Source organism: Cryptomeria japonica, chromosome 11, assembly GCF_030272615.1.
Source record: "Cryptomeria japonica chromosome 11, Sugi_1.0, whole genome shotgun sequence".
In the NCBI taxonomy this organism is placed as follows: domain Eukaryota; kingdom Viridiplantae; phylum Streptophyta; class Pinopsida; order Cupressales; family Cupressaceae; genus Cryptomeria; species Cryptomeria japonica.
The window spans coordinates 695,144,827-695,216,915 of record NC_081415.1 but is presented as its reverse complement, the minus strand read 5'-3'; the positions used below and the strand labels follow the sequence as shown (position 1 = coordinate 695,216,915).

The window sequence follows — 72,089 nt, the reverse complement described above, 5'->3', positions numbered from 1 at the left end:
ACGACATCCAAATTTTCTTTTGTTCTACATAGTGAGGGGTATCTTTGACTGGGGATTTCATCACCCCACAGAGGTACTTAAAATTGGGATGCATTGGGGATATCATCTCTCCCAGCGTACTCTCGAGTGGGTTTTTCAAGCCACTATATAAATATATTGGTTAGGCGGCTAGAGTGTTGAGTGAATTCGACATATGTGGGGGCCTTCCCTGCACCAATAAGCTCAACTAAATCCTTAAGTGGCTTGCTCTGAGAATCCGTCGTTGGATCAGGACCCCTTGAAACCTAATACTAAGAACCAATTTAGATGCCAAAAATCCTACATTCAGTGGTTCTGGGAGTGCAGATCGTACCCATAGATACCCTTCATGTACCTTATAGTATGATACAGGAATCCCTTGGCTAAAATATCCTCAGATCTTCGGGGTAAGAGAGACTGACATTCTCGAGAAGTGTGTGTCGTGGAGTGGAGCCAGTGCTGCTAGACTCTCTATCTATTCATTTTGTCTCGGTATTTTGTAAGGGCCTCACTGAATGGCGTCCACTATCTAGCCTAAGATTGTATTCTATTTTTTTTTATGTATCGTTGTGCTAGACCAGTATTGAGTCAGTCCCTTGGGCTATTTCAGGCCCTATCCCATGTATCTCCAAATTTTCTGAGATTGTATGAAAATTGAGTCAGTCAGCTATACATACCTACCAACAATTGTTCTCAGATTTGGAAAACTACAAAATATTGTCCTACACATGAAGTTACAGAAAACAAAGTCCATTTTGAAATCAATTCTCAAAAGTCCTTACATACTTGTGACCCTAGGCAATCTTTTACATAGTCTTTTGCATAGTCCCACTTACGTCCTCATTATCGTCCTACATCTTTTGGATAGTCTCACTTACGTCCTCATTATCGTCCTATGTCTTTTGCATAGTCCCACTTACATCCTCATTATCGTCCTACATCTTTTGGATAGTCTCACTTACGTCCTCATTATCATCCTACGTCTTTTGCATAGTCCCACTTACGTCCTCATTATCGTCCTAAGTCTTTTGCATTATCATCCATAGTAGGTGCACAGTCCTGCATTATCATATACGTCTTCATCTATACTACATATACGTCTAAGTCCATTGTCAGTTATAGGTTCATAGCATGTTCCTTCATGGGTCTCCCAGGTGATGGTTTTCTCCCCTTCGAGCAACCTAATCTAGTTCCAAATGGCGGTCAACGAGAAATCATTGATCGTCTAGCTAACTTAGCTTGGGATTTAAGAAGAAGCGCACCTCAGTATATAGGAGTCATACACGAGATAAACAATGAGTCTAGGATTTCTTGTATAATTGATAGAGAGATTGAGGCTGGACAACTTCGTCAACAAATGGAAAGACTTGCATTAGAGAAATCTAGAAATGCTAAAAAAGTCTCACATCAAAATCCTCAATAGAGTCTAGTATAGTCGTGCATACCTCATATTTATGTCTACTGTCTAGTGTTAGGTCATCATCTTGCATAGAACTACCCTCATATAATCAATTTTAGATGCTCGTCACAAGGTCCCAGAAAGCGAAGGGAATAATGGACCCGAACAACACATAGTCTATAAACCCTACTTGGAACATGGACATGTCAACAGGTCAACACTCAGGTACACAGACAATGTCCACCATAAACGAATTACAACAACATTTGACAAAAGAAGAAATTGAGTCCGCACAGCAAGACCTACATGTCCTCATGATCCTAGATGCACTTATACATAGCGATAGGGACAAGTATCTTTCGCTATTCATACAAAATGGAGCAAAACTACCTAAGGATTTTGATGTCACAAATATTTTACCACTAGGAAAAACTTTAGGTCAAGATAATAGTCAAACACCACCCTTGACACAAATACAAGCAATGACCTCCAGTTTTCCTCAGAACATACCTATCCAAACAAATGTCAACACGAATGCAAACTTTCAAACAAGTGTGTCATCCTCAGTGATCAATGACAGTATACCATCACAAAGCATACCAATAATATCAAGTGTCTCAACACCTATTCAAACACAAGCAACAAGTACAACCCAACCTCCAGTTTCCTATTCCATGGGATCCACATATAGTTATCAAAATGCAAATCTAGGTCTTGCCAATACAACAAGTACAACTCAACCAAACATGGGTTTGCATATCACTTATTTCACAGTATCTAGTGGAATGCACAATACACAAGGTTATAATCTTGGTACCTTCCAACAACCTCCTAATTATGCAACCACGAATCCTTTTGTGGGACATACACAAACACAAGGTATACCTTTGACACAAATAGATATTCTGACACAAGAAATATAGAATTTGCAACAACAAATGACGACCATGCAAACTAGTAACGATAAAAAGAGCTACACAATGCATGACTTACATCCTTATCCATTCGATCACACATTATACATGCCACCTTTCGCACAACATTTTGAAACACCCAAATTTGATAGATATCGAGGGAAAGGTGATCCTAGAGATCATATCAGAGAATTTTTTACGACATGTATAGAAGTTGCCTCAGAAGATACTTATCTAATGAGACTATTTCCTAAAAGTCTGGGAGGTCCGGCTTTAGAGTGGTTTTCACATTTACCACCAACCATCACATCATGGGGAGAATTAGCTAAACAATTTATAGCAAACTTCTCGCACAACATTGACACCTCGGTTACTTTGATGGACTTATGTGCCGCTAAACAATACGAGAATGAAACATTTGCATCCTTCATACAATGATGGAGGGTTCTCTATAGGAGGTGCAAGACATTTATCCCAGAAACAGAGCAAGTGGATATGTTTACAGAAAATTTGATTCCTAAGATTAAATATCCGATACAAATGCAATGTCTAACCACATTCAAACAAATCACAGAAAAGGCTCTCAAATGTGAGAAGGGATTAGTAGAACACAGTCTTATTAAGTATGGCAACACCAACAACAATGACAAATCTAATTTTTGGTTGAAAAACAAAAATATGACCAATGATGGTATTGTAGACACCAGAACGATAAATAGAACTCAACCCGTTTTATCTTTGGGAATGAGTCAATCAACAAATCCACATACAGGGAATAACACAACATCAGCAAATGTAAATACTATGCAAAACACGAACACAAGATACCCCAGGGTAAACGCTCCAAGAAGAAATTACACACCTTTAGGAGAACCAATTGAGTCAGCACTCAAAAATTTAATATAGACAAACATGATCACTTTACCTGAAGTAAGAGTGTATGAACCAGGTCCTTTCAAACCCACATGGTGGAATGATAATGATTTCTGTGATTATCATAGGACTAAAGGTCACAAAATGACAAGTTGCTACAAATTGAAAAACTTGGTCCAAGATATGATAGACCAAGGAGACATCATAATTGATACTGATAAGACTTCAGCAAACACAAATCATACGATTTTTAAGGATCCTTTTGTTAAGCATGACAACGGAAAAGCTACCTCATTAGGTACCCAAGACAATACGGCTAACTACACAAAGGTCTCATACAAATACACTATTCATGCCATTAGCTTAGGAGATACAACAAACAATGATTCACAAGAAACATCTGATCAAGAGGACCAATATCAAGACACTCATAGAGATAATAACCAAATTTGCATGATAGCTAAGCACCAAAGTACGATGATGATACAAATCTTTGTCTCAGAGACTGGGGACATGATCAACCATCTCACTCAGGTTGGTTTGAAGATGAACTCATAGAACATATTATGGATGTCAAACATACACATCAAGGCTATGAAGAGGGATTTAACATAAATCTTGATAAAATAGCCTATGATACAAATGATACAATTGCTACAATCACAATTACTCCCACAGACAAAGACTGTGCAGTGGTTACTCATAGATCAAAGGTAACTTTACAAGGGATACCACAAAATCAACCACCAGCAGTAGGGACTTACAATGTAGTTGAGCAACTTAAGAAAACTCTAGTACAAATATCAGTATTCGAACTATTGCGTATTTCACCCAATCATAGAGCTATATTGGACAAAGCACTTCAAGATTCAGTAGTGGACAAAGATATAGATGAACATGCCTTCCAATCTATGGTAGGAAATCTGACACAAGGCACACATATTGCATTCACAGAACAAGATATTCCTAGTGATAAATTTCTTCGTAATGACCCACTACATCTGGAAGCTTACATTCATAAGAAAAGAATCAGAAGAGTACTCATAGATGGGGGAGTGGGTCTCAACATTTTTAATTTAAAGCTAGTCAAAGCACTGGGATATTCTGAACTTCACATTGATTCTTCCAAAAGGATAAATATCAAGGCTTACAATGACGAAGAACGTCCATCTAAAGGCATTGTAACATTACCTGTACAAGTAGGACCAATAACAACAGAGGTCGCTTTTTGAGTCTTGGACAGAGAGCTGGGATATAACATGTTATTGGGCCACCCATGGATTCACACCATGCAAGCAGTACCATCCACATTTCATCAGTGTGTTAAATTCCCATACAATGGTATTCAAATCACCATAAAGGGTGATCCAAATCCGTTCCAACATTGCAATTATCTGAAAGACAGTGTCAATAATCAGGTACCTATCAATCAGACCGCACCTCTCACTACACAGTTGGAAACATTAAAGATCATATAAACAAAAAAAGATATGCTTACAACATCCTCCTTACAAATAAAGGATATGGGTTGTGGAGAGTACTCTATTGCAAATAATTTAAGTGGGAAACCTCAAAATACAGTGCAAAAATAGGACAAAGGAAAAGAAATTGTCAAATACAGAGATTCATGCTCTTTCATTAGATGGGGTGACTTACAAGAAGAATCCTTGAACGAAGATGTTAACCATTGGATATATAGAGAAGAAGATCATATGAAAATACCCAGAGTACACACAGATCAGTATGACAATGGATTCAAAATACTCCAAAGACATGGATATGATGGTACCACAGGCCTTGGGTTACAGAAACAAGGAAGACTAGAACCTGTTGTTCCTAATGATAATCCAGGGAATCAAGGATTGGGATACAAGAATGTACAACATATTACCAAAGCAAGACAACGTACTCTTGATATTCTAAATCAACCAAGAAAAACAATAGATTACATATCACACAGGAATTTGTCCACATAGGCGCTTCCATCTTCATCTCAAATGAGTAATCAGGTACCTACATCACCAACTGCAGAATCAGATGGGGAAGACATGAGACAACTCTTGCAAGAACCTACCATTGAGTTACAAAATGATGCAGCTATTGACACAACAGTACAGGCTAATGTGGCAACAGATGCAGGATTACCCCCACCACCTAAATCCCACCCATGGTTATTGTCACTACTTCTACCACGAGAAGCAACTTAGGCTCAACCTAACGAAATAGATGAAGAAATATTGCAAAGGCTTATACCAGGCTTAAGAAGGGTCACTAATGTGCAAAGAAGACCAGTCAATCAACAACAGAATCAAGGACAGGAACAAGAAGAAATAAGTGAAGATAACTCATATGATGAAACATATATTGAAAGTGAGTCAGACTCTCATGATTACGAATTCTTATCACTCCATGACTCTAGCCCACCAGAAAGTGTAATATTAAGGAATCAAATAATGCTTATATAGGATGAAGATACACAAAGTCAGTCAAACAATCAAGTCTTCATGTTATCAAAGTCTACTAAAGAAGGGAGTGATGATTTACCCCTAGTACATTCACACTTGATTGATTGGGGGCAAGAAGGAAAACCAATGCTGGATTGGTTTGAAAATGACGAAGCAATTTCAGAATTTCTAGGAGTCGGAGAGGGATTTCCGCAAGGTGATCATAAAGCAGGGTTTGCTATAGGCCTAATAGAACGACATACTTTGGAGAAGAAAGTACTTCTCTAACAGAAGATAAGGATCAAACCACCCATAATGACAAAAGTGACTTGGGTAATCTTCCTATGGAAAGAGAAAGTTCAGCATTATTTACAAAGGAAATAGAAGAAGTAAACATAGCAGAAGGGAAGGTTGTACATAACATCCATCTAGCAAAATCACTGAGCAAAGAAGAAAAAGATAGATTCATTCATTTTTTCAAGCAATGACCTATCAAATTTGCTTGGTCCTATTCAGACATGTCGGGCTTAGACTCTAAATTAGTGTTACATCACTTACCATTGATACCAGGAGTTAAACCTTACAAGCAAAAAATGAGAAAAATGCATCCAAGTATCGCATTACTGGTTAAAATAGAACTACAAAAGTTGTTGGTTAATAGCTCCTACTCCAAGACAACCTCTATTGTTATACATATCAACAACGAACTCAGCTCTAGGAGCTCTATTGGCATAGTATGACAAAAATAGAAAAGAAAGAGCTATTTATTATATAAGTAGGACTCTGATCGGCTATGAGCTTAATTATACCCCCATAGAGCGAGCATGCTTAGTAGTAATATTTGCATCACAAAAGCTCAAACATTACATGTTGAGTAATAAGGTACAACTCATTGCACGCTTTGACCCACTCAAGTATCTATTGAGTAGAGCAACATTGACCGGGCAATTGGCTAAGTGGGTTATGATCTTGAGCGAGTTTGATATAGAATACATAGACAAAAAAACCATCAAATAAAAAATCATAGCAGATCAATTAGAAAAGGCTCTTATATAGGATAGTCATCTGTTGCTGATAGACTTTCCAGATGAATCCATGTTTACATTAACTGCCTCAGTAATGTGGAAGTTATACTTTGATGGGTCATATACAAGTCACGGATCTGGAGCAGGCATTCTCTTCATAACTCCTCAAGGGGATATTATACCCAAGTCATTTAGGATCAATTTCCCATGTACCAACAATATGGTTGAATATGAAGCTCTCCTCATAGGGCTTCGTACAACTGTACAATGGAAAATACAAGAGTTATAGGTCTATGGTGATTCACAGTTGATTGTAAACCAGGTCAATGATGATTACAACATGAAGGATGACAAACTCATGCCTTATAAGAAGTTGGTCGAAGATTACAAGGAGCACTTCAGCAAAATTACCTTCGAACAAATCCCAAGAATACAAAACAAGGCAGCAAATGCAATGGCAACCATAGGATCTCTTCTGAATATGCCTGCTAACAAAACTCAATTTGAGTTTATCATAGAACAGTTAATGCTACCTGCATATGAGACTCCCCTATCAGACTATGTATGTGCAATTGTGGGTCTAGAATCACCTTGGTACAATGAAATATATACATATTTACACACCCAATACATGTCACCAGATCTGTCCAGAAATCAAAAGATGACCTTTATTTGTCAGGCATCTAGATACACCATTATAGCTGATACTTTGTATAGAAAGGGTTTCGAGGGAACTCTTCTTCCATGTCTGGATGAGAATGAAGCACACCTTTCTTAAAAGAAGTCCATGATGGAATCTGTGGGGCTCACCAAAGCGGTCTGCCATTGTCAAATAAATTGCCGAGAACAGGGTATTACTAGCCAACCATGAAAAAAGATGCTTACAAATATGTACAGAAGTGTAAACAATGCCAAATGCATGGAGACCTTATTCATGCACTAGCACAAGATCTTCAATCCATCACATCACCATGGCCATTTTCACAATGGGGATTAGATCTAAAGAGTAAAATCAACCCTACTTCTTCCAATGGGCACAAGTTTATATTGACAACCACTGAATACTTTACCAAATGGGTTGAGGAAATTCCTTTAACATACACTACTGGAAAGTAGATAGAAAAATTCATTCTCAACTATATTATATGTAGATACGGACTTCCAATGTGCTTTGTTACAGATAATGGGCGTCCATTTAAAAACTAGGAAGTGAAAGAATTGTGTGACAAATTTCACATAAAATAGATTTTTCCACGCCATATTATCCACAAAGTAATGTACAAGAAGAGGCTACAAATAAAACAATATTGAAAATTCTTAAGAAAGTAGTCACTAACACAGGACGGGACTGGCATCTCAAGTTAAATCCTGCTCTCTGGGCTTATAAAACAGGAGTATGCATACCTACAGGAGCAACACCATATTCCTTGGTCTATGGTACAGAAGCGATACTCCGCATTGAAATACAAATACTGTCTCTAAGAGTATCCTTACAGAACATTATATCAGAAGAAGACTACAGCGTAGCTAGGTTGCAAGAACTCGAGACCCTTGATGAAAAATGACAAACAACGTTCAATCATTTACAAGGATATCAAAACAGACTGAGATGAAGTTACAATAAACGGGTCCGTCCACAAATTTTTCAAGTGGGAGATCTAGTACTTAAAGAGAATCAAAGGAACCTAGTGGAACGAGAAAGGCCAGGGAAATTCGAGCCTAACTGGCTAGGTCCTTTCATTATAACAAGGGTCATAGGAAATGGAGCCTATAATTTGGCTACCATGGAGGGAGATCCAATCTCTGACCCTATGAACAACATGCACCTTAAGTGATATTATACCTAAGGGCTGTGTAGTTTACGTTTTATTTTCCGCATTGCATATCATATCATTTAAAACACTGCATTACATGTAGTTTCTTTTTTAGATGTATCACATTCTTAAACTTTCCACATTTTCATATAGAAGCATCAATAAAACAAGGCAACTATTTGAGTTTATCATTCGTTTGCATCTAAGGAAAACAAGAGTCATCTCCTTTCTTAGATATTCAGACATGAAGTTTTTGAGGTTCTAAGGTCATTCATTCTCAACATCACCCTGTGACGACGCTTTACTTATGGTTGGGTAATGATTTCACTATTTGAGACTTGTTAACCTAAAAATCTATCAATTGTTATATCTCACATATTAATAAGATCTCTAATTCATTCTAGACACCTAGTTGATCATATGACTAGTGAAAAATCTAAAATTCTACTTCAGCGCCGCTGTAATTGTCACACCCAAGTAGGTTTCATTACTTATAAGTCAAGGCAAGAAAATAAAAAGAAAAAGCCAAATATCCATCTAAAGGCAAAAAGAGCAATGATATATAACTGAAATATCATGTATACAAAATGCGATAAAAAGATTGACTATGGGAACATACAAGTAACTCCATCAGGGCTGTGAACGCCTACTGGAAATGGAGCAATATTTGAGAAATTACAATCTATAACCTCATCGGATCTCTTAAGGCTTGCTGGCAGCAAGGCTCTATTTGGGATGCTTTTGAAGTTAGAAAAATCATATAGCTAGTCATATAGGATGCTAAGGATCTTTAGTGAACACAAGAGCAGGAATTAACGCATCTGCACACACATGGGCAAAAGAAGATCAAAGTTTCAAGAACCAGTGGGGAAGTTTCTCGTGTCTCCATTTGTAAATCCTAGTCACTAAGTGTGTTAAGATGAATGTTCTGAAGGGCCTTAGAGATCGATTGACTGCTTATCTATGAAATGATTTGCACCTCTATTTTCAATTGGTGTATTACAAATGCAAAAACAAACACAGTCAACCTTGTTCGAATAGGAAATGCATCTTCATCCTACATATTGCATTCAAATAGGTCATGTCAAAAATTCATGTGTCTCCACATACATTCTGTAGATTATCATGTCATACAGGTCTACACATTGGGGGCATAACTGAAAAAATCCAAAAAATCATATAAAGTTCTGAAAAAATCCAAAAAATTATATAAAGTCCTAAAAAAATCCAAAAATAGTGAAAAAACTCAAAAATCAATCAAAAACATTCAAATATGATCCTGAAAAAAAATATCAAAAACATTCAAATATGATCTTGAAAAAATCAACCCAAAACATTCAAATATGATCCTGAAAAAAATACCAAAAACATCTACAAAACAATCCTTCATAATCCAAAAACATCGGATAAAGTCTTGAAAAAATCATCCAACCAAAAACATTCAAATATCGATCTACATAATCCAAAAACATTGAAAAAAGCTCTTGGAAAAGAACTAAAAAATAAAAAATCAATCAATCAAAAAAATTTGCAATAAAATGTCTTGTAAGAAACAAATACCCTAGCAAATATCCATCAAACACTTTGCATGAAGTTAACAAAGGACACGACTATCCAGTCAAACATCTGCAATCAACTGATCAAATTGTCTTATCAATCATATCATATCCATATCAACGTGATCATTATCTTGTCTTAAACAGAAGAGGATACACTCGAAATCAGACAGGTCAGTCTTAAACGGGGTCTGCAACTTTCTGAGAGCAGACATTATCAACCATCACATCAAACAACTGAAAATGAAGGCACAAGGTCAGTATAGCTGCTGAATTTTGTCCGGGTCAGTCTTTATCTTTTTATCATTTGGCGACAGATATTTTTCCTATGCTACTCATGGATGTCAACAAGTGACTAGAGGAGCCATGATGGGCATTATCTTTTTCTTTGTTTGTTGCTTGTCTACTACGTGTTTGTTTCTTCAATGAGATATCTTTACATCTTGGTTCCTTATACCTTGATGTGCTAAGCTTCATTGTTCAATAATAAGGCTCAGTGATGAATATATATTGGCGCAATAAAATATGTGACACAAGTTCGTGATTCATTCAATTTCATTCTCATCTCATATGTTTCTTGATAGTCTGTTGATTTCCCATCTTCTTTCTAAATCATTTTCTTATCATCTCATATCAATCATCTTCAATTGCTTCTAATTCTCATCTAACATATTCTATTTCATTCTTTCATCAATCTATTCTCTCATATTCTATCTCAATATCATATTCACATGACCTATCTCTATCTCTAATCAACTATACGTTCTTTCATCTCACATTCTTCTTTTTTCGAGAGATCATTCATGTCTTTAATGCACAAACCATCTCTCGAGGGGGCATTACACCCTAAGCGTCACCGGGGCAATACTGGGGCAGAAATTTTTTCGCTTTCTTTGAAACAACGTCATTTCGACATTATCTCAAAGAGGGGCAAATGTAGAGACCTAAAAATGTCTCATTGATCATGTACTAATTATTCGTCTAATTAGTTAAATAATTATTTAATTATTTAATTAAGTTAATTAATCTTATTCTTCTAAATTCGTATTTCCTCATAATCTTACTAATTATTCTATTTTCTTATTCTATCATCATTTAATCATTTTCTAGATATTAATTAAATATTTATTATTTAATTAATTATGGTTAAATTCCCCAATTTAAATAATCTTTATTATTTAATTAAATTCCATTTCTAAATAATTAAATAGATTCTTTAAATTATTTAATTAGCTAATTAATTCTTCAATTCCAAATCCCCAAATTCTAATATCATTTAATTTCACATTCTTCTAATTTCTTCCAAATTCAAATACATGTGCATGAGTTCAAAAACCAAATTGAAAATCAAAGTCAAGTTCTAAATATATTCAAATGCTAAATTGAATTAATAAACTCAATTATTTGAATAATATCTCATGTAAAGATTAAAGTAAAAATCTAAATCTAAATGCAAGCACATACAAAATTAATTAATTCAATCAATTGATTAATTAAATCATTTATCTCTCCAATCTCTATTTCCATCTTTTAGTTAGTTTTTTCTAAATTAAGCTCTTTGTGTCATCTTCTTTATTTCCTCTAATCATCATTTTTATTCCTTCAGTCAACTCTTTCATCAATCAGTTAACTCAATTAATCTATTCAATCTATTGAGTTTCACTCCTACAAGCAGCAGTTCAACTATCAATTTTCATTTGAGCTCACCTGAGTTCACACCTCTTGATCATTTTGTTCCACCTTTCAATCAATCTCATCCAATTTTCTATAAATTGAGCATCCAATCTCCATTTTTAGTCCTCCTCAATCTTGGACAATTACTCTGAATCATGAACTTTGAATCGTTGTGTCACTTGCAGGTTACCAGCGCAATATCTAAGAGCCATCATACCACGAAGAGGAGAAAAGAAATGGAAGTTCTACGCAGTCATGGAATAGGGATTTTTGTTTTGATTTGATGATTTATAATTCTTATTTATTAATTGAGTTATTTCATTGTATTGTTTGTTAAATTCTGATTAGGATAGGGATTCATGATTTCCCTTGTTTCTAATTGATTACTTTGTTAATGGAAGATGAATTTTGCATCCAACATGCTTTATTATTAATCTCCTAGAGTTCTTCCATAATAAACCTTGAACTACCAGTAACCTGATGTTTTCTCCTGGTCCTGGTACACGGTCTCGTGGATACCTGCACCTCTTGGTTCATCTTAGTCAAGTTGATATCTGGGGGTGTATCTACTCTAGCCATCTGCTCCTTCTGCAGGGTGATTTCCTCAATGACTCTCTTAAGACCCTCGACATTGGTGTGCATGGCTTCCTTGCTGACTTCCACCAAACCCTTTAGTTTATTCTTTAGTTTATGTATATCTTTCCCTAGCGTATCGATTTTTGCCTCATGCTCATTCTTCATGATCTTGATATCTTTCACAATTTATTAGGATAACTTCAGGAGTTCATTTATCTTATCTGGAGAAGGTATCTCAATGGAATTGGCAATAAGATCTTTAATCGCCTGTTTCAGAATATTGATTTCCCCAAAAAACCATCGGAAATACTTTTCCTAATACATCAACGATTTCCCCAGAAGAATATCAACATCCTTTTCATCATCTTTGGTCTCATTGGGGCCCACATTGATGGGGATGTCAAGTTTTATTTCATTATCCTCCTTGTCAAAATTCACTACCTTATTTACAGTCTTTTGTTTCTTCTGATTTTGTGAACCCACATGGGTCTATGAAACAAGAGTTTTCTTTCTAGCAGCCCATCTAGGAGGGTTTTTTCTGCTACTACTAGTACCAGGAGTAGTCTTTTTCAAGGGACCCTCATCCTCTAAAGATTTATAATCTGAATCATCCGACACCTAGAAATCATTCTAATTCATAGCTTTCTTGCCCTCTGCATCATCAAACTCCATATCTGATACGTCATGCACCTCCTGGTTGGCTAAAGACTTAGGGTTTTCTAGAGCAAGGGAGGGTTTGACATCACGGGCCTTCGCAAACTCCATGATTAAGAGAATTAAACCCTTATGAAGAATCGGGTTATCCTCATTGTTAGCATGCTTACTAAAAGATAACTCTAGGGAAGATAACAAGTAAAATGGAATAAAAATTCTTTTGTCATATCTGAAATGGTTCAAAATTGTGAAATGGTATCAAAAAGTACTAGAAAAGCGACCATCGAGGGTAATGTAGTTCATAATGAATTCCGTCATGTCTGCCAGATACTTTGAAGGTCTAGTTGGTTGTAGACGCCATCTGGATTCTTCTTAACCCTCCTCCTTTCACTATGTTTATCATAGAAAATAGAGAGGGCTTCTTCTGAGTTCTTCCTTTCCCTGAAGAATTTTTTGCCCTCCATACTAAGCCTAGAAATCTTGGCAATCAAAGGTTCATGGATTTTGAACTCTTCCCCATACACACGCATCACCCCATTAGCCCAATTACTCACAAATAAGTCTATGAGCTTATGATTTTGTCCATGAAGTTTCTAAACAAAGGGCTCCATTCCCCATCCATAATTTCCCTCCAGACTTCCTCATTCTTCTCCGAAAGCTCACATAAGGATGACTCCATTTTGTTTTTGTCTCCGCCCATTATGATACCACTTCTGTGATTTTTTCGAACAACACCAAAATCGGACTTCAAGCCAATGCAAAACAAATAGAGCCACATGAACAATCTAGAAACTCACCTTCGCTCTTTTCTATGAAAAGCTCTACACATGTGATTTGTCATCATTAATGTTGGAGTGATGAAAGATTTTCGGCATCCTTCCTTGCCAGCTCACACAACTGGAATGGGAAGGAATCCCCTTCCTACCACCACTTTTCATCATCTCTAACCACACCTAGATTAGCCATGTGGTCAGCTGGCCTATTACCCTCCCTCAAAATATGTGATATTTTAATATCCTCAAATTTGTTCATCATTTCAAAGAACTCTTGCATTAAATGGTTAATCGTCCAACTAGGTGGAGGTTTTTTGTTTAGACAATTTATTATATTTAACGAATCACTCTCCAACCACTCTTTCTTAAATTCCCCACGACTTTCCATTCTAAGCCCAATGTAGGCTGCATTGTTTATACTCAACAATGTTCCTAATTTAACACAATTGAGTTTTATCCTCATATACTCTTGAAAGAAACTAATACCTAGTTTTCTCAGAATAAGGGGGATTCAAAGGGAGAAGTTAAGAGTTTTCATAGTATCTTTTTTGTTTAGTTGAGTAATGGGTTGTTAAAACTCTATTGGACGTATCACAAAGCTTTAACAATGTTTCTCTGTTGTGTATTTTATTGGAATATTTAATTTCTCCCATCATCATTCATTAAATGGAAATGGCAATGTAAATAGAGTATTCTAGAAGGAAGCAAGATATAGACTAAGTGAAAAATATTAAATATTTGTTATTTTGAGTAAGTAGGATTAAGTAATAGAATTATTTTATAATCTTAAAAACCTCTATATAATAAGACATAATGTTCTGATTTTCTCATCAAGATGTTTATCTCATCCAATCAAAGGTGTTATAGGTGTCATCAAAGGTATTGATATGTTTGTATGATCAAGTGATCATAAATGGGAGGATGTGAATGTTGTAGCATTCAAGCTATATGCAATTTTCCAATCATTTTTATCAACATGAATGGAAGTTGTGATGCAACACTTGAGGATTCTATATTTGTGTTCTTCTATTAAATGATTAATTATGTTTATAAGTTTGTATTTTGATCCATATCAAAATCGACAATTTTTGTGTCAAATTTACAATCTTTAAAAAGAGTTGAAGAATGTTAAAGAGAAAAATAAAAAATTAGAAGAAAGATTGAAGTTATTTCAAGAGAAGAAAGAAAATCTAAAGAGGTTAGAAAAGGAAAGGGCAAAATGATTAATTAGTAGCATGCAATGAATGTCTAATATCAAATGTAGCATGCAATGAATGTCTAATGTCAAAGCCTTTAGTTTGTGATGTCTCATGTGGCATAAACAATTTGTATTATTTATTTTATCAATCAATTAGTTTTTGTGAATAGAATGTTGGTTTCAAGATCATAAAAAGAATGAGATATGAAAGAAGAGGATTAAGAAAATATGGGCAAACAATCAAAGAGCCCATTGAGCCCATGGTGAGGTCAAAGTATGAAGAGCTTTCATATGTTAATTAATTTAATGGTCTTGTGTGCTGATTTTATTTATTTAATGGAATATATTAAGTTTCCAAAGTGCAAAGATTAATTGTGGGGCTCGATGGCAAGTTGGGTGCATCAAGCTTTGAGGTGAAAGGAAATTGTGATACTTGCCACAAGGAGGGAACTTTGGAGCAATAAAATTATTAGGAGCTTCTCGAACACCCCTCCAAGTGACATGTGGCAATTGCATTCTTTAGCACATTTTTGGAAAGATTTTCAGCAGGACCAAATCTTCAACTTGGATAGACTTGGAGTAAAATAGAAAGTTTTATATTAGCAAAAGTATTGTTTATCTCACCTTGGATGACTTGTATTTGTGGATAATAATATTTTTATTAAATATTATTTATGCAAGAGTTATGCAAAAGGAAGTTTCTAATTACATTTGTAGATACATTGAATGTGGACGGTTTTGAGAAGCTATTATTTTTGCATTGTAAGCTCTATAAATATAAGAATTGCTATAGGAGCTAAGAGAAGAGGAGATCATTTTTACAGGGGTTATGCTACCAGATTTTCTCTGAGGTGGAGTAGGATGTAAATCTCCATGTTAAGGCCTAGAGCCTGAATATTGTATTTTAACTATATTCTTGTTGCTGACTAATACAATGGTTATTTGGTTTTGGAGTGTGGTATTTTTTACTCGAAAGGGTTTTCCCCATGGTAAATTTGTGGTCTACTCTTTTGTCTTTTTCTTCTATTTTATGATTGTGTGTTGTTGAATCTAAATGTATGCATGCTGCTAAAACTGCTCTTCGATCTGGCAAGATCTAAAATTGCAATCACTTTCCTCTAAGGGTTAATGTGGGAAATAAATTGTGCCTGATTTTTCTTTATGGCATAGTAGTGTGCATTTATAATTGATACTGGATGCGCATAATGATCTCAAATGGTTGTTTTATGGGATGCCCATTTTCTTTTCTTTTGGTATCAGAGCCATGTTCTAGGATTTGTAGGTTGCTTGTATGTGCATTTTGTGAGTTGCATGTACTTTCATGGACTCGCATTTACTAGCATGTTAATGCATGTGAAGATCCTTGGTCTTTCGGGTTCTGGGTATTCCTTCTATGAATATTTTTTAGCATGACAAGCTTGAGCGAATCTGAAGGAATCGACTAATGATTGATCCTTTGGTGAGTGGAATTTTTGCAGTTGTTTCAGGCTTAGGTTATATCACACATTTTGAAGGATGGTTAAGATAGATAAAATGGAGTTGGTAACGTTGAAATGATGTTGATCCGAAGATCTTGTTTGATAGCAAAATAATTCCTAAAGCATGGGGTGTGCTTTGTATGATTTGTGGTTGCATGCAACAAAGTTTTCATATTGAGTGTCTGTGAGTGGCTCCCTGATAATATGGAGAAGCTTGGGTTGTTTCAACTATGGAGTGAGGTGCTTATGTTGGGTTCTTTCTTTTCGCATTACTAGAAGGTGCTTCTTTTGTTACCTTGAATGCATGGAGGCTATGGAGTTGATCATTCGATGATCTGAAAGATTCTGGATAGGTTGCCTCCCTCGGATGCATGCACTGATGGTAGTTATAGAGTTGGCCTACAAATGAGCCTAGAGTTCTCAAGCTTCTTTTTCCCTTAGGGATGGTTGTACTTGCATGGCTTGGATTCATGTTCTTTGGATCTGAAGGGTTTATAATTTTTTCTTAAATATCTATGGTGTTTCTCATCTATGATAGTTCATGATTCTGGGTTACACTGTTTGGTGCTTTTTTCGGACTTTTGAGTCTTCCAGATGTTAAGTGGGTATGGATGTGCATGGATGTTCTCAAACAAAGTGGTTTTGTAGGTTTTACACACTCAATAAAAAAATTTGTGGTTTTGTTGAAGCTGCAGAGGAGCTATTTTCTAGACCTTATTTTATTTGGGGTGTTACTAGATTAGATAGTTGTAGTTTTGCATGCATTCTTTATGCATGGCGAGAGGAGGTGAGATTATTTCTCTGCATGGGGATGTTGGTACATGATTTTTCACTCAACATTTATGTGGTGATGCTTGGTGGATTCTTAGACTATGGTGCTTGATGTGGACATGATTGGTAAATTGGATTTGTTCTTGATTTGGTGGTTGAGTCATGTTGCCTACATGATTATTCTCTTTGATATCTCAGTTTTCATGTCACTAATATAATAGTGCATTTGCATGTTGCAATGATTGGATCTACGAGTTATGCAGTTGTGTGGGTTGATCACATATTCAGTTGCAGTGGGATAACTCAAATGTGGATTGTCTATATCCACAAGGTTTGATTCAGTGTTGATGAAGACTTGTTAGTTGGCCTTATCTATGGTCACTTGTGCATTGGTGTGTTTGCTTTGGGATGAGAGAATTGATGATGAGTGAGTACTTGGATAGTTGGTTATGGGGTCTTGTAGCATGGTGTTTTTCCTTGGTTTGGAGATCTTGGTTTCACTTGGTGTGACTAGTTGTACACTTGCATGTGTGTGGACCTGGATGATTTTCAGATTTGGGAGATGGTGTGTCATGTGCTTGGAGAGATAGGTATCACGTTTCAGTGGGAGCTTTAGCAATGACTGCGTATTCATCACTTGGTGATGGATGATCTTCTTTATTGATGCAGATGGTTTGGAGGGACTCTTAGACCCTGTTGTTGCAAAGGGTTCTTTCATCATTTGCATGTACACTATTTGAGGATGTGTAACATCTTGCGGCCATGGAGGGCTCTTACAGTCTTTTGTGTGAGGTGCTGGTGGTGCTTGACAAGTGATGTTGGTTTAGAGTATGTTGGTGTTATATCATGGAATACTCTTGATTGTGCATTAGAGTTTATCATGATACATTTCTCTTGAGACCATGGTATGTTCACTTGGAGCACGCGATCTTATAGGAGGGGATGGTAAGATCACGATGTCATGATGGGTTCATTATTTAACTGATTGGAGCTTTGATAGTGGTCGGGTGAATTCTCTTTGTATTGGGTGCATTGGTTATATGCCTGAAAACTTCATGGGAGTGTAGAGATGCATTTGGAGTTTGGCATGGATTGATCATTTGCTTGTACTCATGGATACATGGAGACTTAGGTGAGGCTATAATTGTCTTGAGATGAAAGATATGTGCTGAGATGGTTACTCTTGATGAGATTTCAGCTGGAAGTCTGAGGATCCTACACCTTGATTGGAGGTGAGTTGAATAGAGACCTATGAGGAGATCTATCTTGGATGAGTCATGGTGACTTGGATATCTTTGAGGAGCATTCTCATTCCCCACTCTTGTTCTACTCGGCATTTTATAACTTGAGAGGAATTGCCCTTTGTTTCTCTCAGGAGGGTTATGCTTATCTTTCATATTCATGGATCTTGAGCTAAAGCTAGATAAATTTGGAGGATTCATTATGAGAGATGGATAGCATGGTTATTTCCTTGGAATGTGTTCTCTTTTATTATGATGTTAGGGGATGGTAGTGAGCTGATTTCCTGAAATGGGAAATGGAGTAGTTTGATCTTCTTTGAGAGGCTTACCTCCATGTAGATTCATGATGAATATGTTATGTTTGATCTCTTCAGGTTGAACAAGTTTGGATGTAGTTATATATTTTCACATGGGGACGTGAAGGAGATCTTACTTGGCACAACTAACACTTAGAGGTGTTTGTAGAAGGATATGCTACATGTTTATGGTTTGTAGTTTCTCTCTTTGGTCATAGTGATCTTCCTGGAGGTTCAGATTCACATGTCATTAGATGTGAGGTTTTGTATGGAGCTGTAGTGATCACTAGTTTGTGGTCATATGTTGTCACTTGGGTGATGACACAGAGGTTCCTGTATCTCTTTCTTATATCACATGTGGAAAATTTGGGAGAGCTATGGAGACTTGCTAAGAGATATTTTTCTTGCAGCAGTTTTGTTTGCAGGATGTGCACATCTTTGTGGGTGGTCGTTGGTACTACATGGTTACACTCTCTATGTGTTATGATTGGTAAACTCGGTATGCCTTTGATCTTTTTAGATTCGACATTACCCATGCAGTGGGAGTTCCTGGATGTGTTTGGTCTTCATTGACTAGTTTTGCACATGGAGCTTGAGGTTGCAATCTCTTGGGTTGATTATGTTGGTGGCATGAGTTTACTAATGGTGTATACCTTCGAGGTATGGGTGATTGGATGGATTAACACATTCTATGGGTTCCATTTTCAGTTGCGTGGGTTAATCAATTGGATGGGAGCAAACAATCTGATTGTTGTTCTGGCTAGTGTTTTATCTTGTTTTTTGGAGGATTACTTCACAGTTGTGTTCTGTTTATAGGATTTGAAGTTGATGTTGTTGATGCTTCTTTATAGCTAGTGAGCATAGTGGAGTGGTGGCAGTATCCTATAGCCTTTGATATAACTAGGATCTTTTGCTTGTGTTCTTTGGACTGGTGCATTTTCACCTTGACTTGTTCCTTTTCTTCCATTGGTGGCATGTTGGAGGATGATAGGGATAGATTCCTAAGATGGTGAAAATATTGGATGTTATTGCATATGTTTTGATGGAGCATGAAAGCATGTTTTGGATCTATGTGGTTTCATTGGGAGGCTCTTAGCAATGTAAATCTTTTGATGAGATGACTCCTATAAGGTATTCATCAAGTGGGAGATTGTTGGGATTAAGGTTTCTCAACCTTAGGAGTCCAAAGGAAATTATTTAATTAATTTAATGGTCTTGTGTGCTGATTTTATTTATTTAATGAAATATATTAAGTTTCCAAAGTGCAAAGCTTAATTGCGGGGCTCAATGGCAAGTTGGGTGCATCAAGCTTTGAGGTGAAAGGAAATTGTGACACTTGCCACAAGGAGGGAACTTTGGAGAAGTAAAATTCTTAGGAACTTCTCAAACCTCCCTCCAAGTGACATGTGGCAGTTGCATTCTTTAGCATGTTTTTGGAAAGATTTTCAGTGGGACCAAATCTTCAACTTGGATAGGCTTGGAGTAAAATAGAAACTTTAATATTAGAAAAAGGCTTATTTATCTCATCTTGGATGACTTGTATTTGTGGATAAATAATGTTTTTATTAAATATTATTTATGCAAGAGTTATGCAAAGGGAAGTTTCTTATTACATTCGTAGATACATTGAATGTGGATGCTTTTGGGAAGCTATTGTTTTTGCATTGTAAGCTCTATAAATATAAGAATTACTAAAGGAGCCGAGAGGAGAGGAGTTCATTTTTATAGGGGTTATGCTGCTGAATTGTCTCCAGGATGGAGCAAGATGTTAATCTCCATGTTAAGGGCTAGAGCTTGAATATTGTATTGTAACTATATTCCTGTTGCTGAATAATACAATGGCTCTCTAGTTTTGGAGTGGGGTTTTTTAATCGAAAGGGTTTTCCCCACGGTAAATTTGTGTTCTATTCTTCTGTCTTTTTCTTCTATTTTATGGTTTTGTGTTGTTGAATCTAAATGTATGCATGCTGCTGAAACTGCTCTTTGATCTGGCAAGATCTAAAATTGCAATCACTTTCCTTTAAGGGTTAATGTGGGAAATAAATTGTACCTAATTTCGCTTTAATGGCATAGCAGTGTGCGTTTGTAATTGATACTAGATGCACATACTGATCTCAGATGGCTATTTTCTGGGATGCCCGTTTTCCCTTCAAGATTAAAGAGGATATTATTTGCATTGTTTGCTTGAGCTCATTTGCAGAAGAAGACCCAATTCCAAAGTTGTGTAATTGTTTTCACATATTTCATAGCAGTTGTTTGGATAAGTGGATTGATCACCATCAGAAGACATGTTTTCTCTGCAGATCTCCACTATTTTGTAGTAATTTATAGAGATGGTGTTGATCATGGTGGCTGAGATTGTTTCATCGTTGTTATGACCATTTCAAGACATATGTATCATTTGCATAGTGGGTTTATCAGGTGATTTTCTATCAGATGTCTTAAATATTACATATTAAGTTTTGATTTTTACGTTTAAAATCATTAAACATTCAGAGATGGCTGAAATTCTCTAGACTTAATATATTTCTTATGTGTGTGATTTAAGCTTGACCATTTTCTATATAAAAAAACCCTTTTTAATATTAAATAGCTTCTTTTCAATTGATTTAAGGCTGGCCATTTTCTATATAGCGAAGTAATTTATATACTACTCAAAAAACATTGTCAAGTGACCAGTATGTTGACATGAATAAAAAACAAGACACCCTAAACCTTTTGAATGGTCTAATTTAATTTAATTAGGTGAATTTTTCATTTAAAAAAAATATATATGTACAAGTAATAATATTAATTGGAGGAGTTGTGCAACTTTTTTTGGTGGTTGTAGTGTACGGTTATTGAGACATACAACTCCTACTAACCACTTTGGAAACTTTGTGCATGTAACGACTCATCCAATAGTCATCATAACTACCCAAAAGCCAAAACAATAGCTCTAATCTCTTAAAACACATATGAAGAAACCTTTTTTTTGGTCAAAATCTAATGTAAAATTTAAAATTAATGAAACACAAAGTTAGTGTGGGTCACTATTAGGTCCTCTCCCCTAGTAATTTATTGTTTTGATCCTAACATATAAAGTGTAATTTAAAATTATAATTTTTTATATGTATTAAAAATAAAAAGATGATTTTTCAATCAACGTTGAAAAATTGGTCATGTGTATTGTCATTTCTATCCTAAGTACTATTAATGTAATGTTCTACACATAGTTGATATGTAATTCGGAAATTTAAACTAAGTAATTATGGATTGCTAAAGATTCATTGCTCATGTCTTTAATGAGTAACAATTTGTTAACTCACAATAGAAGGATTGTAAACACTAACACAAGATCATTCTTTTGGGAAATATTACTCAACCAAATCTCTCAAGTGAAAACTAAGTACCTACAATGTAAAAATGAGGCAAAAGATACCCTTTTTATCAGATTTTGGAAGAGAAGTTGAATAGGGAAATGAGTTCACCTCGAGTTACCTTAATTAATGTGCATGTTATCAAAACTTGAATGTAAATAGAAAGAAATATCAAAATAACGAGTAATCAATTATCAATATGGATTGGTTTCTGAGCTTCAGGAGATCTAGTTTTCTATGAGAGGTTAAGGGTAAATGGACTCACCTAAAACCAATAGTCACTAATAGAGATATGTTTTAGGGAATACATTGTGAAAGTTAAAAAGAGGCTATTTAATATTGACATAAGAGATGGTCTCTAATTGATTGATTTCATAAAATGTCACATAGGTGATTATTAAGAAGAAATAAAGAATAACATGAAAAGGGGAAATACCTAGAAGAAATACATATATTGAATGAAAAATAAAACACATAAATAAAATATAATAATGAAAATGGATAACTAAGGTTAAAAGTAAGAAGAAAGCCAATATAAAATAACGCTTCAAGAATGGGTTAGTAAGCTCTAGATCTTGCATAGGGTTTAACTTGATGTTGTCTAGAGCCTCACTAAGGGGTTCTTTATTTTTGGTTTTGTTGAGGTCAGCTATGTAGAAGTTATTCTCATGCATGACCTCTTGGTATGCCCATGCATCATTGTTGATTTTCAACCCTAGATGTGAGATTTTGTTGTCTCTAATAAAGAGAAACTTTATGCGCCAATTTGACATGAGTTCCTAGGTTTACCCATTCCATGTTCGAACATTTTACATATCATTGCCACCTCCTTAGGAATGATTATTTGTGTGGATCTTGGTAGGTTTTACTAGGTTTTTTATGTTGAGATTGAATTATGCAAAGATTTGAAACACTGTGTAGACATTTATTCAAATTGATCATCTTTGTAATTCCAAGCATGGATGAATAGAACCCTCCTCTTCCACCTCTTACACTGCTATTTAATTATTATTTTTATTTTTTATTTTTTATTTTTTTTAATCAATAGGTTAGCCTCATGAATTTTAGAAGTGTGATTTGATAAATACTCACTTTTATTTTGTGAATGTATAAAATTATTTATTAAAAATAATAAATTAGACATCTATTCATCAATCTTTTAATTTCATTTAATAATAATTAATTTGATGAAGTGTTGAGATTATCTATCCGCGCAGGAACTTGTTTTCCACTATTTTGCAGGAGGTTTGAGTTGATAAGAGCAACAAGATGAAGCAGAATATTAATAACAAACAGTAATACATAATCATTGAGACAAACCAAAATATAAACTTAAACAGGTTGCTGCTGCAACATCATATATATATGTTTGTTGATATTTTATCATGCTACAAAGATTCTTTCAAAAGATTTTCAGTCTAATTTGTTGCATATCGTTTTACAGATATCGTCTGGGTGGTGTAGTTGGTTATCACGTTAGTCTCACACACTAAAGGTCCCCAGTTCGAACCTGGGCTCAGACAGGTTGAATTTGCTTTTAGTATTTTACTAAACGAATTGTCCTAAACTGGTCACTGCAACAGTGCTCTCTTCACTTACTCCTTGCTCTCGTACATGGCGAGTTCGTCAGTTTAGGAAAACCATTCGTGTCAACACATCAGAGTGGCGCAGCGGAAGCGTGGTGGGCCCATAACCCACAGGTCCCAGGATCGAAACCTGGCTCTGATACGAAGTTGTCATCAGCTGAGGATTCCGTTATTCCATTTTGTCTTCCACTGGCCGTGAAGAAGTCGGTTAGTTCCAACATTGTCAGCAGTAAGGCGATGAAGAACATAGCCTGCCAATCTTATAACCATCTGATATTGAAATCAGATTTTGTTCACGTGGGAGAAATTTATTCCAACATAATTTTCCATGTTTGTGAATGTTCCAGTTAAAATTTATATGTTGGAATACTATTACTTTCTCTCGATCTTTTACATGAATTGTGATATTCTACAGACCACATACGTTAAATATTTTAACACACAGAAGCTAACTTGTTCTTAGCTTTCGCTGTGAATTTTTAGTCTCATTCAAAACGGCACAGATAATAATCGGTATTACAACTTATCAGAAATTATATGGAGAAACGCGGGCACTTTATGGATAACCATACGATGAACTTGCTGGTCCCAAATTGGCTGTGTTCATGGAAGAATAGGAGGTCGATAAGGGAATGCCAATCGCATGCCCATTGTGTGGCCTTCGATTACCTTGCCTGCTCGAACTCGCAGGTATAATCGGTTTCGAAGGAAAGCCCGGGAATTTCTTCTGAAATTGAGCTGTTGAATTGCATAAGCGCGGATCAATTTTCTCCAGAAATCTCACAGACAAATCAAGGTAACCCCGAGGCCTGCCATTTGGAGTCCTAATTCGATTGCTTAGAAAGTGACTGGACTCGGGCTTACTGAATCCCTCCAAAATGTCGGAGTAAGGCATTCGAGCGCTTCCCACTCTCTTCTTGCCCGTCATAGTTTTACAGTATATTTGAATTAAGACAGCTGAGCCCTTTTGACTGAGGAATCCCTTGCTGACAGTCAGGGTAACTATTGTTATTCTTAGGATGAAGAAACGAATTTAAAATAGTAGAGAAAATAGAATTATAAACATGCAAAATAGACAAATGAAACACATAGATTTATCGTGATTCAACAATTACTTACATCCACTTCCAACAACTACCACCCCTCTCCCCTCTGTCTATTCTCGTACATTTTTGAGCGGTGGAGTCACTCCATACAACTGAATATGTGCGCATTGGCCTTCCAAAACTTGTCATGCATTTGAGATCTTGTGATGAGATTATCTCAATTTCGAATGCAACTTTATCCATTCACTAGTTTCTTGATATACTGTGAATACGAATTATATTTGAAGACAAGAAAAACTCAAACAATATGAAGAAAGACAGTGGCGAAGGGTGAGTGGTTATATAGATAAATAGATATGTATTCTACAAGGTCAAACAGTCTTACCGAGAAGTTTCTCACGCTTTTCTACGGATCTTCTGTAGAAAAGCCATTTGTAAGTGAACAGAGTTCTAATAATAGAAACCGCGTATTACGATGGAAGATGATGTTCATCGACGAAGATCGGAAGAAAACAGACTATACCTGCCTCTCCAAAAACTTCGGCCTCTGTTTTTTGACTGATTTAATTCAACTTGCGTCGCAATCATTATAATAGTGAGAAAAACCAAAAAGATACATCAATCATTTTCCAATCATATACATTGATAGAATAGTGAGAAAAATACTATGGAATAGGCCATAAACCATGAGAATAACATTCACTAGAAAGTGTCAGCAGTAGTAACATGTTGAAGCAAAAAGAAAGGTTGTCAAAACAACTTGTGACCAGACCAATCGATTAGAACATAAAGTATCTTAAGAGGCCTTGACTAGAGGTAGAGGGATAGAACAACCACTAGTACAGATCTCCTCTAGAGGCGAAAGAAAAGCAACCAATGAGGTAGGAATATGAATACAATCATGACTTAGAAGAAGATGATTGGTAGTGAAGCCATCAAAGACATTGTCCAAAAATTGCTTACTAAGGGATGAACGGAAGTGATTGAGATTCATCATAGTGTCTTCAAACAAGTTACAAAATAAGCCAAGCCACATTGCAAATAGGGTTAGAAATGTGAAGTCCAACGATCACATGACCTTCTGGCTCCTCCCAACTCTTTATTTCATAGAAAAATATGATTGTATAAATTTTTGTGTGTAGTCTATGTATGATTATTGGATATCAGTGAATATATGATTTTTTCCTACTTTCCCTTAGATGTAGCCAGTTATGGTGAACCACGTAATTGATTGTGTAGTGTGTTTGTGTTATTTTCTTTCTACTATTATGTGTTCATTATATGTTTTTCTCTGCAAATGTGTGATTTGAAGCCAAGTCACGCAATTCCATGAACCTGCCAATAGGAAACATCCCACAAAAAGTAGTAAGAACACAAAATATTTTTAAAATTGACAGTGAGAAGACAAATGATTGAACATACATATTCGTAATGGTAGAGACTGTTGCCCCATCTAGAAGAATGTCCATATAACTAGACAAGAAGTGAGACACTACCTTCAAAAATTATTGTTCAAACACTTGATTTGGTTACCTAAGAGATCTTAAAATATCATCTAAATCCTTCTAGTAGCAATATTTACATAAGTGATCATTACATGTTTAACTATAACTACAACACCACAATATCTAGGAGTGTTAATCTCTAAGGAAAAATGATCAATGAACTCATCTATTAAATAATTCCAAAACCATAAGGATTGTTCCCAGTACATTATTAGGAAAAACTCTAGGAATGTACGTATTGCACCATGATTTGTATCTCTTCAATAGAACATCACCAATATTTTATGTATCTACACACATGAAACCATATCATGTATAAATCTAACATATAATCTAAATTCCACTAAGGCACAATAATAATACATATCCTCAATACTAAAAGACCATTTATCTCTAAGTGATATCCAAATCATTGCCAAAGGCCCCATTAAAATTTATCTATAAATAATAAAGAGATCATGATAAACATCTCCAAATCCAAAATATCATCCATCTATAACCAACGAATGAAAAACCCAAACATATACTACATATACCACAAAACATCGAATAGCATTTAATTAAGAGTTTCTCATGTCAACATGATTCATGTCTCATAAACATTGGATCAAGCATTGAATATGATATTTTTCTTAAGACAACTAGATTTTCCTTCAATAAATAAATCTAACTACCATGTACAGTGCTAACATTAAACTTGTATAATTCTCATCACATGCTCTAATTACCAATATTGAGTTACAAGTATCATCTTACATTCTTCCTTGCTAAAAATAGCATGCTCACCCAAATCAAAAAACTTTCGAATATATAACAAGTTTCTAGATAACCCAAGAGAATATAAAATACAACTAGCATATATTTTCCCATTTAAGAGAAAAACACGTGACTCTTCTATGAACTGACAATGTGATAGGTATAATTCCATTGCATCTCTCATTCAATAAATAAAACCCTATGGAGAGTAACATGGAAAGATGCTCTAAATATAATATATCATGTTCCATTGCATGCATGCAAAACAAAATCTACAACATAGGCATCACCATCATCATCAAGTAATTATCTCGAGTCAAATTCATCATCATGTCTCTTCTTAGCCTTCTCTTTATGCTCCTTGGTGTTCCCAATATTTCTACAATTCAAACACTTCACCTTAGATCTACTAGAAGACTTAGATATCCCCCTAGATTTCATACACTTGATTTTTTTTTTCTTTACCCCTTTATTCATGGGTTGACCTCTCTTGGTTAAGGAATGTTTGATAGAATTAGAAGTTTTCTACCTCATTTCTTCAAATAGCAATTAACCTACCACCCTATCAATTTTAATGTTCAAAATTTAATGGTGTCAATTACTATCATAAGATTTTAATGATTGAAAAGTAAGGAACACAAGAGAGTTATGCCCCAATCCACATCAATGAATATCAACTAATTTTAAACAAATAAAAAATAACACGTCTCTCTATATAACCATTTAAATTAAGAACATTAATCCTTTAATTGTTACCTATCATATATATTTTGAAAACTTGTATAAAAATCTATAAAACTTATTTTAAAGGAGTTCTGTAAATGATGCAAATTATAAAACTTATTTTAAAAGGGAGTCGTGTTAATGATGCGAATTACATCTTATGCAACTCCAAAATTGCAATATCTTAATAATTGGAATTTGTCTCTCTTATTTTTTAGTTTATTTATTGCCATGCTTCTTTTAATTTTCTTTGGACATTAATAATGACTTTTATCATGTGTTTTGGAAGAATTTGTAGCGTTGAGTATCACGATGGAACGCGTGAAATATGCCGAGTCTCGGTATTAATATATTTTTAAACAACATAACATTAGTGCTTCTTTTAATATATAAGTTTTAAATTAAATAAAAATTGGTCGCACAAAATGTGCGTATATAATTTACTTGTTAATGGTGGGACTTTGTCGATATAGAGAATAGTTTGAATTCAAATACCATAATTTGCCGTGTCGTGGTGGAATCAACAAACTTTTCTGGCAGGGAAACCAAAGCAAAGAAGAATTGAGTGGGACAGAAAGAAGAATTTTCTAAGGAAAGTTCTATCTCATGATCGCCCTACTTTCCAAGACACCGACCCACATATCAATTTTTTAAGTTTATGTTGATACACAAAATACTATTATTTTTATTGAGAATGTAATTTATTGCTATAGTTACAATTTATAAACATATTTTACATAATTCAAATATTATTATTTATTTGTTTTGCTATTGATTGATATAGTTGTATAATTATTTTTATCTATTTTTAAAAGAGACTTCGATTATTCAAGCCATGAGTCCATGCATATTAAATAACTTTTTAAAATTGGTTTGTGCATATTGAATGTACATATTTTGATAGAGTAAATTTAGAATCTACGATGAAGTAATTATATTAAATGCCTATTTAGTGTGGTTGAATGCATACTTGTGCATATTTCTCTGCAACCTTTTGTTGAACTTAACTTTCCTTTTCTAGTGTCTATCGATTTTTGCACATTCTCACTTGTTTCAGGGACATTAAGCGTTTTAAACATACTTCTATAGAGATTTCTCGACGCAATAACCTTGAATGCATTTTGAGGTATGTCAAGTCTTATTGTCAGTCAATAAAGTTTGATTGAGTTTTTTGTTAAAAATTGTAGCATCATGCTTTTCACATCATTTTGGGTCAGCAAAATCATCTTGGCCTTTGATTTTGTTTAATAGACTATAAATTTAGTCAGAAACTTTCTAAAAGGGCTTCATGTGTTTTGGGTGTGTAGGAAAAATTTCATGGTATACATTTGTAAAAATGATGAAGCATTCATAGAACACATGCATTGTTTTGCACCACTTTAGGTGGCTCTAGCAAGGAAGCCAGGTGAACACAAAATGATGAAAACAACCAATCATCTATTGAAAATCTTTGTCCAAACTTAGCAAAAAATGTTTAGCATGTAGAAGTAGACAAGACTAAAATAGGGATGCAATTGCAATTGAGCTAGTCGATCACTTGGATACATACAAAGCCCTAATTTTTCATCATTCCTACAAAAGCTTTCCTACTCATTAGCATTCTCAATTAGACTTATAATGACATTGAGAAACATTGAGATAAAAAATCATACCAACTATTGTAGGATAATTACCATGAAACCTTTCATTAAAATCTTCACTGGTTTCATTCAAATCCATGTGTGGCCTAGCTAGAAAATTTGTGAGATTTGCTAAGAAATCACTTCCAATGGCATTGAAATCACAACTTTGATAAATATGGTTCACTATAATAAATTTTGGCATCAATGTGACATCATTTCTTGAAAAGGTTTTACACACTTTCAAGCAAAAGCAATTGGCAGGTGAAAAATCATATGATCCAACCTTTGTTAGCATCCTCAAAGCCTCTATAAAAATAGGGGTTTTTCATATAGTGTATAAATGTCTAAAAAGAAAAATAGACCTTGGGGGGTTTTTCATTATATGTTGTGTTTACTAATGTCTTGTTGGACTTGTACACAAAATGAAAAAGTACAAACCTACAAAAAAAAATATAGATTGTTTGATGGAATGACTCAAAGAAATGTGGTCTCCTGCAATGTAAAATGCGGAAATATAAGGCATGTCTGTTTGACAGGTCTCAAATAAATATGGTTTTATTCAATGTAAATACAAAATTATTAACAAGACATGCAAATTGTTTAACCAAATGCCTAAAGATATGCAACTCAAGAAAAAATTGAAAGCATAGGATAGGTAGGTGAATGTATGCCAAATTACTACTAAGACATGAACATTATAGATTGTTAACCATATTTTCCATTCATAAAATAGTTTATAACCATCATTTTATCCATTCTAATCATAGAAATTTTCAACTCTATCACCCCAATTGCTAGCATACAACACTATGCTAGTGAAGATAAGTTTTAAACAAATTTGCCTATTATAAACTTTGTCATACTTGAAATGAATATACATAACATAGAAGAAATTAAGAAATAATCAATAAATTCACAATAAGTCCCCACAACCATAACTACATAAGATATACACCCATCTAATTGATTGGAAAAGAAACCATTTTAATTTGGAAATTTTAACTAGAAAAGAACTAGCTAAGAATAGGCGCAAAACCTTCCATTAATTTTTCTACATCACTATAAACTTTACACTTCTACATCTAGTATTTACATTTTTTTCTTCTTTATTGGATATTGTTGGTAAACAGATGTGTCCTTCTTAAATACCTTTCAAAAATGACTCGCAAATGCCCAAAGTGAAAGACAAAATAAGAACCAATAGTTGAGTCACTTGCAATGGTGAGTGCAAGTGTTCTCTGAATTTTGATATGAAGGTATAGCTCCCTTCGTTGGATAAAAATGTATATTTTTTGAATATGGTTTTTACTGAAAAGCAATAAAGGTAACTGACATCTGCTCATAGCCATGACACAGATGCGGATAGCAGATTTATAATGAAGTGAATTTGAAGATAAGTAAAACATAGCTTAATTACCCACACCCATGAAAATACCCTTTTCAATGGAATCAAAATGCATTGGACTCTGATCGAGTCTCTCTCATGCCTCAAAGGACAAGGGGGATCAAAAAATCTAGGCAATGAGCAAATAATCGATTTCTTTTTAAATACAAATTATTTCTGAAATCAAAGTTTCAGAATTAAATGCATATACATAGTTTGATGTAATAGACAAAGCAATGAAAGGTAATTACAAGAGAAACAAAGCTCATTGTAATCAAAATAAAATATTGACAAATTCACAGATCAACAAAATCTTCTTCATTCCATCAAAGCCAAAATGTGAGCTCACAGAATCAATTTTTCTGAAAAATGAAACTATGCAGTCCAGAAAACAATGCTACTCATTATTTTTTACAGCAGAAAAAGAAAGAAAAGAAAAGAAAAACCCGTACTCTTTTCTTTCATTACATATATATAGCCTTTGAGAATTTCAGTTATCAATAATTGATTCTTGAAAGATTATTAATTAATCTTTTCCTTTATCTTCTATCTTCTTCCACAACTCTTTTATTTTTCTTCAAATCTTTTATCTCTGAAATTTTATAGACCCGTACTCAAAGATTAATAATTTTTGACAATGTTAATAATTTTCCAATCTCTCTGGTGAGGATTTATAAAACTAGGTTTCCTAAAACATATAAAACATTTAGTCTGATCCAACGGTGAAATTAAAAAATATGCCCCCAACACCAAGACTGATTTTTCTATCTCAAAAAATTTGTGGTTACAAGTTGCATTGAAAACTATAAATAATATACATGTCAATGTTATTAGATTTTTTAACTTTTTGAATTTTGAATCACACACTCTAAACCTGCGTCTGATGAATCCTTGGACTTCAAATTTGAAACTCTGAAATTGAACTTTGAATCTTGAACCTGCCCGCTTGAACCTGAGGGGTTGAACCTGCACACTTGAACCTGTGCGCTTGAATCTTTGAACCTTGAACCTTGAACCTTTTGAACCTGCGTGCTTGAACCAAAAAAGGTTCAAATTTCAAGTTCAATGAACAAAAATTACAAAGCCCACTCCAGTTGAATTCGAACTTTGAACTTGAACCCGAACTTTGAACTTTGAACTTTTTTAAAAGGTTCAAAGTTCAAGTTCAATGATAATTGTTCTTTTGAGCTGCCATAGAAAAACATTCATAACATTTTACTGAGGGCTCTGTTTCTTGTGAAATTTTAACTGTAGAATAAATGGGCCTATTAGAGAATAACCCAGAAATCATTTTTGCATAGGACACATAAGACTTGAGAATTATTCGTTTGGGTATATGGGTAACCCAAAAATAAAACAATTAAAATCTCCCAGCCGACATGGAGTTTGACCATAAAAACTTCAGCATTAAAACATTAACTATAACTGATTTTAGCTAATTATGAGGCTTTAGGCATGAGCAAAAATATAGGGGTAATAGGTATTATATGTCATTTTGTTAGAATCTTGCCATACTTTCCTTCTACTATTTTTTGCATCCATTCTTCATAGGAATCATCATTACAAGCCTTTAGAGTTATTCTTTTTCTTCCATATTTATTATATCTGATCGAACTAGAGATAAGAACAAAATTAGCATCATATTCGGTATCTTTTTTTGAAAAGGATACTTGTTATTGATATTAAAAAATGGCTGCTTTACTATTATGTCCTCCAAGTTACGAAAGGATATAACTACAACCCTTCCCTTTGAAGATGCATCGCAACCTTCCTTCGGGCCATGTGTTTACTAATTCTTCCTCTTTGAGAAGTGCATGCCATGTACCTTCATTTTTTAATCATCTTCTACAAGACTCCTAATAAGTAAAAGTTGGTATGACTATTACATATGAACCTACTCTCAACATACAATTAAACTAACTAGGGCACAAAAATTTTCCACAAGAAGAAAGATACAATAGAAACATTCACTAAATAAGCACCCACAAAATAATAGAACCATCAAGTTACAAATTACAAAACAAAGACAAACAAATAGAAAAATATTTGTAAAAAGAAGCACTTACAAATAGATCATATGGTGTTGCCTTAATGAGGTAATTAAACCTCACCTAGGTCGAACACTGCTTTGATGAGGTCCTAATAAACCCAACAATAGTAGCCAATCGAATCTTGGATGTAAAACTTGAAAAAAAAAGGTTATAAGAGGAAGCATTCAAGAAGATAGTGAATGAGGAAGCATAAAAAACAATAGTAAACCATTGAAGGTATCTTGAAGAAAAGCGATGGCTTTACCTTAGCGGAGAGAAACCTTATGAAGTTGATAAAGAACCAACAACACACCATTGATGAGCATTGCAAGGAACACAAAGTGGAGCCAAAAATGTATTGGTACCAATCAAACCCTTCACAAAACAAAGTCGAACATGTATTAGTGCCTAAGGAAACAAACACTCCAATAGATGCATGTAAGAAATGGGGTGTGGGTGAGTGGGATATGCAAGGTTGTGAAGCATTCAATGGATTAATGCATTGAAATTGTTCGCCATGGCACATGAGTAAATGGGAAAGGACATATGGGTAATGCGATTGACTAGAAGGGAAAGAGTAGGCAACACACAATAAATTCGAAGAAGTGGATGTTGTGGATGGTGAACAATTGTTGAGCACACTAGAACAATTACATGTGGACACATAACAAATTGTATCCATATAAGATAATAAATTAATTCTATTGGTTAAATCATTAAAATTCTGACGTGGTTTTAATAAATATTTGGTTCACGTTGACCACTATGGCCCCTCTCCCGTATATTCTACGATAGAATGTTTTTTTTTCAAAAACCATGTGTTAGATGCCTTTATCGAAAGGAGTGGACGGAATCAGGCTTGGAATTTGACAAGCTAAATGGTCATTTTTTCACTTTTGAACCGTATTTGACAACTTAAAAAATTAGTAGAATGTATGCATTGACATGCTATTTTTTTCTAAAACCGTGCAGATGACACTTCAAATTATAAATAAACCATAAAAATATATAGTGGGTAATATATATCATAGAATATTATAATTTATAATATTGATATATATTAGTTTAGAATGTTTATTATAAAAATACAAATTTATCTAGAATATTTTGAAATGGAAGGATGTGGTTGTTTCTAATTTTATAATATTTTAATATGATTTTTGAGAATAGTTGTATTTTTTCATATGAATTCAGAAACTTAACATAATTGAAATGATAGAATATAAATGATAAAATATTTTAATATAATTTTTTACAATATATATATATATATATATATATATATATATATATATAATATATGAATTTAGAAACTTAGTCAATTTAATTTTTTAAATATATTTAATAAGATTGTTATAGAAATTGTCATAATATATATAATTTTAAAATTTTAATGTTTATTATCACTAAATTAGTAATTAATAATTGATTATCATTTAATGTTAATATGTATAATATATATTAGTGTATTAATTTAGAAAGCTATTAAGTAAATTTAAGAGAAAGATGTGCATTGCATTGGTGTGGCTTCAATTTTCTACTTTTATATTTTTTGATAGTTAATATCTTTCTTAAAACGTCAAATAAAAGGCATTGAAATGACTAAACTGTCATCAAAAATTCATATGACAGGTAGGGGTGACCATCAAATTCCAGGCGTGGACGGAATCAATACTATCCTAGGGAGCAATACCTGATAGTGCTTTTACTGCTCTATTTTAATGGACACATGGACTCTGTAGATAAGGGGAATATCTGCTGATGATCTTGAAAATGTAAGAAGCTGGGTAGAAGGATGCGCACTTACGCCCTTGTGTGCACCATAGTCGCAATATATTTAGATGATAATGTACTGGTAATGTTTTTGAATGTTGATGTAGTTGTAGTTAATATTTTAAAAATTTTATTTAAGATTACTCTCAATGTCTTAGAATAAATTTGAGGAGTCCTTAAATTCAATTTCAAGAATACAAGTAAAATGTTTCACACTTTAAATTAATACATAAAAACTAAGTGAAGGTAGAAGTAATACATCCAAAATTAAATTTACATTTTTTTTTTTTTTGATCGGTAATTGGCCGAAGCATGAATAGCTTTTGACTGGAGCTATGAACCAGTGGGGACACAGTAGGGGGCCCCATCCCCATTACATATCTTTGAATTATTATTTTTATTATTATTATTATTATGTTTGATTAGATTGACCCAAGACCTTCCCCATCCTATGGAAGGCCAAGAGTCACAACTTAGAATTCCACTTCAGATGTCCCTATTGGGAATTGAACTTGGGTCTCCAGAGTGAGAACCCAGTGTTTTAACCAGTTAAGCTCAACCCCTTGGACAAAATTCAATTTACATTTAATGACTACCTATTTATACAATTAGACATCTAATTTGAAATGATTTTTTTTCTATAAATAAAAAGACATAAATTAAATTATATAACATGTCTTAATAAAAACACATTACAATGCCGATGATTTTTTTTTTTATTGCCTAAATTTATACAACTTATTTATATTGATTTCAAAAAATAAAAATAAAAATAATAATACTTATACATTCATCATAATATAAACATAATTAAATTATATTTTTTATAATTAAACCAATTCTAAAAATTCAAATTATGAGCCATTTCTAGTTTATTCTAAAAATTTGTATGTTCCATTTTGAAGAGTGTTTACAGAAATTTTTAGATAATCTTAGTTTATTTCTATTATCTTTCGTTAAGATGGTAGAAAATCAAATTGGGTATAAAGGAGAGGGCAAACCTTCAATGCTCAGCTCTATTATGTCAAGCGTTTCTCACAAATTTAAGAATTCGGTTCCTTTCATGCTTAGGGTAAATATATTATTATTTTTTACTTTACAAGAATAAAATTGTAATTTTATTATTTTGGTTGAATATTTTTTTTTTAATTTAATGAATATCGATTTCTACATGCTTTGTTTTATGATGTAGAATTATATTTTTTGGAATTTGTATGACACTTATAAATGTCACAAGATAAAGTTATAGCAAAATATTCTACAAAATCAAGTTCAAGTAAAAGATTTTGAAATTAAACTATTTCTTTTGCTATTCTATATTCTATTTCACATGATGAAAAATATATAATTGTCTATTTTATGTTATTCTGAAAAATATATAATTGTTTGTTTTATGTTATTCTATATAATTGAACTTGATCATAAACTGAAAAAACGCAACCATTAATTAATTTCCTTTCATATATATAATCAATATGATTTGGCTATGTATATTTTCAAATAATTTTAAGATTTAAATGCAAAATAAATTTCAGAGTGGATTGCTCTACAAATACCAAAAATTCGTTTACTAACTAGCTAATGAATTTCGTTGGACTCTTGCATGAATCTAAACACTAAATTGACTATAAAATAAATAGTTTACTATGTGTTTACAGAATCCAAGATACCAACAACTTGCATACATAATATTGGTATATTTATATCTTCGTCTAATGGATTACAATGAAAATTCAAATGAATTTAAACATTCAATTGGTAATGTAGAAAAAAAATTGAATGTTCATTGAGTTTTCCATCTCTACTAATAAAGTCCCTTCTTCTTATCAAATCATACAACCTACAATCGTTTGAATCTTCATTCTAACCCATAATAGTAGGTTCTAACTCTAGCTTATTTTCACTAAGGATGTGTTCCCGAGCAATACACACTATGCTTTAATGTACCCAATATTAATGTTTGAACTTCCACATTCACAATTTATGTGAGATCTTAGGTGGTATTCTATTCATAACTTATGTAGTGAAAGAAATAGCCAAACCCAAAAATTATTTTGTAAAACCTTAAATTTGAACATAGAATGAGCGATTTCTGAAAGACTCCATTTGCTAAGGTGTACATGAAATTACTCTATGCATATTAATATCATAATTTTAAAAAGTAATTCAAATGCTTAATTATAGTTCTCACCCCATTATCAATTCTTAAGCATTTAATTTTTTAATTAATTCCTTAAAAATTTCAGAGCCTTTATATTCTTCACTTTTCCTTTCAAATAAATAAACCCATAATTGTCTAGAATAATCATCAATATAGGTGAGAAGATACATAGAACTAGAATGTGAAGGATAACTAGGTTCATACAAATCACTAGAAATCAATTGTAATGGATGATTAAATTTTCATACTGAATCAAAGGAATCTTAATAATGTTTACATAAAACACATCCTTCACACACACCTTCAAAAACTAAAATTCTTTGTTAATCCTCTAACCATATCTTTTAACTTTTTGTAGTTTATATGCTAGAAATCTAGCATGCCCATGTTTTGACAAATAACCGATGTAAGCAATAAAAATAAGGGAGACTGAGATCCAAATAATTTGAAGAGGCTCTCTTAATGATGAATTCTAACTCATAATTAGATTTAATAATCTTGTATATGAAAATACAATTTACAACTATTCTTTCAACCAATAAAATATATTTTTAGTCTCATTTCTCACATTAATAGTCCATATTCCCAAAGTTATAACATTTTACTTGTGTTAAATTTTTTAAAAATCTAAATTCTTTCCTTCATGTAATTCAATGAATAACTATTTACCCCCATTCATTTGAAATAATGCTCCTAATTATTAAACCTTATTATGCTGAGAGGCATCTACAATGACATCAAAATGTCTGTAAACAAAAATCAATTTTTGAAAAAAATTGACATGCAAATGACAGGTAAATTTATGAAATATGTCATGTTTCATCTTGTGAGATTTTGCCAAGATCAAGAGCTCAATGAAAAGTACAACAGAGAAACAAAATAGATGATTGGAATAAACTGTATTCTATCAAGATGAAAATATTGATCAACTGGATCATCAAGAGTTACATACAATGAATATGAGCTTTCTTATATAGGCAAGGCTATATGGATATGTGAGCGCACAAACATGACATGTGGCTCAATAAGAAACAAGGGTAGGTAGGAAATAGGTGTGGTAGGTAGGAGAAACAATAAAATATTCCACATGAGGTGGATCACCCACTAAAGGTGGAATGAACAACAAGACCACAAAAGGTAGAAATTGTGCTACACACACTATCCCAATGTGGCACAAACACCCAAGTGTCTCATACCCAAACTACTATGATATGCATGTACCTAAGTAAACTTAAGTAAGGTGTAATAATCTTGGATTGTATCAAAATCCTTGGGATCCAATGTTTTGAGTTCACTGTCAAGCTTGTAGCCCTTAATCTCATCAAATTGACCATACAATTTCTCATAAATATCCCAAGCCTCTTTAATTGTAGTACACTTATCAATGTGAAAAATGAGGTCATTTGATACATACTTTCTAAGAGTTCTAAGTGTCATAGTATTCTTAGTGAGCTATTCAATATGAGCATTAGGATCAGCCTTAGGATCGGGTGGTGTTGTTATAGTTCCATTTACATAATGAATGAGTCTTTTTTCCATTAGTTTACTCCATGCCTTTATCTTCCATGATGCATAATTATGAGGAGTTAAAAATGGAAATTTAGGAGAACCCATAGCACCAAAATGAAAAAAACACAAGATAGAGAGAGGCACAATCACACAAGACACCCCCCCAAATTGCTCAATCAAGAACCCCCCAAACCCAAAATGGCGATTTAGCACTTTATACGTAGTGTGTATACAATGGGCCACTTGCAAAACAAGGCAAGGTGGACTTCTGATTTCAACTTTATAACTACCACAAATAGGCTATAATAGACCTCAACAAATACTGCAAGTGATCTAAACTGACATCCAAGCAAAATACAAGTACCAAATCGACCACAAATGACCAATATATTGAACGTATAAATTATGCTCAAAATCACTACAAACTAATGGCATACTATAAAATTGGACAAAAAATTATGCACTTTCAAAAAAAATGGCACCTGAAAAGGAGGTCATATGACCCCAAATGAAGCCTCTGAAGTTGTGAAATCTGGGATTAGATAGGTACAGTCATGAAGATCTGCAAATTATGAAAACTCCATCCATAAAAATCAGAAAATTCCTCCACCACTTTGAAGAGCACGAAATTATAGCCCATTTCAAAAAATATTGCACCAAAAAAGGAGCAAAAATGAGTAAGATATGGCCTTCCAAAGTTGAACTGCAAAACTGAAAAAGCTCAATGAGAGAGGGGTAAAAAAATTTCAAAAAATGCTGATACAGGCTGATGTCAGCAACCTGCGAGCTTAAAATTGACAGTCGTCTAGCCGTCAAAAAAACTTCACCTCCCCCTGCATGGTTGTTCGTATCGTACGGACTATACACGTGACAAAAATTTGGTCGATGACATTCTGTTGACTCAACAGTTTTGTGTGGTGAGTGATAGGCTACCATGTGGCACAGTCTGGGCAATGGAATGGCGGGGGCCACTATAAATAGAGACCAACGTCAAGGAAAAGCCAGGCGGGGCCGGAGAACACAGCCAGCAGGGGTTGGGTCAGACAGTCTGCTGTCTGCAGGGTGATGTCGATGGGGGTGATGCCGGCGGGAAGGAGGCTAGTAGGGGTGATGTCGGTGGGGAGAAGGTCAGGAGCCGAAGTGGTCGAGGAGGTCTCGGTGGTAGCAATCGTCAGGAGAGCCGGGGAGTCGAGCCGAAGCACGTACATCGTCAGGGAGACCGATGTCGGTGGTGGAGCTGAGGTCAGAGCCTACCAGTGTGCATGGAAGAAGTTGGGATGAAGACTGTTTGGAGCGGTGGGGCCCGCGGAAAATGAACCAGCGGGGGCCGCTGGTGGGGTACGATGATCCCAAAATTAAATAAGCCCTGCAAAAAAAATTAAAATTTGCTACATACGGTGCGAGTCACAGGGGGGTTTGCGGACCCCCCAAAAAAATATAATATATATTTTTATTTGAAATATTAATAATTTTTACAGCAAGCCCACCAAAAAAAACTTTTCTACAAAATTAAGAAAATATTTTTGAAAAATAAATTTCGCAGAAAGTTTTTAACAAAATTCGTACAATAATAGCAAGATTGACGAAATTATTTTCCTCACCAAAATAGGCCGACTTTATAGTCAAAATTTTTGGAAACGGCCTTCTGGACTTATATGTGATGTTCAAATTATTTGTACGATGCACCCATAAATAGCACCTCCCCATATCCAAAAATTGAAGCCTCCAATAATGACTAATCAAAGAAGCCCTTTAGGCTCTGATATCATGTGAGATTTTGCCAAGATCAAGAGCTTAATGAAAAGTACAATAGAGAGACAAAATAGATGATAGGAATAAACTATATTATATCAAGATGAAAATACTAATCAATTGGATCATCAAGCGTTACATACAATGAATACGAGCCTGCTTATATAGGCAAGGCTATATGGATATGTGAGCACACAAACATGACATGTGGCTCAATAAGAAACAAGGGTAGGTAGGAAATAGGTGTGGTAGATAGGAGAAACAATAAAATATTCCACATGAGGTGGATCACCCACCGAAGGTGGAATTTAACAATAAGACCACAAAAAGTGGAAATTCTCCTACACACACTATCCCAATGTGGCACAAACACCCAAGTGCATCATACCCAAACTACTATGATATGCATGTGCCTAAGTAAAATTAAGTAATGTGTAATAATATCGAACATGAATAATTAATTACACCAACACATCTTTTGTGGAGGTATTATTTTATTACTCCAAATAAAATTGAACCCTCGCCACTTGTCTTCAACTAGATTCACAACTTTTTGCATCTAGGACTTTAATGGATTTGTATTCTTGGTGTTTACTATTTTAGAAGAAAATGTATTTTATAGATGATTCTCTTCTATTATAAGATATCTCTTAGCATATTTTACATACATTTTTTAAATATAGGTATACTAGTTCCTTATCAAGTCATAATCAAATTAACCCATCTTAACAATTGTTTAAACTTTTGGTTTATAAATTATCTTTGAAAACTCATCATTGCTTACTTCAAGGAGATGGCCATAAAATATTTATTTTTCTCATTTTGATCTACCCTTATGTTTACTCGTACTTTAGGATTGTGTCGTTTCATTTGGTCATTCCTCTTCTTTAAAAATATTTCTCCATGTGGATCCACAGTACCTACAAACAATAAGGTTTTTTTTATTTTTTCTCATATTTTATATTACTATTTCTATTTTTCTTTTAATTAAGAGTCATCATTATAAATTTATTATAACTTCTCCAATGTTTTCTTCTAAATATAAAATGAATTTTTTTAAAAGATTTCAAAAATAATATAAAATTTGTAGAGTATTATATAACATTTGATGCATAATCTCAAAGTTGGCTTTTTTGTGCTTGTCTTTCTCACCTTTCCTTTCCTTGTTGGTTAAGTAGAATGGATTTAAAAATTATTAATGATAGTACCTACGATTGCATTCCACGGGCTTGTCACTTTCTCAACCTTTTTTTCTGTTTTGCGAGTATGGGTGGCGATTTGATTGAAACTGAACCCAACAACTGCTGCGAATTTAGGAATAATAGGGAGTTGTGGGACAAGGTGATTAAAGGGAACCTGGATAATAATGTTGAAGGAATGATCAACCATGACCCTAAGCTCTCTGATAATTTTTTTAATGCTTGGGACAGTGGGAACATGAAGATTGACAGTGTTACTTTCATGGTTTTGGCAGAGACTATTGTGAAGGTGACAAGGCTGGCCCTTGATGGTGTGTCCTTTCCCAAAAAACCTAAAGGTAATTACAAGGATTAATTTAGTTAGTTTTTTCAATTGGGGGGAGTTTCCAAGCTTCAAAGTGGCTACAATAGGGAGGATCTCCCCAAAATTCTAAAGGATGTGGCTCTGTTGATAATGAAGTACTTCACCTTGGATGATAGAAAAAGAAGGTTTCATATGCAGATTTTTCCCTTGCTAAATCATCTTCGATATGGGGTAAGAATTAATTTTCATTTCTGGATTATGTCTTCTTTGTCTCAGTTTATTTGCAAATCCATTGAAAAGGGTAAACCCCCACTCCACTAGGGTCTCATCCAGAGATTGTATAACTTTTGCCTAACATTATCCCCCTTTGGTGGGGTCCCTTCTATTGTGATCGGGTCTACCTATGATCCCAGTCTAATTGTTTACCTTATTGTTACCCCCTCTAATTTTGGTGACCAAATTTTGGCTCACTATGGTTCTAAAATGCCCATTAGGGAAAACCTTACTAGAATGGTCAAATTTAGGCCACCAAAAAGGATCAGGATGTGAGTGTCTAGTCTAAGATGCAACAAGATGTGGTTAATGAGATTGTTGATGATTCTGGCTTTGAGTCTCTGTCCTCGGAGGATTCAAACTCCTTGGATACTTCAGGGTTGAATTTATCCTAGTTGCTAAAGCTGAAGGAAACCCTAGTCCTCCCCCCTAAAACCTCCCTTCCCTAGTAATTACAACCCTCAGAGAACCACTTCAGTTCTGACAAAAATTGTGAAGGAACTGCATTAAGATGCTCAAAGATAGGAAGAGCTGATAAAATGGTTCTTCACAAAAATGAATATGGCCATCAAGAAAATCAATTGGCTGGAAATGGCGGTCGAGGCCGAGGCCAAGGCTAATACTTGGGTTGATGATTTGGACGAGGATAAAGTTTGGAAAATTGCCAATGATCTTGTAGGCATTACATGGGGTAGCGGGAAATTGTGGGTGAAAATATTGATGACATATTGGACTCCAAGATCAAGAATGTGGGTAGAAAGAATGAGCTAGCCCAGGAAGAGGTCAAGAAAACCCGGGAGGCCCTTAAAAAGAAAATTGAGGAGGTCAATTGTGCTTGTAGGGATGTGGCTAGCAAGCACAATGCCTCCCAACAAGCTATCCATGATGAGATGTAGAGGAGAAATGTGAAAAAAAGAAGAGCATGGATTCTCTCACCATGGGATCTAGCCCCACCACTTCGATGGTTAAGGTCACTCTTGAGTCTACGGTGGTCTCCTCTAGTTATAGCTTTGGATCGAGTTAAAAAGTCTATTTTTCTAATAAAGTGCTTATTTTGTGCCAATATTGGTAGGACAAGGATACCCCAACATAGTAGACCATTACTTTGTGTCAATGTTGGGCCCTTTTGTTTTGTATTTTAGAGGTTTCATTTTTCTTTTGTTTGTTGGTTTTTTAGTTTATTTGTTGGCTCTTTGTTCACCGTGTTGGGTTTTTGTTGTATTTTGGTGGAGGGGGGGGGGTGCGGGTGGGGTGGTTAGCTGGTTGTGCATCCCTCATGCATTGTTTGTGTTGTTTCGTTGTTATGTAATGATATGGGTCTATCTTGTTTTTATTTATCAAAACATTTATAGAATATGCATTTAGTTCTTCTTAATTTATATTTTTTTAACAAATTAATACTCTTGAATTAGCATTGACTTATAACAGTAATCAATGTTTTATTGTGGGTATCAATAATTAACTGAAATACCATTTTCCTTGATTCTCTAAGTATTTTAAATTGTGAAGGAAACTTACTTTCAACTATTATGATTAATTGAAAATAATTTTTCTTCTATTCAACCCCTATTCTTGTTAATTGAGAATTTATGTATGAAACTTAATTTAAATAATTATATATTTTTAAAAAATTAATAAGATCTAAATTTATTAATTTTCCTTCTCTATAAAACATATTAACAGTATCGATTATTTATAATTATTCTATATTTTATTTTCACATAATTCTATTGTATTATACACTTAAATGAATTACCATAAGGTTTGGACTCAAGGATTTACAAATAACACTTCTTTGTCTTAAGAGTCACAATAGAATCAAGTAGCCAGAATCACTTGTAAAACTGAAAATAACCTTCCATCAGAGAGAAACAAGAAATGAATATTATATATGCAATGCATACATGATGCTACAAGATTGTTGGTGTAAATTATGTCTCATAATTATATTTTACTTAAGTTGACTTATCTTAATTCATTTCATAGTAGTTTGGATATGAGACACTTAGGGAAGTGTGCACATAGGGATGATGTATGTAGAAAAAATTCCACCTTTTGTGGTGTTATCTTGTTGTAACATTCCACCTTCGGTGGGTGATCCACCTCATGTGAAATAGTTTATTATTTCTCCTACCTACTCCTACCTACCCTTGTTTCTCATTGAGCCACATGCCATGATTGTGTGCTCATATATCCATATGACGTTGCCTTTATAAGCAGGCTCATCTATATTGTATGTAATTTTTAATGATCTAGTTGATCTTATTTTGTTGTTGATTAGAATACAGTTTATTTTTATCAAATCTATTTGTCTCTCTTTTGTGCTATTCAATGTGCTCTTGATCTTGGATATTTTCAAAAAATTCTTACATGGTATAAGAGCCATTGGGGCTTCATTGAGTAGTTTATTTGGAGACATTTTTGAGCATTTCTTTTTCAAATCTAAGGAGATGCACATTTTGGAGGCATCCTATGGCAATTTCCACCTCACCATTGCATCCGGGAGGCCGTTTCCATAAAAATCAAGTATAAATTCTCTTATATTTGGTGAAAGTGCATTTTTGGGCTTTAGAGGAAACTTTTTGCCCATTTGGGCATACGATACAGATTTTGTAAAATATCTATTTATATATTTATTATTGTTTCTTTTCTATGAATTATTTTTAAGTACATATTTTAATGAATTCATAGTTTTTCATTTATTTGTAAAATTCTTAGTAAAAATTATTATTAAAAAAAAAAGAAAAAAAATTGTATTTTGGGGGGGTCGTGTCACCCCACCCTCGTACTGCCTCTGCGAATTTGTGCAGAGTTTGTTAGTGCCTTTTTTTTTTGGCCACCTATCGTACTTTCTCCAATAGTAGAGCTCTTATTATCCAGCAATACCCGGGCACCAACCACTCGACTGCTGCAAACCTTGTCGGTCATCCTTCCTCCCGATAGCTCCATTCCCCAGCCTCTGGCACCGACATTTTTTCTCCTTGATTGCTATTTCTTCGGTGTTTCTTTGTCCCAATCAGTGGTGATATTTCCTGCCTTAGCTTCACCCTTCCACCTCCCTATCGCTGCTACCTCCTTCTACCTCCAGTCAGCACTATTCTTGGTCGCCCCTCAACCTCTGCGTTCTTGCCTGACGTTTCTACTTCAGCAACCCCGCTTGCCTCAACTTTCCTGTCGTTCGTTCTCTGCCACTTCTCCGCTCAAGAGTACACAACTTCTGCCACAACTGGATACCTCCGCCTGTGGGTTACCTCTGTCATCTGCCACTTGGCGACCCCCCATTCAAAGTGAGACACGTAGCTAACACTCAGTGAACACATACACCCTATGAACATGCCATGTGGCACTTTCAAATTCGACCACGCGAGATCTACATTAGTGTACTACTTGTCACGTCATCGGTCGAGTCACAGTTCTACGTAGGTAGTTTGTACTGCCACATTGGTGTCACGTCAACACACAGTCATTGCGCCACAACAACCAACCGTACAACACAATCATCATGAAACATCATCCATCCATATAGACACATCAACTACCATGTCAGTATTCCATACATCCACATCACTCATACGAACCCATCAGTATTTGCCACGTGTCGTATTATGTATGGTATAGACAACCATGCAGGGGTATGACAGCTTGGTTACAGTCATATGACCATCAAATTTAACAAGGTTTTGCCGATGTCAACTTGCATCAACACTTTTAAAAAAAAAAATCCAGCCCCTCTCCAATGAGCTTTTTGGTTTTGCAAGCCAACTTTGGAGGCCCATAACTTGCTCATTTTAGCTCCTTTTTTGGTGCAATTTTTTTTGTTTGGGCTAATTTTTTGTGCTTTTTGCAGTGGTGGTGGATTTTTCTGATTTTGATGGACAAATTTTTCACAATTTTTTTTTTCATGACTATACCTATCCAATCCTCAATTTTGTAACTTCGGAGCCTTTGTTTGGGCTCATACGACCTCATTTTCAAGTGTTGTTTTTTTTGAAATTGCATAATTTTTCGTCTACTTTCATGTGGTGCTATCATATTTTCACCATTTTGAGTATAAACTATACTTTTAATATTTGATACTTGTATTTTTCTTGGATCTCAAATTAGATCACTTGCAATATTCGTTGGAGTTTCTTATAGCCTATTTAAGGCAGATTTAAAGTTGAAATCAGAAGTCTACTTTTCCATTTTTTGCAAGTGGTCATTGTAATCGCATTAAGTATAAAGTGCCAAATCATCATTTTTTTATTTTTATTTTTTGGGGGGTTTCTTTGATTGAGTGAATTTGGGGGGGTGTCTTGTGTGATTGTGCCTCTCTTTTGTTAGTGCTCTTTCATTTTGTTTCTATGGGTTCTCCTAAATTTCCACTTTTAACTCCACATAACTATGCTTCATGGAAAAGTGATATATGGAGTAAACTAATGGAAAAGGGGTTAACTCATTATATTGATGAAACTATCACAACACCAGTTGATCCCAAGGCTTACATGGAATAGATAATTAAAAATGTTATGTCTATTGGGATATTGAGGAAGTATATATCAAAGGATCGCATCTTTCACATTGACAAGTGTAAAACATTTAAGGATGCATGGGATGCCTTGGGAAAATTGTATTGTCAAATAGATGAGATTAGAGGCTATCAACTTGATAATGATCTCACCATGTTGGATCCCAAGAACTTTGATACAATCCAAGATTATGTTACCAAGGCAAATGAGCTAAGAGCGCAACTGAAGGATTGTGGCATTGATAAGAAGGATGCATAGTTGGTCTACAACCTTTTGGGAAAGCTTCCATTAAATAATGCAATATTTGTTTCTAGTTTCCAAACCCATCGCTTGATAGTGGGTAGTTCCTTCACTATGCCTTCATTTGATTCATTCATAGAGCAATCTAAGTTTATGAGCATGGGGATTCTCAAGTCTTCAAAGTCCATGGCTTTGGTGGTTAATCAAGAGAATCAAGGAAATGATTCCAACAAGAAGCAAAAGAAATCTAAGCCTAAGACACAACAAGATAGAGCACAATCTTCCTCTCCATAGAAAAAGGGTTATATTTCCTCACTTAAGGGAAAATCATCTAAGGAGAGGCTTTCTTGCTCATATTGCAAGAAAAGTGGTCATGATGAGCATCGTTGCCACACCAAGCACATTGATGAATTGACCAACATCCTCAAGAAGAACAACATTGATTTACCATCAACTTATAAGAAGAAGGATTCATCTCCTTCCCCTTGCTCGCAATCAAAACGTAAGGGACAAGCTCTTTGTGCTACTAAAAGTCATGATTCAGGGAGATGACTTCTAGATTTAGGAGCTTCTCATCATATGGCATCTTTGCAATCTATGTTCTCTTCATTTGATACCTGTAGCATACTGTAGACACCTAAAATTGTCCAGTCTAATTAAATAAATATCTTTATTTATTTAATTACTTTAGCCTAATTCTTCTATTAATTAAATAAATCTTTATTTATTTAATTAATTCACTTATCCTCTTCTAGCATTATTTCTCATTTAAATAAATACATTTATTTATTTAAATTCCCCTTTTCCTAAATTAAATAAATACTTTTATTTATTATTTCGCTTAAAATTCATCTATTAAAAGAAAAACTAATGTCTTGTTGTTTAAAAATATATTAATATAGAACGCTCATGATACTAAATGTTACATTTTTTCCAAAATTTATGACTAGCACTTGTATCAAAAAGGGGCTCAATGGTTATATCAATAGTAAGATATACTTCAGAGATAGAAAAGAAATCACAACAAATGTAAGTTGCATTTCTTAGAACTAATTATGTACAATAAAAACAATTGATTATGAAATGTGAAAAGAATGTGCATCAAACACTTATCATTTAAATAAAGTAAGAGTAGAGTTTTTAGTCTGAAATAAAGTAAATATTTAAATTCTAGTTATGAATGTCGAAGCAAAAAAAATTAGAGTAGCTTTTTCAGTTTGAAACAAAGTAAATATTTAAATTCTAGTCTTTTACATCCGAGCTTAGGTTTATTATGTGTCCAACAACCACATATTTTAATAAATATACATTCTTGTAGAGTTATTTTATTTACATGGTCAACTACTTACTGATGAGTAATTAGTTGACGTGGAAGAATAAATAAATGTTTTTGTAAAAAAGTTATTTTCAACATCACAAATTACTTTATTATTGTTGTATAATAATATAAGGAAAAAAATGATTCTTACTAATTGATTTTAAAAAAAGTATGAATAATTTATTTGCAGACTTATTTTTAAAACTTAAAAGTGAAAAAAAATTATTTTTATAATATTTTATTGTTGTTGTTTAAAAATATTTAAAAAATAATTCTTAACAATTGATTTAAAAAACCTTAATCATGAATAAATAACTATTAACAAATTTGTTTTCAAAATTCAAAGTTGTATAAAATATTTAAATCTTTTAGTACATTAATTTTATTAATTTGAGTCTTCAGACATATAGTGTCGTGGTTAAAACACTTTGTTGGTGAAGCGGCCACCAAGGTTCAAACCCCTACTAGGCCACTGTGTTCACAAGCCTTGTGCCTTCGCTGGGCCATTGTGCTTGCCAGTTTGAACATGTGAAGTGTGGAGATGAGGTCCCCCATTTGTGGCCTCACTGGTTCATAGCTCTGGGTCAAAAGCGTTTCACGTGGAGCTGGAGGGCATGTCATGCCAATGACACCAGTCACATTAAAAAATTTACCAGCCATTAATTTAATTTTTTATTTTTTTTATTAATTCGATGATCATTTGAATTGATTAAGAGTGTTTTTTTACTATGTTTTGGTGATTGTTTGAATATGTTTCTATATTATTAGAGACAAATAATAATTTGACTCACAAATTTAGTATTAACTCACTATAAAAAAATAATCAATTTCTAATAAAATCATAAATTATTTATTCATCAATTTTAATTTTAAACAATCTAATCAATAATTTATTATTGCTTACTACATAAAATTTAATCAAAATTGTTAATTAAATTATATATCGTTATGTGTTATTAAAAGTTTCATTCTATTATTTTATTATGGGTATATAATATTATAAGACAAAAAGCAATTCTTATTGGTTGATTAAAAAAATTTAATTGTAAAATTATTAATTATGAATAATTTAGTATTTATATTGAAAATTAAAAAATTATTATTGTACAAAAATATTTTTAAAAAAGTCTTTCTAGTTAACTATTTTTTATTATTATAAATAACTTAGTATTTACTAATCTATTTTTAAAATTTAAAACTATTTTAATCATATTAAATTATTAATAAATCTTAAAACTCAAAAGAAAAAAATATCATTACAGATATAAAACTAAAACAATGTCACTCGTTCATGGGTTTCCAAGGGTTTATCCCTTGTGTAAGGACCACAGACAAAAGGAGGAAGTTTGGTCAAAGCCGAAGTAGGGATGGGTTAAGATTAACTTTGACGGGGCCTCTAGGGGAAACCCGGGTATTTATGGGGTGGGGTGTGTGGCTCGTGATGAAGGAGGGAAGCTTATTTATAAAGGTGCAAAGAGGCTGCAAGATACTCTATTACCAACCGAATTGGTAGTTAATATGAAGGTTTTGAAATTCCATTTGGAAGGAGATTCTCAAGTTGTGGTAAATGCAATCATGAAAGGAGGAACTCTGAGTTGGAGATTAAACTAGTATATCACCTTAATCTACTCAAAATTAAACACTTTTCAAGATTTATGTATATCTCATGTAAGGAGAAGTGAAAATGTCATTGTTGACGGGTTATCAAATGTGGTATGTGATTTAGCTAAGAGAGAGGTGAGGTGGTGGGACGGTAATGATGTTACCATTCAATGGAATAGTTAAGGCGGCCTACAAAGTACAGTACCAATGATAAACTAGAAGTGTGCGAAATTCTTTTTATCCTCAGACCGTGTGCCTAGGCTGGCTTGGCTAACACTGGCAATTAATGCCAAATTCCTCTACAACAATGGTGAAAGTTGGGAGGGCTGCATTAATAGTAAGAATGAGAATGTATGCTCATTCATTATGATCGATGAGCGATATCTGGTGTTGGTGAAAGTGGTTTCATAGAAAAGATAGATGGTTTTATGGTGGAAGTTTGAAATGGAAGCCAAATTTCACTCTTAAAACTACTAAACTCATGCCTACCTTTTGGGGTCCGATTCCAGAAAAATGATTGCAAAACATGTTTCTTGCGAAGGATCCTCTATTCTTGAAGGTTGTTCAACTATTTTTAGGCAAGGAGGTGGCAATTATTGGACATAGATACAAGAAAAAAGGGTAGACATCTACTCCTTAATTATGGCATGGGGGCTTGAACTTGGTTCTTCCTGCGCGGAGGTTAGACGAGTGATGACAACAACAGTGCCAAAAGAAAACCTGATTAACATGGAGTTTCTGCTAGAGTGGGTGATCTCTAGATGGGGTTTTGATGTTTCGGAAGGCATTCTGGTGGAGCATGCAGAACATAGAGGCGGGAACATGCAAATTCCCTTCTTCAGATGCCAAGAATAAGTGAAATCCAAATTTCATGGGGATGCGAAGAGGGGATGGGAGGGACTAAAAATTTATGTACAAATCATGGAATTGGAGGAGATTATTAGGCAAGCGCGTGTGGAAGTAAGGGAGGTGGATGCGGAATGAAGGAAGAGGTCGATAACCAAACATTATCTACGGAAGCGGACAAGAAAAATCTGTCACTGGCAATTAGATCGAGTGATGGAAGTGATAGGGTGGGTGGAGAAACCAGTGCCTTGGGTGTTGGAGATGTGAAGGAAGGGAGATGAAGTTATAACATGCCAGGGTACTTCTAGGTGCCAATTTTCTTTGCTTTGGTTTAGTTAAATTTTCATTTGAAAAAATTAAACTTTCTGGTGTTTTCGTTAGGAACTGTTTCAACAGAATTTGCCAGATTTTTTAATGGAAGGATGTAATATGTGACTTTTCATACTCATAGTAATGGGGTGTGGGGTTAGTGTTTGCGCAGGCTACTATATTTTGAATTTACTAGTTTTTGTTGGGTGGCTTGGATGAAATTTGTGGGTAGTTTTTGGGTAGATAGTAGAGAAGGAAAGCTAAGTTCAACAAAAGGTTGTAGAGAAGTATGTACAATCATGCATTCAATGACCCGGATAGACATTTAATATAATTACTGATAGGCATTTAATATAATTACTTCATTGTAGATTCTAAATTTACTTTGCCAAAATATGTACATTCAATATGCACAAACCAACTTTAAAAAATTATTTAATATGCACGAACTCATGACTCGAATAATCAATGTCTCTTTTAAAAATAGATAAAAATAATTATACAACTATATCAATCAATAGGAAAATAGATAAATAACAATATTTTAATTGTGTAAAATATGTTACTAAAATGTAATTATAAAAATGGAAAAAACATATTTAAATTAATCAATCTGATTGACTACCACAAAAATAAATTACATTCTCTATGAATATAATAATATTTTGACTATCGACATGAACTAAAATACACAAATATAAAATCTTCAATACTACATCATAACTTTCATTCATCTTGATAAAAATAATTATAAATTCACATAACTTATGTTCTTGCATTCACATCCTTTATTCATAATCACTTGATCATACAAACATCTTAATACCCTTAAAGATATATCTAACATGTATTTGATCAGATAAGATAAACATCTAAAATCATTACACTAAGGTCTTGGAGGTTACAAAATAATTTTGGAACTTAAGCCTACTTGCCCAAATTTTCTTCTAGAGTACTCTATTTACAATTTGCTATTTCCAATGATACGAGAAATTAGATATTCCAACAAAATACACAACCGAGAAACACTGTTAAACAATTGCAATTGCATGCTCTCTAAAACCGCCTCAACAACTTAAGTAGTATCTGGGGCAAGCTGTGTGATACATCCATAGAGTTTAACAGCCCGTTCCTCAACTAAACAGCAAAACAAATAGCCAAAAATATAATTCAACGCTTGTCCTCCAGACTGTGATGCAAAGCTAGTTTATGGCATAAATCTGATTATGCTGCGGCGGTGGATAAACGGAGAGTGGAACAGGATATAAGTGGTTGGCATTGCCAAATGGAGATGAGGAAGGATAACCAATCGACACGCCACCTAATGCCGTGTTTTGCTGCTCAATACGAGAAGAGTTTTCATAACCCCCTTGCTGTGAAAGTCTTGTTGAAATTGGAGAATTGATGAAGAATTCAGGGGGGTTAATGTGTTGTAGGAAACGAAGAGAGAAATTAACGGTACCATGAGGCCTCCCGTTGCGCGTCTTCAAACGATAGCTGAGGCAATGCAAGCCATGGGGAGGTCCGAATCCATTCAAGATTTCAGAGAGGGGCACGCTACTCCATCCCACGCTTCTCTGCCCATACCTCGTCTTGCAAAAGATTTGTATGTTGAGAGCGATGGGTAGTCCTTTGCTCAGACTCAGCTGTAACTTGTCGTTCCAGACTGGATCGCACCCTCCTTCTTCGTCAATATGTGTGGATGCACACTGCGAACAAACATCATCCGTGCTCACAATGGCGTAAGTGTGCATTCTTCTCCCCAACCTCCTTACATTTTCCAGATCATCAGCAGATATTACTGTTATCTCCAACCTCCTTGTGTTCATAAATATAATTAAAAAGATACTATCAATTGTTGCCAATAATTAAACGAATAGATATTAGGAAAACTGTTAACTTGCTCCCTCCGAATCTCCCTTATTCTGAGAAAACTATGTATCAGTTTCGTTTATGAGGAGAAAACTGAATTGTGTTAAATCTGGAAAATTGTTTAGTATAAATAACAATCCGTTTACCGCGTGTAACGTCAAATGCGAGAAAATCGGTCAAAGTTTGTAGGTGGGTGTGTTGGAAGTTGCAGAGGCAGTTATTAGATGGAAGTTTCCTCAGATAATTCTTCTTTGCTTTCGGTTTCTGATAAACAACCGCTGCGGATTTTGAATTCAAAATATCATCCACGACACGGCAAATTATAATATTTGAATTCAAAGTTTTCTCTCTATCGGAGCAAGTCCCACCATAAACAAGTAATTTACCTATATACGCACATTTTGTGCGACCATTTTTTATTTAATTTAAAACTTCAGTATTAAAAGAAAAACTAATTAAAGCTATGAGATTTCCACAATCCATTTTGCATTTCTAGTGTATTTTTTTCTGGATTCGATTGTGTGTATATTTTTCCATCAACGTTTTGAATCACACTTCGTGATTCATCATCATGTCTTGGGAATTCTTTTCATCCTGATGATGAATCACGGAGTGTGATTTGAAACGTTGATGGAAAAATATACACACAATCGAATCCAGAAAAAAATACACTAGAAAAGAAAAACTAATGTCATATTGTTTTAAAATATATAATATAGAAATTTGATATATTTCATCAATAGCATGAAAAGAGTTTGAAACTACTATAGAGGTGGTTAGTAATGGCAATTTTTACTAGAAGGGGGTTAAAAGTTTTCAAAATATATGTGTGCATTAGAGGATCAATATTCTCATTATAAATAAGAAATATTATGATTAAATTATCTTATGATATTTTTTGGTATTATATAGGATTTGAACTCAACATCATCTAGATGTCTATAACATGGACTTTGCCATTAAATCAAGTGTCTTTTGATTATATTTGATTATATATATATATATATATACGCACGCCCGCCTGTGCATGCGCCCACACACACACACACACACAAATATATATATATATATATATATATATATATATATATATATATATATATATATATATATATATATATATATATATATATATATATATATATATATATATATATATATATATATATATATATATATATATAAGGCTTCTAGTAGATCCAAGGTGAAGTGCTTGAATTGTAGAAATATTGGGAACATCAAAGAGTATAAAGAGAAGGCGAAGAACAGACGTGATGATGAATTTCACTCGAGATAACCACCATGATGATGGTGGTGATGCCTATGTTTTAGATTTTGTTTTACATGCATGCAATGGCACATGATATATTGAATTTGGAGCATCTTTTCATGTTACTCTCCATAGGATTTTATTTATTGAGTGAGAGTTGCAATGGTGGAGGATAATACTCGAGTGATAACTTTACCCATCAAATTGTTAGTTCATGGAAGAGTTACATGTTCTTCTCTTAGATGGGAAAAATTATATGTTGGTTGTGTTTTGTATGCTCTTGCATTGTCTAGAAACTTGTTATCTACGAGATTTTTTAATGATTTGGTTGAGCTTTGTATTTTTAACAAGGAATAATGTAAGATAATACTTGGAACCACCATATTGATAACTAGAGTTTGTGATGAGACTTTATATAGGTTTGATGTTAGCATTATACATGGTGGTTAGATTTATTTGTTGAAGGAAAATCTAGTTGTCTCGAGGAAAAAAATTATATTCTATGCTTGATCCAATGTTTACGAGACATAGATTTATTTCAATGCTCTCGAAAAAATTGAAATAGTTAAAATTATTATCATTATATCAAAAAATAGTTGTAATCAGTGAGTCTCACCAAATAATCACATACAAATATACAATTGATATATTTCATGATTGTCTTTTAAATCTCCAAATCATATGAAATATGAGAGAAGATCACATGAGATTTTACAAGTTCATACAAAGAAATTCAATCTCTTAATCAAGAATCTAGTCACTCAAAAATCTTAAATTCACTGCTTTGATATCATCGTAGAAATTTGTAATAGATGAATAACCAAGTTCTTTTGATAAGAGAAATAAGATATTAAATTAATATAAATAAAATAATATAGCTATAGATCCATGGTTCCAAGAGATGTGTAAATGTCAAGATAACAATATATGCATTTGGAGCTCAAAGAGTGACCATAAGATAATAACTACATGCATTGATGTACATGAATGCCAAAGTATGCATATGATTGAATAAAAATACAAGATAGGTAGTGAATTTGTATAGCACTAGAAAAAATATGGAGATGACAAATCCAACCAATAGAGAGTGACCACCAAGTAATTTGAAAATGATAAATGTTCCTCCCTTTTAGGATTGTGACATCTCAACACTTTATTTACTTGTTATTAATTAATCGAACTCAATTTATTAACCTAATAAAGATTAATAAAAGTGTAGGAAAAAACTAATACTAAAGAATAATAAATGTCCTGCTACAAAAATAAAAGCCTACACTAACATTGTGATGCAAGTAAGAACGTGAAGGAGGAGGATTGTATTGTTGACTTGGGATAGAATCTTTGATGACCATCTATAGCTAGGTAAAAGAAGTGTGTAAATGTTTTTTAATGCTTCATGGTGGAGTGCTTAAGAGTCACAATTGGAAACAACGATTATAGGGGCAAAATTAGTCAAATCTATAAAATTGGGAGTTAGATTCTATCTTTTTAGGAGCATCTCCATGATATTGGCATGAGAATTGATCATCAAACTTAGGCACCCATTTTAGACAAATTGTTTTGGTAAATCATTATAAAAATATTAATTATGGTTTACATTGAGTCTCTTAGACCCATGTGTTGAGGACTTAAGAAAGAGATCATATATCATGTTTTCTATTTTGAATGTATAATATTAAAATTCGTATATATTCTATAATGTTAATATCATTTAAGCTCTACTTTTTTTAATGTATTTTAACAGATATTGTTGTTTGTAATGTATTGGTTTGGTACATTGGAGGTTGGATTTTCCCTTCATAAATTTTTTTTAAGACATAAGTGTTATTCTTGTGTAATTGTGTTTCCAATTTTTCCTCTCATTCTTACTTCATTAACAACACAAGATTAGTATGTTGAAATTTGTATAGAATTATTAATTTCTCTTCATAAAATTTAATGAAAATATATGTGTGTGTGTGTCTAAACTCTATCTTTACATCTATTATTTTCTTTTAGATAAAATAAAAAAATAAATCACACTCACAAATTAAAAAAATTATATGTAAACATTTTCTTTTTAAAATGTCAAAATTACACGTCCCTTTTTTAATTCTCTTATATAAAGGAGTAAAAAGATACTCTAATGCATTCTTCTTCATCCCTATGGGATCTATAAATAATATAGTTGAACATATAATTGATCTTTATTAACTTTTAGAATCATCCATCACCTTATTATGGGAGGATTGCTCCAACTTAATTATACTATAATATATACACAAATCTATGCATAGAGATATTAACAGACATGGCTAAACTTGCTCCAAAACCGCGATGTGTACGACACAAAACTTTCCTGTTATGCAGACAAAAAAATTGTAGAATAGGCTCAGAATGACTGTGAGGCTCGACAGAAGTGTTGTGGCTGCTGTCCTCCTATGTATAACACGAAGGTTATTTTTGATATATGGTAATGTAATTAGAACATTTTTTAGAGCCAAAATAACCGCAACCGATATTGACAAAGCAGGTCCATAAAGCGAAATGGTTTTTTTCCTCTTTTCATAGTAAATGTAATTAGAATTATAATAATTGCGAGCCATGTCGTAATATGATTAGATTATAATGATTGCGAGCCAAAGTTGAATATAATTAGAATTATAATGACTGCAAGCCGAGTTGAAATAAATCAGTCAAAAAAAGAGGCCGAAGGTATAGTCTATTTTCTTGCGATCTTCGTCGAAGGTCGAAACTCTGAGACTCAGTAATACGCGGTTTCTATTATTTAGAACCCTGTTCAGCTACAAATGGCTTTTCGAAGAAAACCATGAGAAACTTCTCGGTAAGACTGTGTCACCTTGCAGAATACATATCTATATATCTATATAACCACTCACGCTTCGCCAGTCTTTCTTCATATTGCTAGAGTTTTTCTTGTCTTGAAATATAATTCGTATTGATCACAGTATTTGAAGAAATTAGTGAATGGATAAAGTTGCATTCGAAATTGAGATAATCTCAGCGCAAGATCTCGAATGTGTGACAAGTTTTGGAAGGCCAATGCGCACATACGCACTTGTATGGACCGACTCCACCGCTCAAAAGTGTACGAGAATAGACAGAGAGGGTGGCAGTTACCCCACCTGGAACGATAAGTTCCAAATGACTGTCAACAAGGAATTGCTCAAACAAAAGGGCTCTGCTGTCTTGGTACAAATATACTGTAAAACCATGACGGGCAAGAAGAGAGTGGGAAGCGCTCGAATGCCCTTCTCCGACATTTTGGAGGGATTCACTAAGCCCGATTCCATTCACTTTCTGAGCTATCGAATTAGGACTCCAAATGGCAGGCTTCGGGGTTACCTTGATTTGTCTGTGAGATTTCTGGAGCAAATTGATCCACGCTTATACAACTCAACACCTCAATTTCAGATGAAATTCCCGGCCTTTCCTTCGAAGCCCATTATACCTGCGAGTTCGAGCAGGCAAGGTAATTGGAGACCGCAAAATGGTAATACAATTGGCGTTCGCTTGTCGAACTCGTATTCTTCCTTGAACACAGCGAATTTGGGACCAGCAAGTTCATCGTATGGTTATCCATACAGTGCTCGCGTTTCTCCATTTAATTTCTGATACGTTGTAATACCGATTATTATCTGTGCCGTTTTGAATGAGACTAAAAATTCACAGCGGAACCTAAGAATAAGTTTGCTGAACTGTGTGTTGACATATTTAATGTATCTGGTCTGTAAATATCAAATATTTCAATATAGTAATTGCAGTAAAAGGTCGAGAATTGAATGTAATATAATTCTTAACTGGAACATTCACAAACATGGCAAAATAGAGCCAAACAAGTTCCCTCGTATAAATAAACACTAACCCTTTATCAAATTAAAAGATTGATGAAATCATTTTTCGAAAATAAATTTACATATTCACAAAACAAAAGTAAGTTCTTATAAACTTATATTTCTAAAATTCATATGTTGTTAATGTCTTGATTTAAAAAATATAAAAATAAAAACAAACCATTAGACAACAATATAAGAGGGTGGAAGAGGAGATGTCTAGTTACCTACGTTAGGAATTACAAAGATGATCAATTTGAATGAATGTCTACACGCTGTTTCAAATCTTTGGATAATTCATTCTCAACACAAAAACCTAGAAAAACCTATCAAGATCCAGACAAATAACCTTTCACAAGGAGGTGGCATTGGTATGTAAAAAGTTCCAACATGGAATGTGTAAATCTAAGAACTCAAGTCAAATTGGCGCATGAAGTTTCTTTTCATTAGAGACAACAAAACCTCACATCTATTGTTGAAAGATAAAAAATGATGCATGAGCATACCAGGGGGCCATGCTTGAGGATATAGCTTCAAAATAGCTGGCCTCAGCAAAACCAAAAATAAAGAACCCCTTGGTAAGGTCTAGACAACATCAAGTCAAACCTTATGCAAGATCTAGTGCTTCTTAACCCATTCTTGAAGCATGCTTTCATTCAATTGGCTTTCTTCTTATGTTTAGCCTTAATTGTCATTTTTCATTATTTTCTTTATTTATGTGTTTTATTTTCATTCAATATATGTCCATGTACTATGTATTTTTCCATTTCATGTTATTCTTTATCTCTTCTTTATAATCACCTTTGTGTTATTTTGTGAAATCAATCAATTACACACCATCTCTTGTGTCTAATATAAAAGAGCCTTTTTATAAATTTCAAAACATATTCCCTAAAACATATCTCTATTAGTGACTGTTTCTTTTAAATGACTCTATTTACCCTCAACCTCTCATAGAAAATCGGACCTCCTCAAGCTTAGAAACCAAACCATATTGATAAGTGATTACTAGTCAGTTTGATCTTTTTCTTTATTTATATTCATTTTTTTATAGGATTTAAATTAATTAAGATAAATCAAGGTGAACTTGTTTCTCTATTCAACTTCTCTTGAAAAAAATTGACAAAAAGGATCTTTCTTGCATCATTTTTACATAGTAGATACTTTGTTTTCACTTGAGAGATTTGGTTGAACAATATTTCCTATAAGAATAATTTCATATTACTCACTAAAGTCACGAGTAAAGAATCTTTAGCAATCCATAATTACTTAATTTAAATTTGCAAGTTACATATCAACTAGTTTTAGAACATTAGAATAATAGTACTTAGGATAGAAATGACAATACACGTTGATCAATCCACCAATTTTTCAAAGCTAATTAAAATGTTGAATCCTTATAATTTTAATACATATACAAAATTATACTTTTAAATTACACTTTATATATTATGATCAAACCAATAAATTACTAGGGGAGAGGACTTAATAGCGACCCACCCTAACTTTGTGTTTCATAAGTTCTAAATTTTACTTCAGATTTGGACAAAAAAATGATTTCTTCATATGCGATTTAAGAGATTAAAGCCATTATTTTGGTTTTTGAATAGTTATGATGACTATGGTATGAATTGTTACATGCACAAGGTTTCAAAAGTGGTTATTAGAAGTTGTACACCCCAATAACCACGCACTAGGGGAGAGGACCTAGTAGTTGTGCACCCCAACTTTGCACTTTTCAAAATCCTACATGGAAATTTCAAATCACTCCCAATTTTTTACAGCAGCTTACTTGGCAAGTCCCCTACTTATATCAAATATGATGCCACATCAGCATGCTTTTTGCCAAGGTGTCCAAAACAACCCAAAAAAAAAGTGAGACCAATAGGCATGCAAAAGGGGCCCAATATTTGTGCAGCTGATGTGGCATCACATGATTGGTTGCTTTTTACAAAAAAATGGTATATTTCATTCAATTATTGGTACTCATCATAGCAATAACAACTTTAAAGTTACAACTATTGATGCAATGTTGTACAAAAATTAGACATTAAATCAGTAAGTATGGGGATGTTAAATCAACAATTTCTATCACAAGAATTGGAACACACTCAACTACTGAATCCTTTTCCCTATAACCACCAAAACAATTGCAAAACTCCTACAATTAATATTTACGCGGAAGGCGTTCCCTATTTGAAAGAGACTACCTCTTTTATCAATCAACGGTTAGAAGTGGATTTTGAAGCAGGGCAAGACGATTGTGACGATCTCAATCGTTGATCGCTTGCCGCCGACTGTCCTATTTCCAGGGATTTTCCGTTAACCGCTTTCCCTCATGTTTTTTCCCGAAAGTGCAACACAATGGTTTTTGTGACATTTTCTAATTCCAAAAGTATATGCGCTTAACCTATATACACCGACCCTGTACAAGCAGTGGAAACATGAGCTCGACTAAATAGTACTCTACATCTAGCGTAATGGCTATGACAGAGCGAAAACAATCATAACGGAAAGAATAGCAAAAACAAAGCCCACGCCATTGCCTCTTGCTTGTCCCTGTGCTAAAATGATGAAATCTTTGAAATTTCCAGAGCTTCGAGTTTGCACCCGTTGAAATCACAAAATCTTCTCAGAATGCATCAATCTTTGAATTTACAGCCGCCGAAATTACAAAATCTTCACGAAAATTCGCCAAAAGTTCTGAATTCTAGAGGCAATTTTCTAACTTTTCACCCAAATAGAGATTCAGTAACTAAACACATCCAAAAACTAACATTGCAGCTCTGTTTTCGCCCTGAAAGCCCGGCTTTGATGACAGAAACCTGCAAATGCCAAATTCGACTTAAAATCTTCCAACAATTACAAATAAATTTTCTAGATCCCTCGGTCAACAAACCACGCTCTGATTAAAAAATCTATCTTGCAGAAAAAACAAATCACTATAAACTTCTGATTAAAATAAGAAAACAAAATCAAATATCATATGAATCCAAAGATCATGAAGAACACATGAACAAGTGTGCCTTCAATTTCTTGGATTCTTCTTCAAACTTTGCTCTATTTAAACAAAAAGTTGTAATATATTCACAAAAAGGAAGTGTGGCTTAATGGTGGGAGATTCAATTTTAATAAAAAGATTGGACAAAGTTGATAAATAGCTATTTCAATCAAATTGATTTTTATAAAAAATAACATTCAAATTTAGAATGGATCTTGTTGATTTTAATTATAGTTTTGAAATTTTTTTATGTAATTTATCTTATTTGTAGTAAATATGCTTTAGGTTATCTTAATTGTAATTTAACATAATGTAAATGATATATTAATATATCTTTTAATGTTTTATGTGTCTTAAAATTCAAGATTTATAATGAAAGAATATTATGACACGTGTATAGATTTCTAATTTACAATAATTTAAATTAAAAAAATTTACTCAAATAATTAATTTATGTTATTTTAATTTACTTATAATATCTTGACTTTCTTATTGTTACTAATCTTATGAATAATCTATATACAAAAATTGGAAGATATCTTTTGATAAACATATATTTCATTTTAATATTATTTTAAAAATAAAAGACTTTTCATTTGTTATTTCTCATTTGATATTTGTCATTTTGCCTTTAAAAAATTTTCCCTAAATTTATTTATACAATTATTATCTCTAAAAAATTGAAGGTATAAGCTCTCTAGAATGCAAGAGGCATTTAAGGATAACTCCAAGACCATTTGAAGAGCATGTCAGAGTTAATTAATATTTTAAAATGTCAAAAACCCTACAATGGTTAGTTGTATGTTGTTGGTATATGCAATCAAGTGATCTCAAGGTCATATGAACTTGGCCATCAGTACAAGATATTGCTATCGAAATACTATATCCAAGACTATTTGAAGAGCATGTCAATTTTAATTAATATTTTGAAAATGTCAAAAACCATGCAAATGATTAGTTTTATGTTATTTGTCTGTGCAATTAAGTGATCTCAAGGTCATATAAACTTGTAGTTCACTCATTCTTCAATTCATATCCTTGAATATATCACTTAAAACATATTTTACTATCGACATAACCATTACACTCCCTTTTGGTGCAAGTGTCAGTATTTGCTTATATCCAAATCTAATCTTAGTAAAATAAACCAAATCGAAAGAAACCAAACCTCTAAAAACAAATAATAACTGTATAGAAGAATATTTCCTTTCTGTTCTCTCCTTACTGCATTATTTACTCGCTATTCTGAATGAGACAATGCTAAATCAATGATTGCACTCTAAAAACATAACCGCCAATGTTTTCTATATTGCAACTTCAATATTTAACATATTTTTAAAATTGAAGTAATGTAATTCTAAATTCACAAATCTAACAGGTTTGAACAACCCATAAATTGCATGTTACACAAAAGGAAGCAAATAAAATCTAGAAGAACACCACCACTAGAGAGCTTGTACAATTTTTTGTGGGAATGAAATGTTTGACGATTTAACCTCAAAAATATCTTGATGTGCGTTACCCAAAGACAACTAAAATGCAATACGATGATCAACATTTTTTTCATTTCATTCATATATGGCCATTATCAAAGTTTAGAACAATAAAATATAGATTTCCTATGGGACATGATACTATCCACGTTTTCTCCCTGGTTGGTTTATGGCTTACTAGTAATAGCAATAGGAATACACGATAGATGTTACCTACCTGCTACAATGTAAACACTTTTTCAATGATATAGGTGTTGCAATGCACTGCCTACAAATAAATTATATATAGGTAGCAACAAATAAGAAAAGTAACAACAATTATGGAAAATATTTAGCTGCTCTCCATTTATCCCACCCAGCATCCAAGCAACGCCCACCTGCATACACGTGCCCTATAATTGAGGCTTGAAACCTTACAAATATGCCACATTCCCTACCTCAGTTATACTCATGTTTACTGTGTTTGCCAAGGATTTAAGTGGGAAAACATAAGAAATGGTTTTAATTTTCACTTTGCTAACTTTTGATTCGATACAAGACAATTTAGAAATGGAAAAACACAAAAACATGGGTTTAATCTTAGCAACCAATGAGAAAACAAACAAAAAAATCTACATAAAAGTAATTTTAATAAAGAAAAAACTATAGGCCATAGCATATGCAAATTTTCACGATTTTGGAGAAATACAGTAATGGCTAATAGCGGGACAACATAAGCCTTTGTCTTACAAGGCAGGTCTATCAAACCACATTTTAAGCAATCAATCATAATTTCTTCCATATTTCTTTTTATCTTCCTTAAATTAATTAAAATTAAAAACCTATAATATAAGTTTTTTACATTCAGTTATATTTTTTGATTTAATATATTTAATAAAATAGAGTCGTAATCATTGTTTTCTTTTTTAATAAAATATAGAATTATTAAAATATTAGTAATAAACTATAATATTGAACATTAATTATTATTATAACTCAAATATATTTATTTTCTATATCTTTATTTTTCTATTTCTTCATCTCTCTTCATTATCTCTGATCCGAATTATGGATTCGGATGACAACACCTGGGTGAGAACCTGCGGTATTGTAAATTCTGTTACATGAATAGGAGAGCTTAGAATTGAAGCAAGCCAAAAAAGTATTGTATTCAATTCGAAAATCCAACATATAGTAGTCCAAGGGATTCCAAGGGTCACCAACAACTCCTTGAGAATCAAAAAACCAACAGGCATATCAGGTTTATCTACATAATAAAATCTAAAACTATGTAATTTTTCAAAAAACTATATAAAATTTGTCCTAACTTTAACTAGGCATAACTTTCTGCACAGGACTTGAAATTACGAGTCGTCTCCATCTTTTGATCTCTATTTGTCTTTATCCCTCTCCCTCTCTCCCTCTATATATTTATTTCTCTCATTCCATATATCTTTCCAAATTTACATCTCTATATCCCTCCTTTCTATCCCTATTTATCCCTCTTTCTATCCCTATCTCTTCATATCCACATCTCTTCCTCTCTCCCCATCACTTGTTCTTTCCACATCTCTCTACTTATCCTCTCTCCTCTCTCTATTTATCTTCCTCCTCCCTCCCTCTCTATATATAACTCTCTCCATCTCTCTCCCACCCGTGTACGCACACACACTCCTTGTTTGTCTCTCTCTATCTCTAATCTCTCTTCCTTTCTTTTACCTCTCCATATTGCTTATCTATATCAACTTATTTATCTTTGACTTTTTCCCCATTTTTTGAATCTCCCCATCTCTCCATCCCCTAATTAACTCCTTTCTATCTCTTTGTATTCAAGTATCTTTCTCTACCTATATCTCCCTATCTCTATATATTTCTCCTCATCTCTCCAGCCTTTCTCTCTCTCTATATTACCCTCTCTCTCTCTACCTTACTCCTCTCTATCTACCCTCATCTCTCTCTCTCTCTCTCTCTCTCTCTCTCTCTCTCTCTCTCTCTCTCTCTCTCTATCTATACCTCTCTTCTCTCTTTATCTCTCCCTCTACTTCTCTATGTACCTTTCTCTCTCTATCTCTCTCTCTCCCTCTACTTCTCTATGTACCCTCCTCTCTTTTGCTCTTACGCCCTCTCTCTCTCTCTCTATCACAAACATAGCATGATCCTCTTAGTAATGAAATCTGATTCTCTTTCTAATTTAGAAGTTTTTATATTTAACATGTTTACATCCCTATTAGTTGACGTGTAGTTGATTAAAAGCTAGTAATTCTCCACTAAGACCTTTTTGCATAAACAACATCATTTTATAAATGGAAAATTAATTGACCTCATTACTGCACAAATGAATGCGCACAAAAAAAAAACAAATTTTTCCCTAATTGACCTTCCACACCTTTTCGGTGTACCCATTGCACACCAAGGTGCAATTGCTAGTATTACTATATATATATAATTGTCATCTAATTAAATCAAATTAGACCATTCAAAGGTTTAGGGTGTCTTGCTTTTTTATTCATGTCAACTTAGTGGTCACTTGTGGACATTTTTTGAGCAGTATATATAAATTACTTTGCTATGTAGAAAATCACCTGATAGACCCGCTATACAAATGAAGAAAATGGCTTGACATGGTCATAACGATGATGAAATAGCCTCAGCCACCATGATTAACACCATCTCTATCAATTCTTTTCATTCTAAAAAAACAGCGTAGATCTGCACAGAGGGCACGTCTACTGATGTTGATCAATCCACTTCTCCAAACAACTGCTGTGAAATATGTGAAGCAATTACACAGCTTCGGCATTGGGTCTTCTTCTGCAAATGAGCTCAAGCAAACAGCGCACATAATATCCTCTTCAATCTTACCATGACTCCCTGCAAAATCTGTGAATTTCATTACACCCAATCTCTGTCTGATGATATTATCGGACTGCAAGGAGGAAATGGCATATGACGTATGGGAGATTTGTTCCCTGGAAAAAGGCTTATCATAACCAACGGAAATACCAAGTTGAACAGAAAGCTTGGGATAATCACAGCCATGAAAAATGGGTTTGTTTACAAGGAGATAGATTAATTAATAGTAGTGTGCATATAATATGCTTTCCAACGTGTTGTGTATTTGAGTGGAGCACTCTGAGTAAGATGTAAACATTTAATATTTAAGAATGAGTAGCTTACGGCAAGCTGTACAATGGCCGTTTCGCTAACAAGTCGATCTGCACGAGAAGAAACTATGCACATATACGATAATTTTCAAGCAACATTGGAAGCCAAGCAAGGTAATTGTTTTCATCACGATTCACAATGCCAACAAGCAGAAATGGGAGATTCATACCTCGACAGACATTATTTATTCGCTACATATCAAAACTCTAGTTTACTTTAGCCATTATCTAGACCGTAGTGTGCTAACAGGCTGGGTTTAAGCAGCACACAATCTGTTTAGGTGTAAGAAATCGGACAGTTTAAATTATACATTAAGCTTTGATTTCTAGATTTAAAAATGTTAAATACTTAAAATTGATTGACATTTTCTAGATTTAATATATTGTTTAATATATATAATTTAAAACTGATCGTAAAAAACTATTATTTTAACGCCATTCTCAACCATGTAGACAACTCCTGTGGTGGAAGCAAATTTTACACACAAGATGGCTTCATCCGGGCCCAGAAAGATTACTTTAAGGAAATTAATAGTCAGCATCCATTGTTGCAGGCAAAGGCAATTTTGGCCAGCAATCCATTCAGTTTTCTTGGAAATTATTTAATTCTCATACCATTTTAAATTTCCTTATACTTTGTTTTGTTTCTTTCCACTTTACACTGATGAGGTTGAGAATTGCAGGAACTACAACTATGAGTTTCTTATCTAGTTTGCATGTCATTACCAAATGTCGAATGGCGAAAGCAATTTGAAAAGCCTTTAAAATTTTGTTCTTCCAACTCCCAATGGGAAATAGACATGTGTATTTAATGGGCTTGCTACCTTTTGTTAGAGTAGTAATACAAAAACTCGAGATTGGTTACCAATGTGGAAGGCATTATAGCAATAAGAAAGTCAAATTTTGGTCAATGTAAAATTATTGTTTGATTTTTCACTTTGTTATATGAGGTTGGCTTCTCTTAATGGTGATGTTTCCTTTTTTCCTCTTTTTAGTTGGGGAGTTTGTTATACTTAATATGTTAGGTTTGGACACGGTTCTTATTTTTGTTTTATTTTTTTATATATTAGAAAATTTAATAGTTATAATATTTGTTGATTTAATGTCTACTATTATTAATAGTATAGTATTAATAATTGTCTTTAAAATTGTTAGTGTTGATAAGAAATATTCATAATTGAATAAAATATATTATTTAGATATAAAAAGCATCAGATCATGTCATGTCACAATAATGCACCAAAAAAACATTACTAAATGAACAACTATCTATCATTTCTTTTTGAATACCTCAACAAAAAGCATGTTGATGTAATATCATATTTGATGATGTAGACCTAAAAGTTTCGCCAAATAAACTTTAAAAAAAAATTAAAATTAACTTTGCCAAATAAATTACTAAAATAATTTATTATTGTCATGTAATTTTGAAATACATGAAATAATTAAAATTAAGATAACTATTTCATCCTCCCTTTATTTTTAAAAACATTATTAGTTCCTCCCATGGTAGGATACTATTGCATCCATCTAATCTAATTTTTCAATTAATTTAACTAATCAAATTAAAGAATTAAAATTCTTGAACCAAAAATCTATAGTAAAAATTTAATTTTTATTTTAAATTATTGTAAAATTTACATTTCTCTTTATTTCTATTGGTGATTGTAAGTATAAAATTCAAATTTCCAAAAGAAAACATATTTTTTTACATTCAATTCATTAAATAATGTCAGGGGGCCCACCATTCATACAACCGACACACAATGGCATTAAAGTAGCAAGTACATTCTTATGCAATTTATATTTTTCATCTAACAACATGTAGTATCGAACACATTTTTTAAACCAAGGTGTCTTTTGCTAGTAAAGGTAAGTACTGGTAACTGTTGAATTTCTATCCCTCTCAATTTCATTCATACTTGCATTTAATACCTAGTAAAAAGTGGTAACTATTAATTGTTCAGTGACTCATGACTCTAAAATAGGAAGGGTACAACCAAACATCATTTAAAAAATTAGTTTCGATATATATGTTTTAAGTTTCTTATGAAACAAGTCAATGATCCATCTCTCATTAATGCTATCAAATTTCCACAATCCATGCTATAATTCTTTTGATGCTTCTAGATTCAATTGTGTGAAAAAAAATTATCATCAACGTTTTGAAACACACTCTGTGATTCATCATCAGGATGAGAGTTCAAAGGAGATGAAAGATGGTAAGTTGTAGATATAAGGTCATTTTCTCATGTGGCATCTTGTATATAGGGGAGATGGGTCGCTCTTTTAACACTAGAATCAAGGAGCACAACATTGACATTAAGCACGAGCATGTTCTCAAATCAGCCTTAATAGAGCACTCCTCAGCCACCAAGCATCATATTTGTTTAGAGGACACTCAAATCCTCTTTAAGGAAGAAAAATTCTTCAAAAGGAAACTTAAGGAGGCCACTGTCATCAATAATCACCTAATCAATCTTAATCGTGATGATGGTTGGTGCCTCAATCCCTCTTGGATTCCTTTGCTTGATGCTCTAAGAGGCCCTGGATGTTAGCTTCTTTATCCTCTCTTCATTTTTCCTCTCTTCTGTTTCCTTTTCTTTTTTTCTCTCTTTTTCCTTTCACCCCACCCTCTTAGCTCTGCTAGGTTTACCTTTTTGTTGTTGCTTCTTTTTTGTGCTTTGTCTATCCTTTTAACTCTTGTTCTCTTTCATTTTTTTTATTCTTTTTCATTATGGCCTATTTTATTCCCTGCTTGGTTTTTTTGTTGTTGTTGTTTTGTTGTGTGTGTGTGTGTGGATGTTGTTTCTTTTTTTATGTTCTCATTGTTTGTTCTATTTCTTTATGTCTATTTTTTGTGTGCTTGTTTCTAGTTTTCTCTAGTCTTTCTATTTATTTTTTATTTTCTTCCTCAATCCACGTGCTCTCTTTCTCTCTCTCCTCTCTCTCATTTTTATATTCAATGTGGATCTGTAACTTACCATCTTTCACCTCCTTTGAACTCTCATCCTGATGATGAATCATGGAGTGTGATTTGAAACGTTGATGATAAAAAAATTTCACACAATTGAATCCAAAAGCATCAAAAGAATGATTTGTTTCTCTTTAAAAAAGGATAGAATATATTCAAATAGTAATAACACGTACACTTCTTTTTGCACAATGTTTGTGAATATTTTTTTATATCTTTAATCTTTTAAATATATAATATACTTTTTTAATTTTTTAATTATTTATTTAATGAGATTTTTCTATTTATTTAGTTTTAACTTAATAAGCTAAATAATTTTATTCTGGGAATTTCTTAGAAGTTTCAAAATTTTAATATAATAAAAATTTGGTTTTATATGAAAGAGAAGAATATTTTATTAAATAAATATTTTGATTTTTATATAATTAATATTAATTATAAATTGTATTAAAAATATTTACTATTAATATAAATGTAAACCTAATATTAAGTTTAAAAATAGATAAATTATAAATAAATATTAAATAATAAATATATACAAAAAACTATCAAATATGTACGCGTATATATTAAAATATTAAATATATATTATTTTGTGATATTAATTAAATGTATATGAATATGTGATATTAAATATCAATGTTGTGTCAAAAATAACCTCAAATCAATTATGCATACACTTTCAATGATTTAGACATGATTGAAACAAACCTAAAGATATATGATAGATTTAAATCAATTACACATCCATTTACAAGCAAATTAAGAAATCCAAACAAATTTTTTAAATGTCATGAACTAAGAGATTAACCTCTATATAGGATTATTTTATTTTTTACAATCATTTCTTTGTAGATTTTGTAGTTAAGATTTAAAAAAAAAATTACATACTATTTGTAATTTAACATAAATTTTTCAAATATATTAATGTTTAATTATATTTAAGAAACTGATTATTTTAGTAATTTGTAAAGTTTTAAAATGATTTCTAAATAGGTTTAAAATTTTCTTGCTTTACATTTAATTTTTATTTTAATTTAGTAGTTGTTTTTCCATTTTATTTCAATTTTTATGTATAATTGTAACAGAAATTATATATTATTTTAATCTATAAATTAGAAATATCATTATGATTTTATTCATTATTTTGTATTATATTCTATATTCAAAATTATTAAATATAAATATAATAGAACATATAATTAATATATATAATACATATTTTATATAATATAAATTAAGTTATGAATAGCTTTTAATTTTTTATATAGATATATTTATTTTATTTACAAAAATAATAATTTTTTAAATAAAAAATTTAGTAAAATAGATAATTATTACAAAAGTTTTGATAAGTAAACTCAATGATCAAATCTAGTTTTAATATTGGCACATTCATAATAAAATAATATATTGAAGTCATTGTTTATGTTAATATTATTGTAGATCTACATCTCTCTTTACATCTATACTGCTCACTCTGACTATATATTCACTTCCTATCTATATCTTTATGTATCTATCTCTCCCTTTATTTCTTTATAATTTAATGTTCCATCTCTATCTATCTAGGTCTCCTTTTTATCTCTTTATCTCACCCTCACCTCCATCTCCATGACCATCTTTATCTTTGTCTTCCTCTCTATGTCTATCTCCGTATCCCTCTCTTTCTTACCCTTCTCCCTTTTTCTCTTCTTCTTTCTATCATCAGCTATCCCTCTATCTGAACCTCTCCTTTGTTGCAAACATAACATGGGCTTGTTGGTAATGGAGCCTGGTTATCTTCCCAATTTAGAGACTTTATTTCACTCATGTTTGGATAACTCTAAGTGGATGCATACTTGATTTGAAGCTATCACTTATCCATTGATATCTTTTTGGAGCATATTACAATGCCTCCTACCAACAACTTTCACTAAGCAATGTGTATATGAAAGATGTGAAAAATCTACTCCATCTTTATCTCTATCTTCTTCTCTAGATCCCTCTCCCCTATCTCTATCTCTTTACATCTTCCAACATCTCTCTCTTCGCTCTCTCTCTTTCTCACTATATTTGTCTCTATTTCTCCCTTTTTCTATCCCCTCTCTCCCCTATCACCCCCTTATTATATATCTCTCTCACTTACACACTCCAATTTGTTTCTCCCTCCATTTTTTATCTCTCTATGTCTCCCCCTCTCCCTCTATCTCTCTATTAGTTGTCTTTATCAGCTCCTTTATCTCTAACTCTTCACCAATCTATATATCCCTTTCATTATATATCAATTTTTCTATCTTTATCTTTCTATCTCTTCATCTCCCCTTCTCTCATTGTCTCTCTCTTTCTCATTATCTCCCTCTTTCTATCTCTATTTATCCCCCTTCATTTTCTTCTCTCCTTCAATCCCTCCCTCTATATATTTACCTCTCTCTCATACACCCCTCATATATTTCCCACTTTATATTACTCTTTATTTTTCTCTCTCTCTCTCTCCTTCTCTCTCTCTCTCTTGTCTACTCTCCTCTTCTAAGCATCTAAATCCTTATTTGTATATTTATCTTTCTCTCCTTTCTCCACTTCTTTCAACAATATTGGTAGGAACTTGACCCATTTCTTCCCTTGTTTAACTATGACAAAGTCAAGAAGACAAACCAAAAGGAAAAAGCTCTTTCTTAGTTTCTATTTATCTCTTTTCACTACTTTTTGTAGCTTTATTATTTATAATCTTGTTTTATTTAAATGTGGAAATGGCCATGATAAGACATTTATTTATCATTTATTAAATAAATTAAAAATACAATACATTTATGTAATTATTTTTATTTAGTTAGTCGATTGACTATTATAAGTGAATGTCCCCACTGAATTTGTCTCCTCTGTAATGCTGGAAATATCTCTGATTTATAGGCCTTTCAACACTTATAATGTCTTCTATTTAAGTTTGCATTCTCAATAGGGGAGAGGAGCCAGAACTTATAATATCCACTCCACAGCTGCTTCCACCCTCCTCGACTCTCAGTCCTCTCCAATTATCCATCTAATAAAGGGGAAGAGGGTACTAACTCCACCCTTCTCATCCCTATCCTAAAGATCAAATCAAATACTTGGGATGGTCGTGTCAAGCAAAGGCTGAAGGCCATTAATCCATTCCTCCCCCATGCATGCCTTCAAAATCAACTCTATTTTTTCCTTCTTCTTCCCAATCTCTAGTACCCATGTCGCCACCATGCTAAAAATATCCATGTTTGTGTGATAACTATGTGGTGTTTGCATAAAGCATTCCCCAAGAAACACCTTCAATGCAATGAGAAATTCATTGTCATGATACTTGAAGATATATTTCAACCTGATATTTTGTTGGCAAAAGATAGTTGTTGGCTCATTGTGTAAAGGGTGAAAGTGGCTTCCATGCTTTCCTACAACTTAACCCAAATCCACCCGTCCCCTACATAGAATTTGGAACAAACTATATTCTCTAGGCAATACCTTCTTCACCCCTATTAATACCACCAACATCTTATATATGAATGGCAACTTAAATGCTTTGGAAAAATGGCGGTGACCCAAATCTCTCTAGTATCTTTACACAATTAATGCACACTTCCCATTTGAACCCTGCAGCTGCCACCTCATCTCATAAGCGAATGCCATTAATTGTTAAATGCATGGGAAATGACCAAAGGAATATTAATTATTTAGATCAATGGGATTTTTATTCCCTCCATCGATATCCATCATTTATGAAGTAATTAATAGTCCCTTTTCAATTCCCATGCATTAACAATTAATTCCCATGCATTTAACAATTAATGGCCTACGTGTTTCACATCCCATTTATCGATTCCCTTCGGCAGGGAAATTTAAACCCTTCAACCATTACTTTTTAACAATGAAATTGAAATAGTGAATCAAACAATGAATCAAAATACACTTACATGTACATACATACATGTACATATAAGTATGCATATACAAAATTAAGGGTAATGTATTGGATTCGTAAAAGAGTGAA

At 33.3% G+C, this 72,089-nt stretch overlaps 2 protein-coding genes and 2 non-coding genes across 4 annotated transcripts; 3 read left to right on the top strand and 1 right to left on the bottom strand.

The window, feature by feature from the left end:
* The first annotated feature begins 23,512 nt into the window (after window positions 1–23,512).
* Window positions 23,513–23,586, top strand: TRNAV-CAC (transfer RNA valine (anticodon CAC)). Its single transcript has one exon. It is a non-coding gene; the product is annotated as a tRNA-Val (tRNA).
* A 133-nt stretch (window positions 23,587–23,719) lies between these two features.
* TRNAM-CAU (transfer RNA methionine (anticodon CAU)) lies at window positions 23,720–23,791 on the top strand. Its single transcript has one exon. It is a non-coding gene; the product is annotated as a tRNA-Met (tRNA).
* A 27,650-nt stretch (window positions 23,792–51,441) lies between these two features.
* Window positions 51,442–52,423, bottom strand: LOC131046537 (protein SRC2-like). The gene has a single exon (XM_057980302.2). The coding sequence runs from the start codon at window positions 52,336–52,338 to the stop codon at window positions 51,712–51,714; it is 627 nt and encodes a 208-aa protein (XP_057836285.2). The 5' UTR covers window positions 52,339–52,423; the 3' UTR covers window positions 51,442–51,711.
* A 4,195-nt stretch (window positions 52,424–56,618) lies between these two features.
* LOC131860402 (BON1-associated protein 2-like) lies at window positions 56,619–57,266 on the top strand. The gene has a single exon (XM_059214810.1). It carries the CDS (start codon window positions 56,619–56,621, stop codon window positions 57,264–57,266), a length of 648 nt encoding a protein of 215 aa, XP_059070793.1.
* The last annotated feature ends 14,823 nt before the right edge of the window (window positions 57,267–72,089 follow it).

Bases quoted from the DNA above. Each gene is read 5' to 3' on its own strand.
- LOC131860402 (XM_059214810.1), top strand. From the start codon at position 56,619: ATGGATAAAGTTGCATTCGAAATTGAGATAATCTCAGCGCAAGATCTC.
- LOC131046537 (XM_057980302.2), bottom strand. From the start codon at position 52,338: ATGAACACAAGGAGGTTGGAGATAACAGTAATATCTGCTGATGATCTG.